The sequence below is a fragment of the Lampetra planeri genome, chromosome 8 (assembly GCF_965212315.1).
Source record: "Lampetra planeri chromosome 8, kcLamPlan1.2.h2, whole genome shotgun sequence".
Taxonomy (NCBI): Eukaryota; Metazoa; Chordata; class Hyperoartia; order Petromyzontiformes; family Petromyzontidae; genus Lampetra; species Lampetra planeri.
This window is the reverse complement of record NC_136114.1, coordinates 14,285,608-14,356,663: the sequence shown is the minus strand read 5'-3', so window position 1 is coordinate 14,356,663 and position 71,056 is coordinate 14,285,608. Positions and strand designations below refer to the sequence as shown.

The 71,056-nt window shown below is 51.0% G+C and overlaps 3 protein-coding genes across 3 annotated transcripts in view; 1 reads left to right on the top strand and 2 right to left on the bottom strand.

Annotated features, from left to right (window-relative positions):
- The window catches only part of LOC144720391 (low-density lipoprotein receptor-related protein 6-like), a 67,355-nt gene extending 29,560 nt beyond the window's left edge, over window positions 1-37,795 (bottom strand). Inside the window, exons 1-8 of the mRNA XM_078597133.1 lie at window positions 37,450-37,795; window positions 22,927-23,458; window positions 11,531-11,728; window positions 9,735-9,931; window positions 5,722-5,853; window positions 3,349-3,623; window positions 2,769-2,956; window positions 2,077-2,248 (exon numbers count right to left, since the gene is read on the bottom strand). Of these exons, the coding sequence (XP_078453259.1) occupies window positions 2,077-2,248; window positions 2,769-2,956; window positions 3,349-3,623; window positions 5,722-5,853; window positions 9,735-9,931; window positions 11,531-11,728; window positions 22,927-23,458; window positions 37,450-37,519 (1,764 nt within the window). The 5' untranslated portion in view covers window positions 37,520-37,795. The remainder of the gene's footprint in view (window positions 1-2,076; window positions 2,249-2,768; window positions 2,957-3,348; window positions 3,624-5,721; window positions 5,854-9,734; window positions 9,932-11,530; window positions 11,729-22,926; window positions 23,459-37,449) is intronic.
- Window positions 37,796-44,668: 6,873 nt separating this feature from the next.
- On the bottom strand, window positions 44,669-51,188 carry ATP5PB (ATP synthase peripheral stalk-membrane subunit b). Its single transcript, XM_078597132.1, has 7 exons — window positions 51,063-51,188; window positions 49,450-49,483; window positions 48,788-48,936; window positions 48,088-48,251; window positions 46,389-46,514; window positions 45,135-45,314; window positions 44,669-44,865 (listed from the first exon to the last, which is right to left on the bottom strand). The coding sequence occupies exons 1-7, from the start codon at window positions 51,088-51,090 to the stop codon at window positions 44,794-44,796; spliced, it is 753 nt and encodes a 250-aa protein (XP_078453258.1). The 5' UTR covers window positions 51,091-51,188; the 3' UTR covers window positions 44,669-44,793.
- Window positions 51,189-52,636: 1,448 nt separating this feature from the next.
- API5 (apoptosis inhibitor 5) lies at window positions 52,637-68,079 on the top strand. Its single transcript, XM_078597131.1, has 14 exons — window positions 52,637-52,771; window positions 54,502-54,663; window positions 55,799-55,892; window positions 57,630-57,695; window positions 58,757-58,908; window positions 59,250-59,456; window positions 60,243-60,344; window positions 61,071-61,163; window positions 61,513-61,790; window positions 62,652-62,745; window positions 63,776-63,832; window positions 63,991-64,112; window positions 64,415-64,548; window positions 65,300-68,079. The coding sequence occupies exons 1-14, from the start codon at window positions 52,652-52,654 to the stop codon at window positions 65,359-65,361; spliced, it is 1,743 nt and encodes a 580-aa protein (XP_078453257.1). The 5' UTR covers window positions 52,637-52,651; the 3' UTR covers window positions 65,362-68,079.
- The last annotated feature ends 2,977 nt before the right edge of the window (window positions 68,080-71,056 follow it).

The window sequence follows — 71,056 nt, the reverse complement described above, 5'->3', positions numbered from 1 at the left end:
GTCTGTCCTGCCACAACCGCACCGGGGTAACTGGGCCAAACAAGGCAAGGATGCCGACAGACTGTGACAATAAGGTGCATTTGCAATTCCTATGACAGGCACCCACGGTGTGGGGGTGGGTGGGGGGGTTGGTGCGTGTGGGAGATGTTAAAAAAAGAGCGGAGCAGCTTTCTACCGCGGCCTCCGCAAATCTCCGAGCCCTGCAGCCCCACGAGCTGACGCCGGAGTGGCCTGCCATCGCTTGCGTGCCATTTCCTATTTAGTTTGCCTTTTTACGAAAATGTCCACTGGCTCGCTTGTCCGCGAAAACGCTAAAGCGACGGGACGCCGACCGCGAAGCCCTTCCCCAAAGTGGCTTTGAAATTAATTAAAATAACCAGACTTTTTTTTACGGCCGGAGGCATCCACCAGAAAATGCTAAAACTGCAACATTTCCCGTGCGCGTAATTTTTTTTATCTTCGTCGCAAATCATTAGCGAGCGCTGGCCTTGATTCCACGTGTTTGCGAATGTTTATTTGCGTCGAATTCATTGGCAAAAATATGCCGACGTTTAACCCATCACCGTCGGCGTGGCAAATCGCCAAGGCGTTGGGCGAAGCACTGCGGTTGTTTTGCCAAGTTGGGAATGTGGCCCGATGTCTTTTCGTCTGTTAAATTATCTTTACAAAGTAAAAAAAAATGAAAATAAAATGCCACAGTGAAAACAACCTTCAGAGAAGGAACAAGAATAATGACAATAATCATCAGATCCTTTATTTATCCAGGGAAACCACCATTGAGTCTCAAGCCTTCTTTGTGATGTTTGGCCAATTTCATTATTAGTTAGGCTGCATGTGTGGCATGAACCACCCGGAGAAAACCCAGCACACCCATACAAGGGGGTGACACTCGGGACTGCCATCTCGAGGCCAATTCGCAGGCCGCACGTCTCCAACACCTGGCAAGTCCAGGCGGTCACCCATCGCAGTACTACCCAGGCCACGCTTCGCTTCCATGACGTGACAACATCGGGCAACGCACGTTCTATATCCGAGGACGATTTTAAAACTCGCAACCCAAAACGAGGGTGTAAACGCTCAACGCTCCTAACAGATGAACTCAAGAAACCATTGCTAAACTACACGAACCTAGCCGCCCAATCGTGAAACGCCAGGCAGCCTCCCATCCATGCATGCACCAGGCTCGACACCTGCTTAGCTTCTGAGTTCCAGCCACTGTGTGGCTACCACCCGAGCACGCACGCACGCGGCATTACGGCTCAGAGCAAGAATGCGAGCGGCTTTTGTGTAATAACAGGGACCGCGGTGGAGCAACGTTCCTCCCCCCCCCCCGCCCCGTCGTGTATGGGAGCGTGGGGGCCCCCGGTGGGCGTGACGGCCGTCGCCTCCTTCCCCTGCCGGCAGCCAGCCCGGGCGTGGCGACGGCTCGGCCGGGGCCAGCCACAGTGCAGGTGTTGCACGAGCGCCGGGGTAATTGTGGTGGCGGCGGCGGCGTCGTCGCCGCACCTCCCTCCCATGCCAATCAAAACAAGGATGTTTGCTCAACTGAGAAAGCCGAAACGGACCGCCGCTCGCTCGTCTCCCCGCGTTACAAACGACACGGTAGCCGCGCGCCGTGACGGCGTTGTTTGACGTGACTCCGCCGCTAAAAGCGTCCGGGTACAAGAACATTTTTTCTTTCTTTCTTTCTCTCCTCTCCTCTCTCTCTACACTTTTTTACTTGAAAAAAGGCAGCGGTCGAGTAGCTATCGCGAATCTGGCCACCCGAGTTCAATAACCCAACCACGACTAACGTCAGTGGCCGGGTGCTTATCGGAGCCGGTCTCCGCTCTCCTCCTACCCCCTAGCCCGCACCGACCAACCTGTTCACCAAAGCGCACGAATGCGCGTGACAAAGTACGGCAAAAGTAAAACCCCGCGATCGACATGGCGTACGGAAGCCTTTCATCCATCGGTGGCCGTGAGCGGGAATCGAACTCAGGTCGCCGGGTTCTAGCGCACCGAGTTAACCGCTGCACTACCGCTCCCCCTCCCTGCCACACTTGCGTGCACAGAGAGCGAGAAAGAGAGCCGCACCTCAATCTTGTCGGTCTTGGCATCGCCCCAGTAGATCTTGCCCTCGGAGTAGTCGAGGGCGAGGCCGTTGGGCCAGCCGAGGGAGGTGTTGACCAGCACCGATCGCTCCGTCCCATCCAGGTAAGCCCGCTCGATCTTGGGCATCTCTCCCCAGTCACTCCAGTACATGTAGCTGCACGGCGGCGCGACGGTGGACACGCGACACACGTGCAAATGAGGAGCAGAACCAAAATGCACAATTGCTCGAGTAGCAGATTCGGAGACGGTGTGGCCCTGCAATTGCTTGATTACACCAATTGCTGGCAGAAAAGGGGCTTTAAAGAGAGCCCCTTGGAGAGGGTGTTTGGCCTACTCTTTCATGCTGGCCAGACACCTTTGAAGTGGTGGGAGTTTCACATACTTAGTAATACTGACTGTGGTGAACCAATTCATACTGCTGGGTGGACAGAGGCATTGGGAAGGTTGGGGGAGGGTGGGGGGATTTAAGAAACTTGCACCGGGTGATTAGCGCGGGTTGGTTACGTACGGTGTGAAAGAAGTTCAACATAGAAAGAAGTTCAACATACATACGTCGTTGCAAGGCCGGCGGCGTCAACGACCGCCCGGCGTCAACGACCGCCTGGCTTCACCCGCACCACTCTCCTCCCGCACCACCCGCCCCCCAACCCGCGATTCGCGTGACCCTCACTCACCCAGCCATGGGGTCAAGGACGATGGCCCTGGGTTCGTCGAGCCCGTCGCTCACGAGCACGCGGCGGCTCGAGCCGTCGAGGCGCGCCACCTCGATGCGATCCGTGCCCGTGTCGGTCCAGTAGAGGTTGCGCGCCACCCAGTCCACGGCGATGCCGTCGGGGTGTTCGATCTCCAGCGAGACGAGCACCTGCGGCCCCGCAAAGAGGTGTAGGGCGCGCGTCAATCGCACCGCACGCGTACGACCAAACACGGGACGGTTCAATTCCAGTTACAGACTGGCCAAGGCTGCCAGGTAAGAGGGTGGGGGGCCGGGTGGGTAGGCGGGCGGGCGAGTGAAGCGTGCGGGCAAGAGAGCGAGCAGGTGAGGAAGTGGAAAAGGGGGCGATCAAGCTGGTGACGGGACGTGCGGGCGCGTGAGAGAACGAAAGAGCAGATGGCTGGCAAGCAGGCGAGTAAGCGAGCGGGCAAGCCAGCGAGCGAGCGAGCGAGCAGTCAAGTGAGAGAGCGGAAGTGCGGGCTGGCGGGCGAGCGAACGAGCGGGCGAGAGCCGACGGACGAGCACGGGCGCCGTCGCCGCACCTCGCTAGCGGAGCCGTCGAGCCTGGCGCGCCGAATCGTCTGGGCGTTGTCGTCCGTCCAGTACACGTGACCGCCGCCTTCGCCGTCAGGGCCGGCGCCAGCGGCGTCGTCACGCGGGTGGCGGTCGACGACGTGGTGCTCGCCCGGGTGGAAGTCGAGGGCGATGGCGTGGCGCACGCCCTCCAGCGGCAGCATCACCGCCGTGAAGTCCGGCGTGTCCAGCGAGATGGTGCGGAGGTCGGTGCGTCGCGCCAGCAGCAGCAACTCCGCGGGGCCTACGTCACGCACACAGAGACAAAGATCCCGCGGTGTAACCTTAACGGAGTGTTGGGGTAAGTGCCGTTCGCGAGCAGCACCTATGAAGGCCCACGTGGTGTTGTTTACACATCATGACAGGTATTCATTTTAGGCTGAGTCGACTTAGGGGAAGCCCAGAACCTGTTCCTACTCGTCACTGGTGTTGGCCGTCAGCAGGAATCGAACTCGGGTCGTCAGGTTTGTAGTGTGGGGGGGGGGGGGGTAGCGGGAGGTGGGGGCTCTCTTCCTTGACCGTGACCCTAACGGCAGTAGAGCACCACCACGGTTATTTAGAACATCTAAAAGAATGCGACTCTCAAGGGTGCGGAGGTGGAGATTGATATTATTTTTCTTCTTACTTCTGCTGCAAGTGTGTGTGTGTATCTGGTGGCTGGGAGAGCCCTGCCAGGACTGCAGGGTAAAGACAATGGAGTCGTTTTTTATTGCTTCCTGGAAAAAAGTGCGCAATGTGTGCTTTTATTACCGTTGTCAATATTGCAGCTATTTTTACAGTGAGTTTCACAAAGTGAAACTGAACCGTGGATATACCCACACGTTTCCGGATGGGGTCATGGTTAAACGGTGGCACCTATTTTAAGCGTCTTCCAGCAATTCTTACATCTGCAGTGGCCCCCCCCACACCCTCTGCCCGCTTGACACCTCCCTGTCAAATAATTTCTTTATTTTCATCTGAGTTACGTTACAAACACGGTCACTGCTATCACGCTTCTGCGGCCGTCTAGAACGCTCTTCCTTCCGATATGAGGAAGTCACTGGAGCTATGCACTTTTAAATAATCTAGATTACAAACTTATTTCTTTGCTATGAAAAATAGGAACAGGTTTTACCCTTTCTGGCAATAAAACAGGAGGTGTTAAGATGTTCAAACACCAAATAGATACCGTTTGCAAGGAATCAGGCCTGCATTAAGCGCACGTACTTGTGGTGAACATGTAAAAAAAAACATGCGCTGATAATAATATCTGCATTGTCTTTGAAGCCGACTGGCCAACACCAGAGACAGCCTTGTTTACGGCCGTGTCACACCAGTGTCAGACCAGAGAACAACCGCAAAAGGCAAACAGTACGAAGACAATGCACGTATCAGAGCATGTATAGCTTGGGGTGAGCAGCCATATCAGAGACCTACGGTGCGAAATAATTTCAACATACATATATATTAACATCAGGTCACACGGGACGTGGTTTCTTATAGAAAACTCTAAAAATAGTTGCATAGCATCACCCCATGTTAAAGCACAGCCTCTAATAGGGGACATCAAAATGGAACTTTTTAAAACCTTTCAATTGCCTCTTATTCAGAATAAGTGCACCGCCTCACATGCCCTACCACAAGAGGCATTTGTTATATGGCGGACAAACACTTTTTGATTTCGCTACACCCAGGAACCCCGTTGAACCACGTGCCACGGCTAAAACCCAGACTGGAACACAGGATGTTGTATGTAGGTTGAACTTCTCTTGCACCATACGTAGCCAACCGTGCTAATCGGAGGTGTGGAGCCGGCGTCACTGAGCATATCAGCGGCGCCATCGCAATACTATCCTGCAACGCCACGCGGTCCCACATAAGATTGCTACGGTGGCGAGATGTTAACTGAATTGCCTCGTATACAGGAGGTCGTGGGTTCGATCCCAACCCCGACGCCTGTTGTATATTTGGAGTTTGCGTGTCTCTCGCTCTCTCTCATCCCCGTGGTCACGTGGATTTTTCTCCGGGTCCTCCGTTGTCCCCTCCACATTTAGGAACATGCGTTTTGAAAATTTGGCTGCTATAAATTTCCACATGATCAGCCACTTCGTTGACCTATCATTTGTGGCCAGGTTACTTCTGAAAAAAAAGCTATTTGGTAAAATAAAACATTGATAAAATAGCTCATAGAATTCCTCCAATATAAATAAATATTATGATTCTGCTGTGAAATTTAAAAAGTGTCCAATTTCCCCCAAAATCGGAACACTCCCGCCCCCCTTGCCCCGGAAAGGGTAGCAAGGTCACAGGGTCGCAGGTCACAGGGTCGCAGGTCACAGGATCGCAGGTTCACGGGGTCGCACCGTTGCGGCAGGTCTTGTTGTTGTCCAGGAGCCGCACGCCGGTGGGACAGGCGCACGAGAAGAAGGGCTTGTTCGGCGACAGCAGGCAGAGGTGCGAGCAGCCTCCGTTGTCGCGATCGCAGGGGCTCGATCCTGGGGATGGAATAAACGTACGCACGCACGGACGGAGCAGGATGGAGAAACACAAAACACGCACGGTTGAGCACGCAAGCAAGGAAACACACAGGACATGGAGGAGTGGGGGAAAATAAATAATAGCCTTCGAGTTTTATATTCGCTGTATGTGTGCGCGTGTGTATGGGGATCGGCAGCGTAGCGGACAGCGCGCTGCGCTACGAACCTGGCGACACGGTTCGATTCCCGCTGACGGCCAACACCAGTGACGATTATCTGAACCGGTCCTGGGCCTACCCTAGGTAGACTCGGCCTCAAATGAGTACTTGGTGCGATGTGTAAACATCGTGACTGGGGAGACAAAGGCGGTCAGGCGTGGTGTTGGACACCCACCCCCTCGTGTACCGTTCCGGCCTTCATTAGGTGCTCGCTAACAGCACTTGCCCCTGCAGCATTTTAAGGCTATATGGGGGATCTTTGTCAGTATATATATAAAATGTTTTTTTCACCAGAGCTCGAGGCAAATGAGCAAGCAAGCGAGTCCCTTCCCCCACGGCCTAATCAGAGCTTGGCGGAGGCTCGGAGGGATGGAGGCGAGCGCGGTGGTGGAGGCGGCCGCCACGCTTTACGCTCCCGCCAAGCGAGCCGGGAGGGCCCACGGGCCGACAAACACAAGGGGGACGGGGACAGGGGGGGGGGCGGGGAAGCTGGACTCGCTCCAAGCTGCGCTACCGCCGCTGCCGAGCGCAGACGTGACACGCAACGAAACGCCAGCCTCGTGACCCTTCTCCACCCCCCCCTCCTTGCCCCCGCCGCGCCCCCCTCGAGGGGGAGGAGGAGGGGTGTAGACACAGAGAGAGAGAGCGCGCGCAGAGCGTGCGAGCGATCTTGGCCGGAAAACTAAAACGCACGCTCCGCCAGGCTGCGCACGTGCGCGAGCGGACACGCGCGCGCCGCGCCGTGCCGCTTGGCTCCGAGACGAGCGGACGAGTCTTGCCAAAGCTGCGCGTTTCCGAAGCGGCGGAATGCGAGAGACGCGCGTGGATTTTTCCGCGCGAGGGCATCCGTAGATTTTTTTTTTAAGCGCGACGCGCGCAACGGGCTTTCGAGGTCCCCCCCTTTTCGGTCGCGGCGGGTCCTCCGCAACAGGGGAGCCCGCCGTTTTCCTTCGCCGCGATTCCCACTTCGCCGGCCTAATGATGCGTGCGAGCTACGGCGGAGAGAACAGGGCGCCGGCCGGGCGTCGCGGCATGCATGCGTGTGTGCACGTTCTGGGGATAATGGTGAGAAAGCCAAGGTTCGGTGGTGCGCGACAATGCAAGCCTGGAGGAAAGTGGCAGAAAATTACATCACAACATTTACAGAGCTAATCAGATCCGCAAACAACAAAAACAAAGTTAGGATAACAATCCCACGTCAGCAACAGTCATGCTGAGGATTGTGGGTGTTTTTTTATCGCTGTGTAAAAAAAATTGAGGTGGGGACGGGTGCGGGAAAAGTGGTGAAAAAAAAAAACACAGACAAGCAAGTTAATATTTCACAATTTGCTTTCCTTGCTACGAGATAGGGATCGCCAATGGAACTGATGATGCTGACGTTAAACTTTGGGTCTGTGCGAGGGTAAAGAAAAAAACACATGGGCGGTGGAAGGTTAAAGGTCAAAGTACACCATGGTGCACCTGTGCAGTGTGCGGCTCAGGGCAAGCTCGTTACACGATGAACTCTGCAACCCCCCCAACCCATTCTCAACCCAGTGTTTGATTCCCGCCAACAGATAACATCAGTTTGCCAGAGATATGCGAACTGGTCAAGAACGCAGCTTGATGACCCCCCACTCTGGCCAGCGTGGCGGTAATGTTTGGTTAACAAAAGATAAAAAACCACCTCCAAGACTGGACAACAAGGACAGACATTCCATCCGTCAGACTGACAACGGGATCGAAAGTTATTCATTATTATGTAGACAAGATCAAGGCCAATGATAGCAACATGTCGAAAAAGAGTTTATTTTAAATCTCAATTTAGTTGTTCAGAAAAAGGTTGTTAACTTTACGACCAAGCATAGGAGAACGATCATTGTTGAGGTTATGACAAGATTAGTTTTAGGGTGGCGGTCAGGGGCACAGTGAAAATTCACTCGCGTCACTTCGTGTGTGTGCGTGCGCGCGCGTTTAATTCTATCGGCCAGCCTTGAGTGTAAGGGTTAACCAGCAAACGTTATCGCTGATGTTAGCCACGGGCAGGGAATTGAACAGATGCCAGGTTCATGGTGCAGTGCAATGCTCACCTCTATGCCAACGCTTCATCCCACAATAATAGCTCAAAAGGCTGCAGTGCAAGTTGTCTGTGGCGTAAGAGTCATTGTGAATAAAAAAAATTACGGGAGAGTAACGGGGCAACGATGACGGTATATTCCCAAAAGAAAAACGACGCTGCGAGCCAAACGAGGAAGAAAAGTCGGGCATATGCGTGGATTTCTGTACCACTTTTGAACAAGCGTTTATATTCTCGGAAGCAAATAATTAGCGGTGTGCCCGTAAGCTGCAGTGAGACAATGGGGCTCGGATAGCTGCTCTGCCAGGGAGGGCACAAGCGCGTCAACCAGCAAGGAGGGGATGGGACGTATGGAGCTTGAGCCATGGACCAGCTCCTCCCTTGGCCAGAGGAGCCAAGGACCAGCTCTTCCCACATGCCCCCCTTGCACTGCCCCCCGTTCCTGACCTCTCCCCGCCATCACTCTCCTCCCCGTCTTTTCCACCTCATTCCGTGTCCTCCTCTTTCCCGTCTTCTGGCGCTCCCTGGAGCACAGCTGGGTTTCACTGTGATCGCTCGCGAATGCGCCCGTCGCTTGAAAGTCGCGTACCCCGCACCTCCCCCCCACCGCCGCCGTTGCAGAGCACGGCACAAAGGCCCACACCGCCAAGCGACCAGCAAAACATTTCCGCATCAAGTGTCGTTACAGATAAGAGTGTTCCACATTTAATAAGTGCTTGGGATGGATAGATAAATAGAAAAAGACTACGGAGGAGAATTCCCAAGTGGAGCAGTGAGGAGGGGAGGAATCGGGAAGGCAAGAGCTGTGTCCTGCAGTGTGGTCGATGAGACAAGTAGACCGTGTCCTCAACACGCGTGGAAAAACCAACGAGTGACATTCACTCTGATCAGTCAGCATGGTGGTGGTAGTAGTAGTAGCAGCAGTGATAGTTGGGCGACAGGCAGGCGACTGACCGCCAGTGAACGAGTGACCGGAGCGATTCGGCGAGTGCCGGATGACCAAGTCGACCCGGCCGCTTTAACTGGAACTGCACCGAGCGACACGAGCGTGCCGTGTCCATCGGACAGGCCAGCGGCGCCACGGTGGCGAGATGTTGACTACCTCGCCTGGTATACAGGAGGTCATTGTTCGATCCCAACCCTGACGATGCCTGTCTATTTGGAGTTTGCATGTTCGCCCTGTGGTCGCGTGGATTTTTCTCCAGCTCCTCCGGTTTCTCTCTCTAAATTTGAGAAATATACGTTTAGAGTATTTGGCTGCTAGAAATGTCCAAACGATAAGCAGAATCGGAATATTAAGTTACACTGGAGGAATCCGATGAGCCATGAGGCTCTTTTTCACAGATGTCCAGTAGTTTCATAGATGTCAAAGCCACTTCGTTGAGCTATCATTTGTGATGGCCAGGTAACTTCAGAAAAAGCGCCATAAATATAGCTCAGTGGACCTTACTTGGAAAGATAACAAAATTAGTTTACAATCCTCTTGGTTCTTTCGGTAAAGTCACGTGACTTTACCGAAAGAACCAAGAAGATGAATCCCTGCAGTCACGAAAGCTTTCAATCGAAATTTAGTTTACAATCGTTTTTAGTAAAAAAAATAAGTATTGTTTGCAAGCACCACCGACCTGCGGGCTGGCGCTGCGCGCTGTAGATGTGAATGTCCATGGGCGAGTAGATGTTGGAGAGGATCTCCTGGCGGCGCTCGCCCGTCTCCTTGTGGCACGCCTGGATGGAGCGCGTCTGCCAGTCGGTCCAGTAGAGCGTGTCGCCAAACACCGTGAGCGCAAACGGGTGCGGTAGGTTCCCCGCGATCACGTCTTGCCTGCGCGCCGCAGACATGCCGGGCAGAGGAGAACGGGGGGTGGTGAGGCAGAGGATGAAGCCTCAAAGTGTGTCCGGCAACTTCTCACAGCTTACCCCCTCCTCCCCCACCTCCCGTCTTAGGTTATGCCAGCGGCTCTGAGAAAATGGTTTGAAATTCCACGTTAGCGGGGCAGGGGGTGGAGGGGTGCAGTCGGTCGTGTAGTGCGAGCCTCTGAATTGTTAAAAAAAGGTGGGAAGCCAAGTAGAGGGTTGTAGGATGCAAACTTAACTTAAATAATGCTCTGTATGTATATAGCATTGGTGTGTGGCCACTTGTGATGGTGGGGGGTGGGGGGGAACTGAAGGAATCCGGAGAAAACCCACCACACACACAAGAGGGGGCGAGACATTTGATTGATAATTGCTGTGCTGCCATCTCTTGCCCACATCACAGCACATTTCATCCAAGTTGACGCGAATTTCACGGTGGGTGGCCAAAGTCCAACAGAGGGCTCGCGAAACAAGCCGATTTTCTTCATCACGGCTGCCAAGCATTATTTATTTGCCTACCCCACCTCGTTTTCCAGCGGTTAATCGAACAATTCACTGTTTGGCCACATTAAGAAATTGGAACCACTCAAGCTTTGCCAGGTGCTTTCCAACGAGTGAGCGATCTTGTCCCCGGGGCTCACCGACGACACTAAAAAGATGCCGGCAACGTGAGAAACAGCAGAAAATGTCTTTATCAGGTCTCGGATTGATGTTGACCGAAAACTCAAGAAAACTGGGTGGCCTGCTGACGTGTAATGCGGCGAGCGGTTTCTGCAAGTGGTGGGACGGGGTGGTAAAATAAAATAACAAACAGAGCCTTCAGGTCCACACGAGAAAAGTGCAGCGGTCGCTTTGCACAGATCCAAACAAACACACGTAAAGGAAACCACTCGGCCAATTTCATCGGCGCGCCACTACGCACACAGTCTGACCGCTGCCGCTGCTTGGCGTCAGCGGCAGTTACAGAAAAACACGAGCGCACGCGCGAGCACGACAAGAGCAAACGGATCGGGGACCAGGCTTCACTTGTACAATTGCCCACAACATGTGGATTTGTAAAGCCTCTCACCCCGCTTGTGAAAATAATGCACACTGGAAGAAAAAAAATAAAACAAATCAATCGCGCGTTACGAGATCGTTGCCAACAGCCGAGACAGAAAGGGGTGCGGGCCGAAGAAGACCCGAGTCCTGTGAATGTGCGAATAATGACTTGCGAGTACACAGGCATGGCCAGTCACAGAGGAGAAGGGGGAAATATTTGTGGCTGCACTCGGAGACTCTCACAACTTGGCGCAAAAGTTGCGGTTTTTTTTCTTCTCAATGTGCAAGAGGGTTTTTGTTTTTCTTCTTCTATCAACCGGCCTGTAACCGTTCACCACCAACCCCTCCCCCCCCCACCCACCGAGTCATTCGGTGAATTGCCACAATTCGGGGGTCGCGATTTCGAAGCGGTTGTACGTGCTGCGGTCACGTCCGGAGATGTGAACGCGGCAGTTCTTGCAATCAGCGCGTGCGGTCGTGCGTGCGTGCGGTCAGATACCGCAGGTGGGTGCGTGGTAGCACTGACCGGAAGGAGCCGTCCAGGTTGCACCGGTGGATGTAGTTGAGCTTGGCGTCGGCCCAGTAGAGCTTGCCGCCGTCGTAGTCGAGCGTGAGGCCATTGGGCCAGTAGATGTTGTCGATGATGAGCACGGAGCGCGACGTGCCGTCCATGCCCGCCCTCTCGATCTTCGGCACCTCGCCCCAGTCCGTCCAGTACATGAATCTGCGTGGGCCACCGGCGGAGAGATACCGCCCGTTCAGATTTAACTCCGCAGGGATTGCAAGGGACGATTCCGTTTGATTCATAATTGATCCGTGCGTTAACCATCAAGCCTCATGCATGTCCACCGCACGACATGGCCAAATCAATGAAACTGTAACGCGTACAAACGTTGAACAATGCACCGATTGTTATCGCTAAAGCACACCGGTATGCGCAAGTGTGAGCCTCAGCATCTTCAAGACAGAACCCGGGACACGTCCTGCGTTCTCTCCTGAAGACGCTTGGCGCAGTTGCAAGCGAAACGTCGTGTAGCCGTGCGTGAGAATTGTGAGACACGGTGAGGCTTTGCAGGATTAGTTCTTAAAATTGTTATCATTTAAATTATCTAGATTGAAAACTCATTTATAACTGCTTTTTCCGTTTAGTTTGTTGTCCTTCCCTCGCACCTCCGATGAGCACGATTGGCTACGTACGGTGCGAAAGAAGTTCCAACATACACACATCATGCTGTTCCTTACCTAGCACTGCTCTCCGAGACAAATTACAATAGTCACGTGCTCTCTTCTTTTACTATGCAATTCATCGGAGTAACTTGATAACGGGCGTTACACACGACGGGCGATGGAAATCAGGCGAGAGTTCATAGCGCGGGTACACTAACTGCCCCCTCTACTCTCTGACACTCACGGAGTGCAAATTGTTTTTTTTAAGAAAGGGCTCCAAGGTGCGTTTGTATTTGCTAATTTCCGCTCGCACAGAGGCTCCCCAGATGCTCCACAGCTCCCGTGTTGGACATTTTTAGATTTTGAAAGCCAACCGCTAAACCCTTGAATACGGTGTTCCGTCTGTTTCCGTTGTTTGACAATACTGATAATGACACAGGGAATCTGCAGGAGGGAGACGGTTTGGAGAGGACTTCATCCAGCAGTGCTTAGATCATGGCGAAAGATAATGACAGGCTGGAAGGCTTGGTCATTTCCCTAACAGAGTGTTCTACATGTGTGACAATTATATAATCCGGTCCCTCCACAAGGTCAACTCGGCCTCAAATGACTACCTAGTGTGGAGTATAAAACAGCAGCACTGGGCGCCGGTCACCCACCCCCTCGTGTGCAATGCCGATCTTCATAGGTGCTCGCTAATGGCACTTGCTCCAAAAGTATATCAAAGCTATATGAGGGGTGTTTGTGTCTCTGGGGTGGGGGTGTAAACTGGAGTAACGGGAGAAAACCCACACACATGCTTGCGTAAGCGTGTGTGAGAGGGGTGTAAAACACGCTTGTTAAAACTCGTACAGATATTCTGGCAGCCTACTTGCTGTACCGTCTTCTTCCAGGAAGTTTTGCAAACAGGACGAAATCTGTGATCCACGCAGGCAGCTTCGAAGGCACTGGATTACAGGAGTACACCACCACACCCACACATGCCTGTGTGTGTGTGCGCGCGTCTTTGTGTGTGTGCCTCTTTGTGTGTGTGTGGGTAAACGGGAATCTTTGTCCTTTGTATGTGTGCGTGTGTACGTGGGGAGGGGGGCCGACGCACTGGTTCGCACAAATGTCTGCAATCCTCAACAACCTGCGGTCGATTCCCAGCCATGGATAACATCGGTGGCGAGTGATACCTAAACTGGGCCTGGCCCTCTCCTAGGCTCAGCCTTACAATGAGTACAGGGTACATTGCATAAACCAAATTACCCCGAGTAAAACCATGGATACAATGAAACACAGTCTAGGTCCACAACAGACCGGATCACCACGCCACTTGCTGTCCTGCCATCTCCTGGCCCACTTAACTAGAACCATGCCCGGCTGCCTTTGTCTCTCCAGTGCTGATGTTTACACAGAAGGAATGGGAGTTCTGAAAATCTGTGCGACCCACCAACTCCGGACCTACAAGGTATGGTTTTCCCAAAATAAACACACAAAGGGTCACAGCTGCCCTCCTCCGATGCACCGTGTGTTGATCGGCATGTCCGGCGTTTCGATATCACGTGCTTGGGGAGGCTTCTTCAGGAACTGAATGCACTCCATCTCATTTGTTCATCTGCATCGTGCTTCCCTCACGGAAGCGATTGAGCTCCCGAAAAAAATCTCCCAGCGGGGCGTGGGGACAAAACGTACACGCTTAATCTATTTTTTTACTATTTTTATGTGAACAGGTAAGGCCCACTGAGCTATGTAGCTCTTTTTTCAGAAGCGACCTGACCACAAATGATAGCTCAACAAAGTGGCTTATCGCGTGGAAATGTATTGTCTCCAAATACTCTTAAAAAGCGCGTCGATTCTCAAGGTGACGGGAAAAAACCGAGGACCCGGATAAAAATCCACAAGACAGGAAGAGAGACACGCAAACTCCAAATATACAGGTGTCAGGGTCGGGATCGAACCCACGACCTCGTGTATACCAGGCGAGGGATGCAACATCTCGCCACCGCGGCGCCCCGCTTCGTACCAAAAAATGTGCGGCAACAACTCCGACAAAACGCACGCATCGTCGGAGAGCCAAGCAGCACGACCCATCGTCGGTATTGTTTCCCACACGAGCGGGACGCACGCAGGGCAAACCTCGGCCCGGACGACCGTTGTCGATATTCCGTCGCGTCTCGCGTCGCGCCCAGCAGGCCACGCGAGCGCCGACAACGCATTTGATGTAGGCGTGCGCAAACCCCAAAACGCGCGCACGCGAAGTGTCATTTACAGTCGCAGAACATTTTTGAGAAAATATGCGGTCGAGCTTAATGTGGTGGAACATTTTCTGCCCTACTTTGCGAGTTAAGTCGCAAGGACTTGCCCCCCTCCCCCGAGCAGGAAAACTATATTTCATCCACCCAGGATATCTGCATTTAAACTGCAATAAATCACGGACGTGGGGTTTATTTTTAAACGGGGGTTCAGTGGAGTCAAGGGGGGCGGTGGTAAATGAAGAAAAATGTTAACCCCGACCAAAAAAAATATAAACTCAGACTTTCAAAAAACACAAGGCAACCGCCACCGCCTAATGACAAGTTAGGGCAATTATCTAATGGGGAAAGTAAGATGCAAACGTTCCATACGCTTAGGGTCACACATCACATCTGCTTTGACAGTATAATTTGTTCTGGCCAAAACCAGACCCATTTCAATTTCCACTGGCTGGAGCTGCCACCCCCCTCCGCCTTCACCCGCACTCCGGCCTCACCCCCCCCCACCCTTTACCCCTCCATACCCACGCCAGCGGCCAGCCCCGACAGTAACCCCCATCCCAACCGCATGCACCAGCGAGCACCCATTCAAACTCACTCGGGCAATACGCAAGGCTCAATAGCTAAAAGGAGGCGGTGGTGGCGGCGGCGAGGGGGGTGGGGGAGAGAGCCGAGCGAAGGAGGAGGGATAACAAAAAAAAGTTGCTTTCTTTGTGCTGCACGACTGCGGCAGCGTGGGGGTTGGGAAGGAGAGCGAGGAGGAGAGGGGAGGAGGAGAGGGGGGGAGGAGGAGAGAGCGTCACTAGACCACAGCTACAGAAGGCATACTTCACTTTCCCACTCCTCCTTCGCCTGTCCGTCATGTAAAAGCCAACGCTACCCCCCCCACCCGCAACCATCGCCACCAACACAACCACCACCACAACCATCACCACAACCACCGCCAAAGATCTCCCCTATAGCCTGCAACAGACTGTTGGGGCAAGTGCTGTTAGCAAGCACCTATGGAAGCTGACACGGCACAAGAGGGGGTGGTTGGCCAGCACCACGCCCGACCGCCTTTGTCTCCCCAGTGGCGATGTTTACACACCGCACCAAGTACTCAGTTGAGGCTGAGTCGACCTAGGGGACGCCCAAAACCGTTTAAGATAATCGTCACTGGTGTTGGCCGTGAGTGGGAATCGAACCCGGGTCGCCAGGTTCGTAGTGCAAGTGCGCTAACTGCTCCACGAGCACTACCGCAGCCACCATCTCCACTACCAGTGCAATCACAGCAACCACCACACAGCAAAACACCAACTAAGATTTATTCATTAGTGACAGTCCTGCATGCTGCCTGCACCCCCCACCACCGCCAAAGCTTTTGTTGTCACAAGGGCTTAAGTAAAAAAAACACATGGTCACACACACGCATGTGCCGCATGGAATACATGAAACTAAAAACGTGCGCTTTTATGTCGACCTTAGAGTTGCGCGCTCGTGCGTGTTTGCTGGGGCCGTTTCTGTACCCTATTGTGACGCATAGACGGCGCTTTGTCTCTCTTTCTCGGGCCAAGTCTCCGTTGCGAAAGGAGTTGGGGGGGGTGGTGGTGTAGCCAGCAACTGCGCCTTCGAGTGTTATCGCTAGAGAGTTTAAAGTTCCCACCGAGGATCGTTTAAAACTTTATCAACGTTTATCACGAGCGCGGCGCTGCGAGCGGAACGATACCACGTCGGGTAAGGTCAGGTGAGGCTCCGCTCGCACTCTCTTCACAGGCATGACAAGCTCTTTCCTCGCGAGGTCTGAGCGCAAGACTGACCGGCGACGTTTTACAAGCATGGGGAAAATGGCCAAAACGTGACGGACTTGCTTTCGAGGTGGCGGGGGGGATAGTCGTACAGCAAGTAAAGGCTGCTGATGAGACCGTCTGTAGAGTGGAGCTTCTGTAGGAGTGAGTGCTATTACCCCTCGAATGCGTTGGTGGTTTCCCTCACCCCCACGTGTAGCCAAACACTGATGAATGGAAATGACCAAAGATGCCAAAACAAGACCGTGAAAAGAGTGTGAGGCCGGGCGAGGATGTCTGCAATAAACATATGATACACCTATTATCGTTGTGTTGTGGGCCATTTATTTATTTATTGTGCACTTTCTGAATGCGGTGGCATCCTCCGACCGTCACAAAGCTTGGCGAGTGGACAGTGTTCAACAATGTGCATCATCATCGTCGCCGTCGTCACCGTTACCATCGTCACCGTCGTCACCGCCATCATCGTCGTCATCATTGCCGAAGTCGGTCTTGCACCACAGCTACAGTTCGAGCTGTCGCCCATGCCCCGCGCGTTATCAGCGTACGCCGAGAATGAAAATCATCAAAATCGTTATCTAGACCGGATTCCTGGCCAGCGTGGTGAAGTATAGTCCAATAAACCCCCATTGATCGACGAGGCGTGGGGAGGCTTTTAGTCAAGAAGCCGATGTAAACAAAAAAAAATAGTCTAACGTGTTGCGCTAGAGGCCACTACGTTCATCACTCGGCAGGAGGGGAAGCGATCTAAGGCACTATAATCGAACGACATCTTCCGGAGCCACCGCGCTCCGTGACGGATGGGGAACTGTTCCGAAACTGAAATTTCAGAGGCTACCGCCGTCTGGATTCACAGCTCCATGTCGGTACGGGGAACAGCTCCATGCCGGGTTTTCGGCCACATTCCTCGGGCATCTGCTTCTGTGCGAGCAGCAGATGCTTCTATAGGGGAGGGAAAGCGTGGCGTGGTGCAGTGACGTCAACCCCCCATTATCTCACCCACCAATCCGGGAGGGGGGGGTGTGGGAAGAAAAACCACAACAACAACCACAACCACGGGAATATGAAAGTGCACGCTGTACATTTGTGCGTCAAGTTGCCGCGCGCGCTAATTGCAAGCGAAGCCACGTGCGGCCTTTCATGCATCGTCGTCATTCATCAGCCGCGATCAATCCACCGCGCTGCCTGGGCCGTGGCGGCCATTTGACCATACTTCACCACGCTGGTCAGCGGCGGATTGACAAAAGACGCGGGGGGGAAGGGGGATGAAGAGCCACGGACGCGGCAGAATAAAAGTGGAGCACAACAAATGGAATTTTTGCAGCACAGCCCTCTGCTGCCTCTCCCAGCAGCGGCCTATCGCAACCGGTTGTGCATAGTGGTCACCCGCCCCTACAAGCGCTTTGGAGGGTCAAAACCTGCTTCGAATTTGAGACCCGAAGAGATCTGGGGGCACTGTGGGCGATTTTGGTAACACAGCCATCTAAACGTACCATAAGCAGAGGAACATTCACACTCGCACTTACAAGATTTTAAGTATTTTCTTGAGTGTAATAATGCGTTAGAATAGACTGATATTACCCACCCTTTAATAATGAAATGCCAGCCACCTGTTGGGGCGAGTTGCGAAAAAAAGTCGACTTTGTTTTGAAAATGATTCAATAAGAGGGTAAGACTACAAAGAGGTTGGGGGGGCCCTCTTTAGAAAACCGCACCGTCGTCATCTTGTCTCCCCGACTCTCGTCCCTGCAACAAAAGGCGCTCTCTTCTTAAAGCGCCACGGTGTTTTTCAAAACAGTGGCCATGTCAAAGTGAATGCAAACACAACGCCGCCTAACCCCCCCCCCACCACCACCACCCGCTCCACCTCCCCCACCCGCCCGCTCCCCCTTTCCACCCCAAATTCAGCACAAACATTATTTTTCAAACAGCCCCTTTTAGAGACAAAGAGGTGAGAAATCCTTTTGGCCCCGATGTTAATTCACGTCCACGGCGGAGGAGCGGGTCGCACCTCGCGCAGCACACACGAGAAAAACGGTTTGCGGAAGACAAACAGGGCGCAGGTGTGTGTGCGTGTGTGTGCGTGTGTGTGCGTGCGTGTGCGTGCGTGTGTGCTTTAACGCATCGCGGCTTGCCAGGAATAAGCCCAGTCGGGTTGGAGTGGAGCGGCAGGGGGGGGGGGCAAACAACAAGAGGGGGCCGAAGGAAGAGAAGTGTACGTAGCTGGCATTGGGGAGCCAGTGGAGGTATTGGTTTGGGGGGTGGGCGGGAGGGAGGACGCTGGATGGTTAATCTTTCGCCGTGTTTATCAACCCAGACAACCTACGCCACCCCCCCATCCAAAGTCGAAAAAGCCGCAAGCGAACGTCACCACCACCGGTCGGATAATAATACTTTGCGCAATAAATAAAATCGATACGATAAGCGGGGCCCATAAAATAACAACCAACTCTGTTCTAGTGACATTAACGACAATCCGTGGCAAAGGAACTGCGTGCTCAACGTGATGGCAAACAAACTAAAACCCGTAAAACAACGCCCAACCTCCATCCCCCCCTCCACCCCCCACCCTTTAGTTTCCAAACTTCATTATGGCCGCTAATGAAGCGGGGCAACGTGAGCGCAGGGCGGTGGGGGGTTCCCACACGGAGACGTCTCACCGACTCCCGGGTGTTCACACAAACGCGTCACCAGAAGTCCGCGAGTTCCCGTGAAAACTTCCCCCCCCCCGCATCTCGATCAGCCTCTCTCTCTCTCAACCGGTGGCCTCATCCCCACCAGCGTCTCAATCCCCCCTCCCACCTCCTGAGGAGGGGAGATGCACCACCTGTGCCCCCTACTGTGCCAACTTGCTGTGCTTTAGCCACCCGGCACTCCGCTCATTGTTGTGAGCGTCGCTCCTCTGCCCTCCGTTGTTGTTGGAGGGCGACCGCCTCCAAAACTGCTCAGTAGCATCCACCACGAGCCTCCTCCAACGCCGCGCGGAACGACACGCGGACGCGGTCCAGGAAGAAAAAAAACGCATCGGATACCAATGCGGCACAAGTGAGAAAACGTACACGGTTGTACTAAGTACGAGCCAGCCACGTGCGTGTGCGCACGCTTGCGATTCTCCTCTAAGAAAACTCCAGTCGTTGTGGTAAGACAGTCCCTGGGTCCGCCTTGTTGTACTCACCAATCCTTTATATTCATATGGAAATTAAGCTGCTGCACACTGCATGCACCTGATTTGGGGGTGGGGAGGGGCGGGGGCTCGCGAGGGCCGGAGTTGAGAAACAGTAGCGTGACACGAATGCTGCGCTACCGTTTTTCATCATGACAAGTCGCTCTCGTGAGAGCAGGGGCTGTTTTGGTTGACTCTTAATGTACATTGACAGCCTTTAAGTAACCACGTGATGGCCCTACAGCAATTAACTGGAGCAATAGTTAACTCTTACGAAGGAATGTCAAATGTTACCGTGAACAAAAACATGTGTATACGATTACACAGTATGTTTATGACCACGCATCTGATCGTGATCGTGTCAGACCTCATAAGGCCACCAAGTGGTCCCGGAGGTGGCAGCAGTACAGCAGTGGATATGATCCATCTGTACGGAGGTTTGAGTGTCACACCATCGCGTGCACAATGTGTTTTCTCCGGTTACCCAGGTGTCCTCCCACACAAAGCCCAACACTCACGAAATTCAATTTGCAAACTGACCAGCGTGGCGAAGTACGCTCAAATAACAACAACACGTGACGTGTGCGTGCACGAGAAAGGGGCAGCACGCGTACGTACAGCGTTCGCTATAATTATTACTATTTATAATTTAAATATTATCACCATCCGACAACGCAAGATTATTACGCCGCCGCAGGATCGTGGGTGAAAACGCCGGCCCGGATGAGGCCTTCATCCAGCAGTGGAATGACCCAGGGCTGCTGCTGCTGCTGATGCTCACGTGACCACGGTGACAGGCATCTCTCGCCTCGTCCGACTCGTGATGTAAAACAAGTTTGGTATTTTTCCCCCGTGCAATCTCTCAACGTGGCCGTTACGTTCCAGCAGAAGCGTGCACGTGGCTTCGTGCGGCAGCTATCGCGCAAAATTCGAGACGCTCAATAATTGACGCAAAACATTAGCCGATGAGGACGACGACGACGATTATTACTGCCACCGCTTCGTAACGTAACGCAACACAGGGGAAAGCGTCCATTCATTTTTAGCGATGGATGGGACTGCTGAGAGGGGGGGGGAGGCCTTCGCGTGGCTCCAATCAGCGGGATGTTGTCAAACGCTCTCGAACGCGCCGGAGGAGGAGGGGAGGCAGGGGTCGGGGGAGGGGAGTGGGGGAGAAGTCACGGCTGGATTAAGCACCTTCACACGCCGCCTCTTACATTAAAACAGCGTGAGCCTCCGCCGCGAATAGAAATGTGGAAATTGAAAAAAAACCTCCCGCACACACACTTCTTGTATCTGGTGTACTTATCTACAGTTCCCGTTTCATTGGCACCGAGCGAGCGCCACCGCCACCACCGTCACGGCGGCTTAACAGCTCCCCCCCCCCCCGCAGGCAACAACACAACGGTGCTTCAGGCCCGGGGGCACCTCGAGTCGTGAAAAACAGCGGGGAAGGGTAAAAGAGGGGAGGAGATAAGTGACTTGAACTTGCAGGAAAACACTAATCCATACAAATGAATGCCTCCTCGGCTAAGAAGTGGGGGGGTTGTGGTGGGGGAGTGTGGTGGGGGAGTATGGGGGGGAGAGGGCTTTCCTTTCCGGTGTGGGGCGGCTCAGGAATTTCACGTCTCCGCGTCTCGAAGGCGCCGCCGCTGCTGCCGCCGCCACCACCACCACTACTACCGACGGACGGACGACGCGCGCACGCAGACAGCTGGCTACGTCGCGTTTTACGACGCGCGGGCCCCCCGGGGCAGACTATAACCTTGCGATCATTGTGTCTGCAGCAGCAGGGTGGTGGGGAGAAACCCGAGCGGCAGCAACACCGGCGTATTATAGCAGGGCTGCCTCTTGCCACCCGAGTATCCAAACCGAGGGCTTGGCTCTCCAATGTCTGACGGAAGGGATCAAGCACATTCTGGCCGATTTGGTCGTGGGCACTTGCGCCAGATGAGGGGGTCGGCAGCCTGTGGCTCCGAAGCTGCGTGCGGCTCTTTAAGGAACTGCAGTGCAGCTCTTGAAATTCGAAAAAATAAATGTCTTTTCTTGGTATTTTGGTTGCAGACTCGTGACCATGGAAGTCCCAGTTTACCATGCAATTCCCAGTTTACCATGCAAGTCCCAGTTTACCATGCAAGTCCCAGTTTACCATGGGCAGAGGTCGGCAACCTACGGCTCCGGATCCGCATGCGGCTCTGTAATGACCGCTTCGTGACAGTTATTTATCAAGGACCACCACCCTCTCGAATTCACGTTGCATTCAGGCTCTTGAAATATTGAGACTTTTTTTTACCGAATTTGAACAAAAATGTTTCTTCTCGTTGTCTTTGTCACCGACCACTTGCGCTCGACGAAGTAAAAAAAAGCCACCGCCGCACGTCTCCGTGTTGAAACTGGCGTGGGGCTGCACTTGCTTTTCTGCATCGTTGGGACACGGAGCTGCGATTCGATCGGCCGTAGCTAACATCTGCCATGGTCAACCAACTGCTGGATGGAGGCATCAACAAGTCACCAACTGCGAATTAATAAGCTGCCAAGCACCTGCACACGGGCTCAATTTCGTCGGCGTGCATCCGCTCGGTAATATTCTGAAGACAATTTGAATAAAGTTAATTGCCAATCTTCTATCTACACTTCTAAGGATCGAATAAGTAATTTCTTATGCATCTTAACAAACTGTGGTACATTACCAAAGTCCACATGTGTTAAGTGTCCCATTTTCTACAATGGACATCCTGTTCCTGAGAATATCTGGTCCACATGTCCCATGTGTGTGTGGATATAGATGTGTTCTCGTACCATACAGACTCATTATACCGTAGGAGAAGGCAGTATATGCAATTTAGAAAAAAAAGTACCAAATGGAGGAAGCTTAACTGGTTCAAAGTTCACGGAAGAGAAAAACGAGAATAAATATCTGACCCCACGATGCTTCTGGGCAAGAGTGCGGCGCTAATTGACTTTATTTTTGCTGTAACTTGCTTAGCTTCCCAATGCTCAGTTTGTGTATTGTTTGTCGTTGTAACTTTCAGATTCACCGCAAATGGACATCTGTGGAAAAAGAGCTCCATAGGCTCATCGGATTCATCCAGTCTAAACAAAGATTCTGATTCTGGTGCGGGCACAACTGCGAAATCGCCCGCGTAATCATTATGTTTAAGCTGCCAAGCAATCGGGCCGTCACCCGACGTGACCGCACAATGGCCCCGACACCACCGCGGGATTCCGAGCTTGCTCTGCAAAAGTGCGGTGGGGAACCTAACCCATAGGGTTTCGCAACCAAATGTAACGATTCATAAAAAAATTGTGGGCGAGGCCACGGTAGCAAGATGTTAACTACCTCGCCTGGCATGCAGGAGGTCTTGGGTTTGATTCCAACCCTGACGCCTGCTGTATATTTGGAGTCTGCAAGTTCGCGCTCTCTCTCCCCGTGGTCGCGTGCATTTTTCTCCGGGTCCTCCGGTTTTTTCCTCCACATCTCGCCACCCATGACCCCCAGCGGTCACGTCACCACGGCGCTAGCACCAGGCCAGGCGGCGCGGACACACGGACGCTCACTCAAACTCACCCCTGTGCCGGGTGCAGCGCGATGGCGCGCGGCTGGTCCAGGTCCTGCCACACGAGCACCTTGCGGTGGGAGCCATCCAGCTCGGCCACCTCCACGCGGTTCGTCTCCGAGTCGGTCCAGTAGAGCTTGCGCCCCAGCCAGTCGCACGCCAGCCCATCCGGCGACACCAGCCCCGTCGCCACGATCGTCACTTGCGGCCACGCGCCGGCCCCCGCCGACGGCGGCGCGCCCGCCGCTCCCCCCCATGCCGTCCCGTTGACGATGGACGCTCGCTTGATGGCCTCCTCGCCCAGGTCCGTCCAGTAGACAGCGGACTCTCCAAACAGGAAGTCCACGGCGACGGCGTCTTCCAGGCCACCCACCACCACCACCGTGGAGTTGGCGACGCTGGCGCCGACACCGCCGCCGCCGGCGCCACCGCCGGCGCCAATCGCGGGGGGACCCGCAGCGCCGTCTGGGCGTGTGGTCGCCACAAGTCGAACGTCACGGCGGTTCGCGAAGAGGAGCAGCGGTGGTGGCGGTGCTGTGGAGCCTGGCGAAAGGGGGGGGGGGTGGAAAACAGAGCTGGGTTTAAAAAATGGAGTTACGGTCTCACGATGAAATGACCAACGGCCGTAGAAAGAGTGAACGTAAAGTCAGAAGTGGCGAGTTATGTACTCGCAATCACAAACTGACAAGAGTAAATGGAGCAAAGGCTGAAAATAGCGTGCACAGAAATAATGACCGCTGCAGCACTTGCGCGAGCTGCCACTTATGGGGGCAGTTTTTACAAATATATTATTTTACACAACACTTGGTGTATATTTCATTCATTCTGTTCGGCCTGATAGGGCAAGGTCCACAAATCAGCCAATCTCAGCCAAACTTCCTAAATCAACCTACTAGTACATATAGGGTGTCATTTTAAAAGCGATTATCTATAGTTTACGTGCCATGCCCAAATTAAGAAAAATATAAAGCCACTAAATCTTTCTTTTTCCTCTGCTCGCATGGCATTTGAAAGGGAATGGGACAAGTTTACGCCAACCAAAACACACAAATTATATTTTGAAAAGAGCCCGAAGTGTACATCGAAAAATCCTCCCCCGACCGGCCCAAAATCAACAGCAAGAGACTCACACGTAATCCGAACGTCGCAATCTCACCATTTCACAACTGGACAAAATGCACAACCAAAGCGAATAATACCACGCCAATAAATAGCATCGGGTAACTTGTTTGACCAGCCTGGCTCTGCTGCTGATGAGACCCAAAAGGTTGAAACTGGTCAAGAATTTACTCGCTCAAACAAGTGCCGCTGTAGAAAACATCGGTCTGTATTTATATTCTAAGACACAAAGAGGAGTTCTGCTTATATACACTTTTGAATAACCATGTGACTTAGGAACACATTTTTTTAATATATTTTTTTTCCCCTTCAATCGAGTTAATTTCGTCATGTTTTGATTTTCCAAGTATTTGTCCGTTTCTCCCCATTAGCACAATTGGCTACGTACGTTGCGAAAGAAGTTCAACATACACACAACTATTCGTATTCCTATTTAAAAACTGGTCGTTAGAAAACAAATTCTCTCATATAATTCTCATAAGGCCCCGTTGTGAATCTCCAACTCTCATTACCCGCTTATTACCACTCTCTGACCTCTCCATCCACGTGCTGTGAAGAAGGCCCACTGCCGAGCATCGTCACCGATTATCGACTTTTCCTTTGAAGGCCACACCACACAGCGTTACTGACGAACGAAAGTGTCTAGGAGTATTTTTTTTGGGACCAATTATAAAGGGTTTTTTTGGGTTAGATCGCGTAAATATAAATGTGTTGTTAAACCCGCCGCCACCACCCGACACAGCCAATTAGTAAGGTTTTTCACGTAAACAAAACGTGCCGATTCGTTACAAGATCAGCACACCTGTGCTTTGGAGAATAAACCCACAACACGCTGTTGTGGGTTCCGCTGGCGATTACAACAACAACCAGCTTCATCAGGCGATAGCCAGATTTGTGAAGTTGGCCTTCCGTTTTTGCTCAAGGTTTATTACGACGTTATTTTCATAGGAAAGATCAGTTTTGTAAGCAGCATGCAGGGGTGGGGTGTGGTATGAGGTGGGGGTAGGGTGGTGAGTTTGGAGGAGCGGGGTGGGGGGCCTGCAAATAAACGCCATTGTTTACGTTGGGGCAAGCGATGTCAATCAGCTGCTGCTTTCCGCAAGTGCCTCCTCTCTCTCTCTCTCTCCTCCGGCCACCACCGCCACCACTGCCGCCACAGCCACCACCGTGGGGCTCACAAAGCAGCACTCTGTTTGCCGGCCCCGTTTGCTTGGCGAAGTTAAGCGTGAAATTTCCTCGCCCTGCCAAACTTCCAATGCTAAAACTAAACATCTGGAGGTACAAAGGCCCGCATGAGAAGACGCCGCCGAGGAAAATAAAGTAAATATAAGACCCTTTTCTTTCTGCGGGGGATTTAGGTCCCAAGTACACGCTCGCTCAATTCCACTTTTTTTTTTACACTGCCGACTTTTCTGAAAACCTCCGCCGACGGGGATTCAAAAAGACGCGGCCTTATAAGGCAGGCCGAGAGAGCTGCTGCTAAATTACTTTGTGGCTAATTTGTTTTTACAGCCGACTAAGCATCTATAAACACCCGACGAATATATTTTTTTGTCGAAGCTGCCCGAGCCATCGCACGTCATTACTTAATAAACGCACTTCGCTTTACGCAACCCCATCTCGACGTCTGTGCTCGGCCGTGTGTGTGCGTGTGTACCAAAAACACGGCCGGACCTTTTACCCGGAAACTCCTCACGTATTTGGAAAGAAAAGTGAAGCTGAAACCCCTTGGTCATTCTGCTGCTAGTCCACGGGCCGGAGCAGCATTCGGGAAGCACGGCCGATCGCAGCGATTACTAAAACGATACCAGTTTGAGTATGTGCTCAATAAAGTAAAGTGTATTCTGCGGTAATGTACTTACTAAATAAAGTGACTGCATAATTCACCGAGTGGTAATTTGAAGTTGATGGTACAAACTCGACTGCTGCCATCTCAGGTGGAACAAACAAGTCAGAATATTTATTAAACTGGAGGCAGAATCCAATGACCCATTAAGCTCTTTTTCACAGATGTCCAGTCGGGATGGTGGGTCAGAACGTTTCAACAATCAATGGGGTGTGGTATACAAAATATAGGAAAGATAAGAACATTTAAAATGTTATCAGCTAAGGCCCACTGAGCTATATAGATTCTTTTTTAGCAGCGACCTGGCCACAAATGATAGCTCTACATAGTGGCTTATCATCTCGTGGACATTTATAGCTGCCAAATACTCTAAATGTACTGGTCCCACCGACTTATCCAGATATACGGACGAGCGCATTATTCTGCCGAGGTGTAATAAAACGGCAAGGAGCAATCAGCACGAATATACACCAGCAAACAAAGACAAAGATCCCCGTATAGCCTTACCAGATGCTGTTAGCGAGCACCTATGACAGCCGGCACAGCACACAAAGGGGTGGGTAGCCAACACCACGCCCGGCTGCCTTCGTCTCCCCAGTGACGTTGTTTACACATCACAACAGGTACTCATTTGAGGCCGAGTGGACCTAGGGGGAAGCCCAGAACCGGTTCAGATAATCGTCACTGGTCTTGACCGTGAGCGGGAATTGAACTCTGAGGGTTGCCGGGTTCATAGCGCAGCGCGCGAATAGCTATGCCACCGCTTCCCATGTACGCCAGCGCACACGCAACTACTCCGACTACTCCGCTTCACTTTCTTCCCCTTCCCTACGCGCACACAGTCTGCACATTCTCGCCTTTCCCATCAAATTCCTCCTAACAGCCGGGGAAGAGATCTCAGGATAACGGAGTCATAAATCAGGTGCTGGGGGTGCAGCCCGAGCCATCTCATCTCGCGGAGCCATCTGCCTGCCAGTCCCACGCAATTTGGCCGGCCCCCACCGGCCAGTTAGGGCACTGGTTTTACGGTGGTGGCGGAGGAGGAGGAGACACGTCTGCCTGGACATGTGTGTGCGAGCCTCTCCTTCAGCCGCCATAAAGTTTTACAGGCCTTTGAAGGGAAAGTGACAAATCATTTGTTGTGATCACCTGATGGTATCTGCATCGTCTCGAGAGAAACAAAGCGGTGTTTTTACTGGGGGGTTTTCGTTTTTTACATATACCCTTGCCGACCACATGCACTCTAAGAGAGATGTAAATATGTTTGAGATAATTTATCGTGTTCATTATCAGCTCTGATCAATCCACCGAGGGAAGGATGGCCTCCTGGAGCCATGACCATCTCTCACGGTCTGCGACGCAACGATAAGGGCTCCGCGACATCAACGAGCTCATCTCGCCGCTCCATCTCCTCCGCGGGAGACGTCCTCCCAGGAGTTTGCTCTCCCTTGGCTGCCACTTTCTCGTAAGCCTTGACCACCAGGGCCGTCATCCCTTCGAGTGACGAGTCCTATAAAGCCACTTAACAGTGATTATTCCATCTTCGGCGCGTACGATCCACGATCCTCACGTTGCCTTTTTTTCCGTCCGTCAACGTAACGACGCACGGATCAGAAACGTGCGGACAATGACGAAGAGGAGGACTGAACACAAAAGCTTAAAAGCGTGCAAAGGAGCGTGGAGAGATGCAGGCCCGGGATTACAATAGCAAGTTGGAAAAGTTACACTGTACTTTGTCTCAAGATTTGTTTAGGTGGGGCCAGCATTCGGATGTTTCGCCAACTCCTTTATTTATTTTTTTAAATACAACAGCACTCCGTACAATAAAGGCGTGAAAAGCCCGGCTGCGACAACCAACACCGACGGGGGAGTCAAATATTTTTCTTTCCAAAAGAGGAGAACACGAAATATTGGGGCGAGAATTAAGGCTCTCGCGTTACAGGCACAGCTGTGCCGAGCGTTTCACAACCCACGCCCTTGTGAGCACCCCCCCCACACACACACAGCTCGTGTGCTTAATGGGCACTTGATTTTTCCGATGCCACACCTGTGTCATCCCGCAGATAAACACTCGTCTCTCGTGTACCCTGCGTACCCCCCCCACACCCCGATTCGGCCTCGTGTTTTAACAGCAAATTCTGTTAGCGAGCGCCTCTTAAGGTTGGCATGGCACTGAAGAGGGTTATGTGGCCATCGCCACAGATGGCTCAAGGTGTCTCCCAACAGAGGATGAATAAAGCGCACCCTACCAAGTGCTCATCTAACCCTTTCCCGTGCCGATGACGTACGTGTACTTCATCAGTTTTTCTTCCGTTTCCGTTCCGATCATGTACGTTTTACGTCATCGCAACGGAATCGAAAGTAAAAGGCCGTGCGGGAGGGCGCGCGGCACGGTCTGGCGTCAGCGATCATCGAGTGCGGTCGTCTCGCTACGGTACTCTGCGGCGAGTACAGCACAATGGCTTGAAAAACAGGAACTCTACGCCTCACTAAATAAAATTAACGCTGAACCGTTTGCGCGTTCCGGGATTCAGCGGTGAACGGGAGACCCACCCTGCAAATTTGCAGACGCCTCGAAATGGTTTAAGACAGGCCCAGGATTGCCACCGATGTTAGCTGTGGCCAGGAATCGAATGCAGGTAACTGGAATCGCTTGGATCACAGAGCAATGCGCAAAAACCAGTGTAGAGACACGCATCTCAACCTAATGAGATCGTACCGTCCGGGGGTGTTGATTTTGCTGTATTGGTTCAAGGTGCGTTGACGGTGTATGGGTTAAGAGCGAGCAGGACATTGCCTGTGTGTGAAGAATGTGTTGGCGTTGTGGTACGGGCTAAGAGTGCGTTTGGTGTTGGGGTATGGGATCAGAATGTGCTGTGCTATGTTCTCAGTGTGTGTTGGCGTTGCGATATAAGCTGCGAATCGTCAAAGTTAAGACGTAGGGTTTTTCAAATGCTAGCGATGATGGCGATTCACGACCGATTTTTGTGTTCGGCCGCGTAATCTTCTGACCAAATACGCGCTGGGGGAACCCTTCACCAACGCGACAATGAAGAGCAAATTACATCGTCACGCACGCAAAGCGTTTTAACGCGCCGATTATTATCGTTTCAGCTCGCCGGCAAGTTGAAGAGAGATTCTAAACCCAAATTCTGGCAACAGATGGGACGCGTTGGGCATTTGATGCGAGCGCTTAAGTGTTGGGGGTCTAGGATCGGAGTGCGTGCGCACTTGTTGGTATGGGTGGTGAGCGATTTCTGCATACGGTATGAGTACGCTTTGATGTTGTAGTACCGGGATCAAGGTACGTGGGTTTTTTGGGTATGGGGAATCAGAGTACGTTGATGTTGGACTGCGAGTGGTGAATGTGTGTACGAGAGTCTTGGGAACGGGATGAGACACGACGTGTTGAGGTATAGGATTAGATATAGCATTACGGTGTGCAGCTGGTGGTGTGCGTCGCGAGCGTAGATTGAGTGTACATTTCGCGGTATGAGTTCGAAACCAGTTTAAATAAGCAATACTACAATCACATTGCGACCATTAAAAACTGAAGGCTCAAACACCACTATGTTGATGCAGCAATGTTTTTTTTAGCACCCCCAACCCCCCCACCAACACCGAGAGAGGGCTTCAAAGTGCAGGTAGTGTGCTGCGGTGAGTGTGGCAGACAAAAGGCCAACGTGTGCGTACGTGTGTGTGTGCGCGCGCGTGCGTGGCGCGGACCACATGGTGAGAGAGAAAGCAGCTGTGGTTGGTCGGCACCTTACAAAACCACCGCCGCCACCACCCACCGTTCACGGCACCACGCACAAAGACAAAGGTCCCCCGTATAGTCTTAACAGTGCTGTTGGCGAGCAACTATGAAGGTCAGCACGGCGCACGAGGGGACGGGTGGCCAGCATCATGCCTGGCCACCTTTGTCTCCCTTGTGGCGATGTTTACACACCACACCAGGTACTGATTTTAGGGCGAATTAACCTAGGGGAGGCCCAGAACCAGTCTAGATATAATCGTCGCTGGTGTTGGCCACAAGCGGGAATCGAACTCTGGTCGGTGGGTTCGTAACGCAGCACGCTAACCATTGCGCGACCGGTCACCGCACACAAACAAGACAAAGATCCCCCGCATAGCCTTAATAGACTGTGGGGGCAAGTGCTGTTAGCGAGCACCTATGAAGGCCGGCACGGCACACGAGGGGGTGAGTGGCCAACACCACCCGGGTCGCCAGGTTAATAGCGCAGCGCGCTAACCGCTACACTACGACTCACCGCACACACACACACGCTCACCACCACCACCGCCGCGTTACGTAAGCCGGCGAACGGGGCCCGAGATAACCGGGGGAGCGAGAGACAAGGGCGTCCAGAAAAGATCGCCGATTGCTCCCGCGCGCGAGCGAGCGAGCGTGGAACAGCCACAACAAACGGGCGCAGCTCTCCGATGCGTTTTCGGGTTGTGCAACGCATGTTGTTCGGTACCATGTCCGACGTTTTGCACCGCGTGCTGGCAGCTTCTTCGGAGACGAATGTGGATGGCCATATGATGACGTGCGAGATGGTGAGAGGGTTTGTTTGGCCGCCTCGCATTTGCCGACGGATAGCGGTCTGTCAATTTAATAGTGCCTGCTGTGTCCGCTCTGTTTAGATTCACAGTGTTTTCAATGCGATGAGCTGCAGATTGTGGTTTACAAGTATAATTGAGTTAATCTTTCTGCCCTCTGCACTATCAATCACCATCAGAAAACCAACATCGCCACCACAATCGCCACCATCAGGACCATAATCACCATCATTACCATCGCCATAAACCACCAACACAACCATCACCAAGACCCGTATCAACACCACTAGAATCACCACTACTGTTTAAGGCACTGCATTGTAAAGACGGGGGGGGGGGGGGCAGACAGGGGTGTTGCAGTGGGTAGCACATTGCACTATGAAACCGGTGGGCTGAGTTTGATTCCCAGTCAGGGCTAACGTTTGTGACCAGTGATCCGAACCGGTCCTACCCCCCCCCAACACCTCCCACTACCTTCACCAACCCGCATTGATTGACACGCGTGGTGAAGTATCGTCAAACACGGCCGACGTGGCATGGGTGGGCGCCATAGTGGCAAGATGTTAACTACCTTGCCTAGCATACAGGAGGTTGTGGGTTCAATCCCGAGCCTGACACCTGCTGTATATTTTGACGTTGCATGTCTCTCTCTCTCCCCAGTTCTTCCCTCCACATTTTGGATCAACGTGCGTTTAGAGTATTTGGCTGCTATACATTTCCACGTGATGATAAGCCACTTCGTTGAGCTATCATTTGTTGGCCAGGTCGCTTCTAAAAAAGAGCTATAGCTCAGTGGGCCTTACCTGGTAAAATATAAAATAGTTCAGTTTAAACAGATGTTTACAAAGCAATAGGTTGATAACCGGCTGTAAATCATGTAAAATTATTATCATTCTTGGGTCTTTCGGTAAAGTCACGTAGATAGGTTCTCCTGAAGATGACCGCTTGTGTTGCGATCGAAACATCGTAGTTTTTTGTAATTTTCTTCGAACCCATCTACGTGACTTTACCAAAAGACCCAAGAATATGAATTCCTGCAGTCACGAAAGCTTCAAGTCAACATATTAAATTATTATTTCAAAGGAGAGATCTGCAACCATAAGTTAGCGGACATCTCACAAGCACCACCGCTGGCTAACAGCTCGAATTTATTTTTTGGGGTTATTTATAGAGCATTGTTAATGAGGAAGGTGGCAAGCTTTTATTGGTTTGGCTCCAGGCTTAGGTGTAATGGCCACGGGAGTTAAGTTGTTTCGGCGGTTCATTGTGACGTGGGCGTCGAGGATTGCCTCTAAATACCGCGATAAAACGAAGGTGGGTGGGGGGGGGTTAACAACCATGAGAAACGCCAGGCGGCAATTTTTTTTAAAGGAACATTTTGAATGATGGTGGTGAAAATGCCAAGAAGAACGATTCAATGTTAAAGAGACACCGAGAAGCACCGATCCATTCAGCTGCTTACACATTTTTTTAAATGTTTTTTTGGTCTTTCTTTTGTACGCCCGATGTAGATGCAGAGCTACAACTGACAATTTCACAATTTGGGTGGTCAAGCTCAGATAACCGCGTCAGGAGCAGCGGGGTAGTGTATCGTCGCCGTGATGTCTCCTTCGTATTCGTGGATCGAGGCATTGCGTCGTTATATGTTGCACGGTCTGAAAGCTATATGACGATGAGGAATTCTTAATGGTAAGACTCGCCATGTATGCGACTATTGGGAATGGAGTGAATTTTAAGGCTAGACATTTTCGGTTCATGCAAACCGATCTGATGTATGTTAAACTTCTTTCAGGGGGTGGGGAAGGACAATAGGGTAAGAATGAATTTGCATTTATCCCAATTTCTCAGAAACTTACACCAACCACGCTGCTCCGACTGGATTGCAACTTTGTTCGGGACGTTACATGACGCCCGACCCTAACCTTTGACTATGTCCCCCACTCTAAACTCATTCCTACGCGAGTAAACATGCTGGCGAGTATACAAGACTCCACTTGCAGCGTGGCATAAGCGTACCACGCTGGTCCAATTCAAGTTGAAGAGGATGGCCAAGGACCAGTTTAGATGACGCTCCCCCGCCCTCCAGTGATGGACACTGCCATAATCGGGAAGTGTTAACCGTATAATAATCTCAAAAACATGAGCCATGCGAACAGCACAAGTTTCACAAGCAACTTCTGGAGCGATGATGTTGGTTAGTTTACAATTCACGAGAGGCGCCACAGTGGCGAGATGTTATGGAGGTCATGGTTTCGATCCTGACTGACACCTGCTGTATATTTGGAGTTTGCATGTCTCTCTCCCAGTGGTCGCGTGGATTTTTCTCCGGGTCCTCCGCTTTTTTCCCTCCACATTTATAATCATGCGTTTAAGAGTATTTGGCTGCTATACATTTAAACGTGATAAGCCACTTCATGAAGCCATCATTTCAGGCCAGGTCACTTCTGAAAAAAATAACTAGATAACTTAGTGGGCCTTACCGAGTGAAAAAACAACAGCTCATAGTTTAGTTTGCTAGTAACTCGCACGAATCCCGACCAATCCTCACCAACAACACGCGTGAGCGTACAACTCGATTCCGGTGAGTGAATCGCCACAGTGGTTGAGCGTGGGCCTCTGCTGCACGCTGGCACTGATGAGAGCGCGTCGGGACTCCCCACCACGGCTCCACTCGACAAGGGCCCACGCAGCAAGAATGATCGCTATTCACAGCGCCGTGACGTCGGGGGGGGAAAGGCGAACATCTGCTGCGGCTGACCGCCACTCGCCCAGATAAGGCTACTGCGGCGAAGATGGAAGGAAGCGGTGGGCCGATTTCTCTCCAACTCCTTCCCTTCCAGCCCGCCCGCCTACCCTCCCTCCCCCTCTCGCTATGTGCGTCTCATTTATTATATTCTCTATGAATATAAACACAGCGCAAGTGGGGCTGAAATTACGGAAACAATCAGGGGTCCTGCGGTGTGGGGGGTCTTAGGCAGGGATTACCAGGGAGGGAGGGACGGGGTGGTTGGTGGTGGCGGCGTTATGAGGCCAGTCAGCAATGGTTTCTCAAAACAATCACAAAGCGCACATTCACCCGCGTGCGCGCGCGCTCACGCACGCACGCACGCACGCGGGCGCAAGTACATGCGTGAGCTGACGGACCGACGATACAACGGCGATTTACGTGGTGCCCGAACACAATACGCAAAGCCATGGCAGCCCAGGTCGGCCGTCCCAACCCAAGTCAGCATGGCCAAAGGAGGGGACCCCGAGCCAGGCCCGAGCAGCCCCTGGGTGGGTGCTGCTGCTGCTGCTGTTGTTTTTGGGTGGCCGAGGGGGTAATGAGAGAGGGTACAGATGGGAGGGTAAGGGGCCCTTAAGCTGCTACAACAACACGGCCGCGATGGCGACCCCGACGCTGACGCCTGTATATCTGGAGTGTGTATATCTCTCTCTCCCCGTGGATTTTTCTCCGGGTCCTCCGCTTTTTCCCTCCACATTCAGAAACATGCGTTCAGAGTATTTGGCTGCTAGAAATTTCCACGCGATAAGCCACTTCGTTGAGCTGTCATTTGTGGCCAGGTCGCTTCTGAAAAAGAAGTTAATAGCTCAGTGGGCTTTACTTGGTATAACAAAGAATCGTCTCGTTTACGTTCTAATTACCGACAGCCCAGACGCTCTCTTGCGTTTTACCACAGCTCCTCGTTGGTACAAGACGCCAAGGCTGGCCACTGTCTTCGGTTATTCGCACACAGGGCAGACGAGGCAGACGAAAGCGACTGGGTGCGGGGGGAGGAGGAGAGGCCAGGGGTTAGGGGTTCAGCTGGGTCTCTTAATTATTCACTGGGCAGATGGACGAATGGGGGTGGGGTGGTGGAGGGGGGTGGAATTGGCTTCCCGAGACACAAATGGAAACTTTTAGTCCGGGGAATGCCCATCACACACACGGCAGACAAAAATAGTATTTCTTCAGAAATTAATTGACGAAGGGGCTGTTAAAACTACGCAATCATATTGCCAACATTAGATGATATACTCGAGCAACAACAATAACGTACACATGACAAGAGAAGCGGCAAGATGGAGTGTAAAAAACACAACATAAAATGCCATCACAGTAATGACAACAAACCACAAAACAATATCTAATCACCACACTGCTGCTAGGTATTGCAGTGCAATCGTTAACAATAAACAACGCAGATGAGACACAAACAACAAGAAAAGTAAGCGGACAAATATCACACCGACTGCACACCTCTGAACAACAGAAACTGCTCACAATGCGGTGGCACTTAGACGCTATATATATACCCACATTGTAAATTGTTGCACACCGATACAATTCTGCAACAACAATAGTGATACTATAAAGGTGTGGCTTGAGACAACACCCACCCACGAATCATCGGACACGTTCTCCATGGCATGCGATATATCAGGGGTTCGTTGACCATACTTCACCACGCCGATAAATGCGTGTTGGTGACGATGGGAAGCACATATGTGGCAGCATTGATAATTATCAGAGAATAATAGAGCATAGAAGTAGAGTACAACAAAAAAAATGTTGGCACCACTCTAAAACGTTAGTATGTATGTTGAACTTCTTTCGCGACATACGTTGCAAACCGTAAGACAATATAAACAATCATTAAGTCACAAATATTACAGATACCAGCAACACGAAATAAACAGATTAAGAGATGAACAAATTCCACAACCAATATCAAACACGCAAATAGGGCACTTGCTACACACGACCCATACACAGACACACAAACACACAATAGACACAGACTATACACAGATAGACACCCACACATACAAACACGCAACAGGTACACACACACAAATAGGGCACTTGTACCACACAACCCACTCACACAGACACACACACACAAACACACAATAGACACACGGCCACACGGATACAGACAATACACAGATAGACACTCACACACGCAGACACGCAATAGGTACACACACTCACAAATAGGGCACTTGCAACACACAACCCATACTTCACAGACACACATACACAATAAACACACAGGCACGGACACACGCACACAGACAATACACAGATAGACAACACTCACACACACATACACAGACACACAAATAGGGCACTTGCAACACACAACCCATAACTAAACCAAACGGCAAATGTCAAACGTGCATTCTTCAAATTACAAGACACTGCCAGACAGAAGGAGAAACACGTGGACTGGGGAACATGGGCAGCAGGTTAATGACATCACGTTCAGTGGGCTGGAGGCAGGACACGTCGCTTGAAGTTGATGGTGGTGACCGATGTCCGAGTTGAATAGAGAGAGAGCGATTACAGTCGGCTCGTGTGGCTGGTAGCTACATCAACTATCAAACGAAATATTCACCAGGTTTAAGGCCCACAAATCTATGCAGCTCTTATTCAGAAGCGACCTGATAGCTCTATTTAGTGGTTCATCGCGTGGAAAAGTCGAGCGGCCGAATACTCTGAACGCGTGTTGTTGATTATAAATGTGGAGGGGAAAACCGTGAGGACTAAAATCTACACGACCACGGGGAGAGAGACACGCAAACTCCGAACATACAGCAGGCATCGTCAGGGTCGGGGATCGAATCCACGACCTCCTGTGTACCAGGCGAGGTAGTTAACATCTCGCCACGGTGGCGCCCTGATGGATTGTTTTGCAACGTGAGAGATGGCTACAACTTCAGGAGGGAGGCCTTATGAGGCCACTTGGAGCACGTTTAAATCTATATTGCAAACTCATTTCTTCACAACTGCTTGGTTGTGTTGGTTCGTCGTCTTTTACCCGCACCTCTCATTAGCACGGTTATCAACGTATGGCACGAAAGAAATTCAACAAGCATACATCCAGCAGTGGACAGGTCATAACTTATGATGATGAAGTAACTAACATCCACTAGCAAATATCAAACAGTCACAAACGACCAAAACAAATCTAAGACCTCAACACAAAAAAAGACTTAACGGTAACACTAAGACAACAAAAACACTCAAGAGTTATCACCAAAACAAAATTAACCAGTTATAATAGAGGGCCATACACCGTGGGTGCTGTGTGTACAAGCTAGAAGATACCCACCACGTTGTTGTAGGGATTACGAACCTTGTTCACCCGGGTTCGACTCCGGGCCACGGCTAACAGCAAGTGACCATCTGAAGTGGTCCTGAAACTCTCCTCGTCCCCTTCACCAACAACTTGCCAGCCAGCGTGTTGAAGTTACTACGACTTATGCACTCCGTGTGGGGCATCTGACAAAGGGTTGTCTCTCTCTCACTGTGTGTGTGTACATTACGCTGGGATGGATCGTTTATGAACGCGTAAAAATGATCATTAACGCGAGAAACAAAACCACTTTTGGATACTGTCGGAGAAAAGTCGAAGACTAAAAGGACTGCCTACGATCTCACTAAGAGGACATCAATCACGGTAAATAAGATTACTAATTCACACACGAACAAATACGAACACTTTTAAAAGATAAACATTTACGGTCGAGTATTCGCCACAAGAAACAGAAGAGACGTCACCTCCACACAACCAGCACACAACCATTGGCACAACAATAGACACACACGGGATATCTACACACACTACCAACACTCCCACAACAATGTCAAACACGACACGTCGAGATAACATCAGACGGTGAAAATAACAACACTAAAACAACGATAATTGAACGAGAAACGGCGAAGAGAGACTTAATTAAAGACATTACCAACACTACGTCCAGAGCCAACACCGACATCCAATGCCAATCGATAACACTACCAAAACCCACACAACTAAAACCAACCACTCACCACCACAACAACAACAATATAAGAAGATAATCCCAAACAATCCACGGCTGAAACACAATTTCAGAAGCGCGCGCGGCGACCTCGCAGGGCCTACGATCCGAAGCCTCGGTCTTGCCTGGTAGCCCTGCCGCCTGGTGCGGCCCTAAGGTGGGGTGGGGTGATGGGTGGTGGGGGGGGCCGTACCTCCCGCCAGCTCGGCGAACGGAGTCGCCGCCACCAGCAGCAGCAGCAGGAGTCGCAGAAGCGGCCACATCGTGGGCTCCGATCAGCACGCAGCCCGCGCCGCCGCGATCAGCATTCCCCTTTGGATCGAGGAAAGGAAAATTTGGTAGCGACACAAAAAAAAGCCACTAATTTCTTCTTATACGTCGTCGTCGAAAGAGGAGGAGGTGGGTGGGGATACAAAAAATGTATCGGACGCGGAGCGAAGTTGAACCCAGCGCGACCCGCGCTACTTTCACACCCCCCGCGGTACTTCTTTTGCCGTTGCCGTATGAGCCGCGGCACAGCCCTTCCTCGGCCGCGTTACTTTAGAGGTGGAGGGATTCGCGTGGAGATGAGTGAGGGGAGGGGGGCGCGGCGGGGCGGGGCGGAGCGCGGGGGGTGGTGGGGGGGGTGAAGGTAGTTCCGGCTCTGGGGGTTTGGGGGCGGGACCCCAGGTGGGGAAGGGGGGGAGGGGCATCATTTGAGGTGGCCACGCGCCCGGTCACGTGGGTGCCGTTTTTATTTAAATATATAAACACCGGTTGGGTTGCAGGCACGTCAACGTCAGACGGGCAGCAACAAACGGCACCATCGTTTCTTGCGTTGAGCTATGGGGGGTAAAGAGACGACGTCGTTTCCATGGTGGAGCAGTGCGAGCGAAGGAAGAAGCAGAGAGAGAGAAGCGTTGCTGCCTTTGGGGCCGTCCATAAATGACGTCACGCGGTTTTGGACGATTTTTGACCCCCACCCTCGTCACACGGGGTCACAAAAAGTCAGACCCCCCCCTTCAAATATGACGTCACAAATCTCTGCCCCCCCCCCAACAAAAAAACATGCTTCAAATGGCTTTAAACTGTTGTCGTTGTAGTGCGTATTTAATGTGGCGCTGCACCCTGATGTTGTAGGATAAATATTTATTAAAAAGTCAATTTAATTAAGTAGAACGTGTTGTCTATATTTATTTAAAGTTGCGCATTTTGATGTGACGTCGCATTTCTCAAACCCCCTCTCCTCGTCACACATCGTCACAAATGTCTGACCCCCCCCCCCCCCCCCCAGGTGCGTGGCGTCATTTATGGACGGCCCCTTTGCTGTGTGGCGGCTGAGTGGGGTGGATGGGTGTCACCTGGGGAGCGGTGGCGCAGCGGTTAGCGCGCTGCGCTACGAACCCGGCCCCCCGAGTTCAAATCCCGCCCACGGCCAACATCGGCGACGATTATCTGAACCGGTCCCGGGCCTCCCCGAGGTCGACTCGAGTACCTAGTGCGGTGTGTAAACATCGCCACCAGGGGGAGACAAAGGCGGCCGGGTGTGGTGCTGGCCACTCACCCCCTCGTGTGCCGTGCCGGCCTTCGTAGGTGCTGCTCCCTAACAGCACTTGCCCCAACAGTATATCAAGGCTATACGGGAGAGCTTTGTCTTTGGAGTGAATCAGTGATCATTTGTTATTCTTACTGCAGATGTATGCTTATTAATCATCGTCAAACCACGATCTATCAATTGGGTCAACATCTGTCACACTCCCGGCGATGTTAACAATCCACTTAGCTCCAACAATTATTGTCTTGTCAAATCAGACGCTTTTGGTCTTTTCTCGCCTGTAGTTGTAGGGGGTGTGGATGTGTTCAGAACACTATACAAAATATTAACTTTTATTTTTTTATTTTACCAGGTAAGGCCCACTGAGCTGTGTAACTCCTTTTCCGAAGCGACTTGGCCGCAACTGATAGCTCAATGTGGTTGTCTTATCATCATGTGGAATGTATAGCAGCCAAATATTCTAAACGCGCGTTTCTAAATGTGGAGGGAAAAATTTGAGGACCCAGAGGAAAAATCCACGCGACCACGGGGAGAGAGAAACACGCAAACTTCAAATATACAGCAGGCGTAAGAGTCGGGATCGAACCCACGACCTGTACACATCCTGTCACCGTGGCGCACTCAACCCTTGTAGGTTTAGAGCTTTGCGAATTTAAGAGATGGGAGAGAAAGACATTTTTTTCTCAAAGGGGTTTATCATCTTCCCCTGGTTGGGTCACGTCGCGCGGTCGTGCGCTTCGCTAAACGCCACGTGGCCCTTGAGATGAGAACCGGACCCAACGCGCATCATCGCGATCAGCGAGCCCTGTCACAGACACCCACTGCGTGTGTCTACACAGCACGCTGTGAAGGACGCTGCTGCTACTGGGCAGTCGGAGGCAGTCGCCCTCCAGCAACGACGACGGAACGGAGCGACGCTCACAACAACGAGCGGAGCACCGGACGGATAAAACGCAGCGAGTTGGTATAATAGGGGTGCATCGGCCAGTCATTTCAGTCAGTCAACCCATGGCACCTGGGTCTGTCCTGTGACTTGCTGCCAGCGGGCGTTCGACACTTCACGTAGCCTTAAAGTGCACAGAGCCTGGCACAAACGCGGTGGTGACATCACCGCCACTTGGCGAACAACACCAGTGACGATAATCTGAATGGGTCCTGGGCCTCCCGTAGGTCGCCCCAGCCTCAAATAAGTAGCTGTTGCGGTGTATAAGCGTCACCACTAGGGAGCCAAAGGCGCCTGCACATGGTGCTGGCCAATCAGCTCTCGTGTGCCGTGGTAGCATTCATAGGTGCTCGCTAACAGGGCTTGCCTCAATAGTCTCTTCAGGCTATACAGGGGATCTTTGTCTTTGTGATAATGCACGCAGCAGTTGGCCGTGTGAAAGGAAGTCGTGGGCAGTGTGAAATGAAGTAGTGGGCAGTGTGAAATGAAGTAGTGGGCAGTGTGAAATGAAGTCGTGGGCAGTGTGAAATGAAGTAGTGGGCAGTGTGAAATGAAGTAGTGGGCAGTGTGAAATGAAGTCGTGGGCAGTGTGAAATGATGTCGTGGGCCGCATCATACCCATGGATGCGTCCGCTCAGCACGTTTGCAGTACGGACCTGGGAGAATTTCGCTGCGTTATTGCATTTTTTTTTTCATTTTTAGAGGAGGAAATAAAGTGCAGTTGTGAGTCGGGCATCGGCATTTTCTCATTCATCTTGGCTACCGGACCCACGCGAACACAAAATAACCCCACACACCCCTTTGAGGTTTTGATGTGTGATGACACTTTGAATGTGCAGGCCGGGTGAGGATTTTATTCTCTTGTTCCAAACTCAAACAGCAACACCGCCCAAAGGACGGGTGAAAAATAAATGTGGTACAGGTTAAGGTTTTCTTGGGTCTTATTGTATGGCTCACCTCGAGCTATGGATTGGAATTTCTCGAAGGCGAAATCTCTACCTGCGTTTATTGAAAATAAATCGCCCGATAAGATGCCCTCATTCTTTGACGCATGAATCACGCACGCACACGCACCAGACGGCAACAACGAGTTACCCACAACCTCGATCGTCCTGGATGCGCCAGATCAAACCTAGCAAGCTAAGCAGGCTTTAAACCTGGTATTGTTTTTTTGGCTCGGCGATTGTTTGCGATGGCTGCTGGTGCTGTCGGCTTAGGCTGAGAGGTGGCCCCATAGCAACAGTAAGTTCAGCGAGGATTCTTGAATGTTATCTGTGTGGAGCCCTTTAGCGTTATCATCTCGTACGCGTGTAGGGTTTCCTCCGGGTTCTCATGTTCCTCCCCTACCCTCCCCCACGTGAAGCCCCCCCCCTCCCCAACACTCACGAATGGAATTGGACAAACATGCAAAATACAGGACCCTCCTGAAAATGTCTTGAGACTCTTCTGGGTAAAGGGTGTTTATCCCTCGAATCTTGAGATGTGTTGATGCTTTGCAGGGATCATCATCATCGTCATGTCCTGCCCAAGTCCACTTTTTTTTATATCAGCCATGGTTAATCTACTGCTGGATGAAGGCTTCTCAAAGCCATTGCCATCTAGCAGGTCTGCGATGCAACCTTCCATGTAGCACTTGCACACGAGCTGAATTGATCGCTCCATCTGCCCCGGTTGACGTCGTACACTTGAATGTGGTCCGTGCTCTGGTTGCTGCTCCGTCACCACCATTCTTCATCATTGGCCACCATCCCTTCATGACACGTGTCCTGTACAAGCCCACTTAGTTTCCTTCACAGTCAATATGATGTTCATCAAGGTGTGCACGCTCTCTAATATGTGCTCTTCTCCCTGTGTTTAAGTGGAGGAATTGTGCCGTAAGAATGCGTTTTTTTCTCCCATTACCGATTAAAATGTGCACATGCTCACGTGATAAAATGCGCACGATGCCCGATCCACAAATACGAAGGAGAAATCGCAGCAATACACGACTCCACTGTCCCTGGCGCGGCGATCTGGCTTGACCACCTGAATGTGAAATTGTAGTTGTTGCTCTACGTCTACATCAGCAGCCGTACCAAAGTCTAAGAAGTTCGTAACGAATTGGCATGTTCTGTTTACGTGACAAGCCTTGCTAATTGGTTGGTGGTGGCGGGTTTAACGACACATTGAAACGTATGCGATCTAACCCAAACAACCTCTTTTATGGATGATATTGGTCGCCTGCTACGTGTTAAAGTGACTTTAACGATTGCTTGAGATCACCGTGCGTTCACTAGTCACGGGGGCGAGCTATCAGGAGCAGATTCAAAACTCTGCCGTCCCATCTGGTCGTAATTATCATTAGGCAGGCAGATATTTAATGTCTACAGCTAATTAGGAAGGAGACATTGCTTCCAAAACAATGCACCACTTCTTTCCCGAGCCCACACACACTCGTGGGTGGCATTTTTTTTTTTGGGGGGGGGGCAAAGGTTTCCTAGTGCAGCGTGAACAAGAGGAACAGCCGCACGCGGATGGGTTCAGAGGTCAGCGCGAACGTTTGGGACACCGCAAGGAACTCTCGGACCGAGTTGCAGTGGCTCATTATGGTGAAGCGCGCGGTCGACCCGAGCGAAACATTTAACCGAATTTAGAAATTCGCGTTACGGGAGGGGGGCGCGTGGCTCTGGGATGAGAGCGCTAAGTCGGCAAGCGTTGAGAGCCTGGGTTTGAATTCACGTTTCCATAAAACTAAATTCTATTTGACCAGGTGAGGCCCACTGAGCGACGTTGCTCATTTTCAGAAGCGAGCAGGCTATCACAAATTACAGCTCAACGAAGTGGCTTATCATCGTCACGTGAAAATGTATAGCGGTCAACTACTCTAAACGCAGGTTTTTTATTTTATGAAGGGAAAGACCGGAGGACCCAGAGCTATTATGGGCTACATAGCTCAGTGGGCCTTACCTGATAAAATAAAAGATAAGTGTAAAGTTTAATAGTTTATGACCACAAAAAACACGAGATGCACGGGGAAGCTGAATGGTTGTGCTCATGCCGCCCTCTGGCGATCACAGCGCGCTACTGCAGCCACACCTCCACTCACCGCTGACTTCGAAGGGACCGCCTACTTTGTATGACCCGCCCACTTGCTCGTTAGGCCCCGCCTCTTTAATTTTAGCCCCGCCCCTTCTGGTTTATGCCCCACCCCCTCCCCTCCCCCGCCCGCGTGGTTGGGCAAGTTTGGGGAATTGGTGGTTGTCGTTGAATGAATCAGAATCTTTCGACTGGAGGAATCCGATGAGCTATGAAGCTCTTTTTCACAGACTTGCGATAGTTTTCACAGATGTCCAGACGGAATGTGGCGGGGAGCGGGGGGGAGTGTGTTTATTGTTGTTGCGTTGCCTGGCTGGATGGCCCATTGCCGGCAGAAGCACCGTCCACCAGAGGGAGCTCCGTCGAGACCTGGGGCCCTCTTCTCTATTGCAAGGCCAGCGGGGCCACTGGCGGTCCCTCCCTGGTGGCCTTGAGTACGGCCGCCGACAATACACAACACGTGACAACACCCCCCCCCTCCCCCCCATATCATCGTGCTGCTGTCAAACCCAATGGTTTCCAATGTGTGGCGGCCGTCACTCTGTCGTGTCGCCTAAAGTGCCCCCCGCCGCCCCCCCGCTTTCTGAAAATGAGTGAAGATCACTGGGCTAGAGGGTGCATGGAGAGCCCCCAGGGGCCCTGCCAAGCACAAGGAAACGCGCCCATCGATTGCAGATAAACTCCCTGCAGTTCGTTCTCCACCATTCGAGTCGCGACCACCAATCCACACCTCCGATTAGCGCTGTTCCTCACTTCCGACGAGCGCGATTGGCTACGTACGGTGAGAAAGAAATTCAACATACATTTGAACGCGCGATACTTTTGACGTTAATCACGTGACCCGCTAACAGACCGCTCGTGGAGCCTGCTGGGAAACCTGTTGAACTCTTTGATTAATAATTATCCGTAGGCAGATTATCCAGATTGCGAACTAAAAATGTTCGCTAAAACAAAATATCCTTATTCTCGCACTGGTTTATTTGCTGCTCATTTATCAAAAGGCATCGACTCATTGTGCCGCAAAAAACGACGGCAAAGCGATCAGCAATAAAAAAATATCGATGGAACATTTTACGTATTTTTTCCGACTTCTCACTCCTTAATCTCCCACCTTTTCTCTATTGCCCATTCTCTTTCCCTCCAGTCGCCCCTCCAGTCCTTCCTGTCCATACTCTTTTGTGATTCCCCATCACCCTCTTATCGCCGTCGCTCATTCCCCAATCTGTGTAGCACACCCCTACCATCTAAATCATTCTTTCACCGTTTACTAATCTTTGGGTGAAAGCGCTCTATAAATTAGATTGTCGCCTACCATATATACGTTTTCATTAGTCGTGCTTTTGATTTTATTTAGGTCACCCCTGCCGCCAACTATCGTTACCCCAGATAACGTTGACTTGACTACGGTAATTGAAGAGCCCTGCCGTAGTAGTTCACCAGATCTTCGACAATGTCTTTGGGTTCGACATCAGCATCCCAATACTCGCTGCAAAGTGACGGTGACGTCAGCCAGGATTCAGTGCCAGGCCAGGTGCACTTTAAGGTCACGTGAAGTGTTAAAGGTTCACCGACAGGTTACGGGACAGATCCAGGTGCCATGTGTTGACCGACTGAGATGACTGGCAGATGCACCACCTGTGCCCCCGACTGCACCAACTTGCTACCTTTTAGCCGACCCGCACTGCTCTTATTGTTGTGAGCGTCGCTCCTCTGCACTCCTTTGTTGTTGGAGGGCGATTGCCTCCAACTGCCGAGTAGCGTCCTCTATGAGCCTCCTCCATAGAGGCCGATTTTTACACTTCTGGTACCAGTCAGGGTACAAACGCACACACTCCAGCAAAAGACCATCTCACAGGGATGGAGGAGTTTAATAGCTTTTATTGAGCAGACACTGCTGAGAAATACAATTTTTTTTTCTATTGGGGACTCCAGAAACCGCGTTGAGAATTGGGAGGTTTGGCACCACTAGGGTAGCGCCGTGTGGCTCAAGCTCGCGCCTGTGCGGTCTTGGACAGAACCTTGAGGTCAGAGATGCACTTAGCAATGGTCTCCTTATCCTGTGCACAAAAAGAAAAATATCACTTGTATATGATGATCATCATCACGATCCATGGCCAGATAGCCCGTTGGTGTCCACTGCACATTTCGTCACTTGTTTCCACTTTGGTGCCAGAAAGATGTGCCAACATGCTCAAGTAGTGCCACATCTTTCCGGCACCATTATTATTACGATCGCGCAAATTGCAAAGAAAGACTTCCGGCGTCGCGACGCAGTAAATGCCCGGCAGCGGCTCGGGTGATAGTCGGGGCGCTCTCTGGCTGGCACCTGCTGGGGCGTGATGCTGCCCATGACGCCGCGCTCCACCCAGGTGATCATGTGTTCTTGCTCGGTGCGTCGCTGCATGTGCTGCAACGCCAGCTGGTAGTCCAGGCGTCTCTTCACCTCCCTCACCACGTGGTGCAGGCGCTCGCGCATGTTCGTCTCCAGCAGCAGGGCCACGTTGTTCTGTTCCGAGCCAGCGGGCAAACAGACGACACCGGTGTAAAGTCACGGTACTCGAATTTTAAATGTTGTGGGTTTACTCTGCAACACACCCATGTGCTGATCTAGTAACTAATTGGAACGTTTTGTTTAAGTGACAAACCTTACTAATTGGCTGTGTCGGGTGGTGGCCGGTTTAACGACACATTTATAGAAACATGATATAACCAAAAAACCTTTATTACGGAAAATATTGGTCACGAAAGCCTAAACAGACGACACCCCTGTAGCGTGACCCTAGTGGAACGGCGTGTCCTGGAAATAACGGGGTTCATTCAAGGGCTGGGGTGCTGTGGTAAAGCTGTTTTCTTAACAAACACCACTTTACTTTCAAGAAGACCAAATTGAGCCCATTTAGAGATTGTAATGTAGAGAGGTAAAACAAACCATGGCTGAAACCACCAAAAAATTAGAAGCCTATACTGGAAAATAATATCCAATGCGTGCAGTACTGTACAGTACTAAACTCGGACTGCAAGGCACGTGGCACTTTGGTGCAGAGGCAGCTAACAACACAACAGCATTGTATTTCACGCTGATTGAACTTATATCCAACTTTTAATGTTATTATGTTTTAGCGCTCCGTTGCAGATGAGTGGCAAGCGACGTCAAGCGAGTGGACAAATTACAACGGTCAAGTGACCGTCGCATTACTCCATCCATAGGCCAGGCTGCCAACCTGTTGAACATTGAGGGAAACACAGAAATAAAACCCTGATGATGTGGAACGATCTCGCATCTGGCAAACTAAAATGTAACAATTTTGTTTATTTCACCAGGTAAGGCCCACTGAGCTATATAGCTCTCTTTCAGAAGCAACCCGGCCACAAATAATAGCTCAACGAAGTGACTTATCACGTGAAAATTTTTCGGCACTCTAAATGAACGTTTCTAAATCCATGCAAACTCCATACATACAGGCTTTGTTAGGGTCGAGATCGAAACCACGACCGCCTGTATACCAGGTGATACAAGTAACATCTTGCAGCTCCCCTTGATGGCGCATCACGCGCGACAGAAGGCAACGGGGCCACCCACCTTCTTGGCGTCGAAGAGCATGTTCCTACCCTCCACGCACCACTGCTCTTTCTTCTCGCTCTCGATGGCCTTCGTCAGGTTGTTGATGGTTACATCCCTCACCGAGTTCACGCTCTCGATCAATTCCTGCCGGGGGGGAGGATATAAAAATGACATCCGTCCACACTCGCTGGTAAGGTAAAGATAAAAGTAACGATGGCGAGGTTACATTTTGATGCGTCTAAAGTGTCCCCGCATTGGTGTGCCGTTTTCAGATTATTTCCGAGAATAGCGTTGTCAAACGTGTGGAGAGGGGTGGCACAGCTGTGATCACACTACACAATGAATCCAGCTCGATGCTCGTGCATCTCACGAGCCACTGGGTCACCTCACAGATGGATAAAAGTAACGACTGGAATACGATCTGCGTTGGATTCCCGGTCACAGTCGCAACATCAGTGGCAACAGATAGCTGAATGGACCATGGCTTCGGGCTGTGAATTGTTGACAGTATTTGTTATTGCTTATCAAATTAAATTTTGGTTTTGCATCGCTGTTGGAAAACAAAGCCAACTCGAAATTTTCGCGTGAGGAAAAAAATTTAAACATGAATTTGATTTCAGCAAAATCAATCGCGTTAAAATTAATCATGACGATGAGACCCTTATCAAAGTAAAACACTGGTGTTAAGTAAAACCTAAATATTAATTCAACACGTGATTGGTGCCATATTTGTATCCATCGCTCTTCAAAACCTTCAGATTCAAACATTCATGTCTAGGTTCAACAAATTAAAAAGTATTGCCCGTCAATTGTAGACCCTAATAGATTTTAAAAGTTATATGCAGAAACCACAATATTTGTGGTCAAGTTCAACTTCCTAGATCTCTTAATCATTTACATCAGCCACTCATGTGTATTGGATGTATGTAGCGCTTCGGGAATATTATTTGAATTTACACCAAACACAATTGTTATTGCAACAATCCCTCATTCATGGTGGTCTATACGTGGGGAGTGATGGCGCAGCGGTTAGCGCACTGCGGACCCGGCGATCCAAGTTCGATTCCCACTCACGGCCAACACCAGTGATGATGATCTGAACTGGTCCTGGACCTCTCCTAGCACAACTAAATCTCAAATGAGCACCTGGTGCGATGTGTAAGCATCATTACTGGGGAAACAAAGACGGTCAGGCATGGCACTGGCCACCCACCCCCTCGGGTACTGCTCTGGCCTTCGTAGGTGCTCGCTAACAGCACTTGCCCCACAAGTCTGTTAAAGGCTACACGGGGGGTCTTTGTCTGTTTTTAGACATATATTAAATAATTCTAGATTTGAAGCTTTCGTGACTGCAAGGATTCATACTCTTAGGTTTTTTCGGTAAAGTCACGTAGGTAAAAAAATAATAGCTTCGAGTGAGGGAAAAAAATGTAAACATAAATTTTATTTCAGCAAAATCAATCACGTTGATACAACAATTGTGCTGTGACGGTTTCACCTGAAGACGGAAGCTTGTGTTGCCTCCGAAACGTCGTGATTTTTTATTTTATTTCTATAAATGTTTCTATCATTATTTATTATTTTATTTATATTATTTGTTCTATTATTATTTATTATTTATTTTTCTTATTAATTTTTTACCTACATGACTTTACCGAAAAAACCTAAGAGTATATATTAAATAAATAAATGCTTGCTCAAGCATTCTAGAACATACGTCATTCAGTTTGTCTGCGTAGGCGGCAACGTCTTTCCCATATTTCTTGACGATGTAGACGAGGATTGCCGCCATGCTGAGGCCGGCAAAGGTCTCGTGGTTGATGATGTACAGCTCCTTGGAGAGCAGGTAGGTCAGCAGCCCGAGACCCAAGGTGTACGGACCTGGCAGTCCAAGGATCAAGGAGGTCACAGGTTAAAGGGAAAAGGACAACGCTTTTCAGCAAAGGCTGAATTAATATAGCACACAACTGTAATAATTATCTTCATTATCATCAGGCAGGATCAGTCTGGATGAAGACCTCTACAAACTGTTGTCATCTGTCAATCTTATGAGTCGTCAATTCAATCGAGCTACTGCACATAAGGGTAGCAAATTCAGTGATTCATCAACTACAATGCATTGTTATGCTTACAATAGGGGTATGGTACAAAGGATGGAGGTGCATGCCCTGAGTTACACCGAGAGATGGGAAGAGGAACAGGTGGATCAAACGCAAACCAGAGACATCATCTTGATTGTTAAGGAAAGTAAGTAGTGGCTGCCATAGTTTCCAGCATTATTAATTCAGAAAGATCATGGTTTATGAGAACATGTATAAAAAGCAATTGATTCTCACACGCACGATTATTTTCTCCAAAAGCATCCAAACGTACTTTAGTTCGTTACTGAAGATCAGTGTTCTCATTCACTCGCGCACCTGTGACGCCGATCTTGGGGTAGAGGAACTGGAATAACTCCTCTGGGACGAAGCCATGGCGGACCTTCCCGCCAGTTTCAGGCAGCCGGGGCACAGGAGCATGGCTCTGGCTGCTCGTGTGCAGCAGATTACGGGGCACAGCGACCACACTGCAGGGGCAGGACGAACAGTTCGCCAGCGAGTCGGTCAAACAGGCAGGCAGTCAAGACAGTGAGACCGCTAGTGACTCGGTCACGCAGCTATTAAAGTAGTCGGGCAGCCAGTAGGTTAGTCAGCGAGTCAGGGTATGAGTCGGTGGGTCATGCAATCTGTAAGGCACGTATTGAGGTTGCAAGTCAGTGAGGCAGTTAAGCAGTCATTCAAGCAGCAGATAATATGTTAAACAGAAGATGAGCACTGTCAAGTTTGAGTAGCTAACCACTGGTTGTAAAAAAAATATTTGCACGTGCCAAAGAGCCTCAGACTCAAAACAGAATGTCAATAGGACAGAGGGTTAGCCAATACAAATCGATTAATAGATTGATATTAATTCTTTGAGCACCTTAAAATGCATTCGATTTTTGGGAAGGATATTCCATTTATGTAACAAACCCTTCGTCATTATTATTTTGACAACTCTATGTTTGTTTCATATAGGTCAACAAATTTTGCTCTTAACTTACCAGACCCTGGCAGCTGCAGCAGGCTTTACAGCCGCTGTCAATGAGAAAGGAAAAAAACAGGTCAATCACACTGTCTACTAAATGGTTTACTCAGCAGGAGAAAGGAGACGACCAGATCTGAGTTGGAGGGGACATCCCCCCAGCCCCAAGTCACCAGGTGTCTCCGAAGCGTTCAGAAGCTATGCACATTTTATTCAAATTCAAGAGGTCAATGTCATGAGTGACAGCCAATGTCAGTGATGCCATCAACCCTCACTCTTGCATTCTTTCAGATCCCACGGCAACGGCCAAGTCATAACACGATTTGCAAGGTCAAGTACAAATCTAGTCCCATTATATATACAAGAAAAAACGTATATTAATCTCGGTCTTCCCCTTGTTTAATAAACACGTCCTTCAAGTATCTGCTCATCACCACAACCAGACTTTAGCGTCTCACTCATCCTTTAGTCACAGACTTCTGGGTGCCACTCTCTTGCCCGACTGTAATCTGCCCATGTTCACCCTGCATATTTCGCATACTCATCACAACCTCGTATTCTTCCATTTCACGTACAACCTTTTCTACAAATATTTTATTCCGAACCTCCAAGTTACTTATGATTATATTTAATTGATTTAATACCTTCCACTCACACACTCTTTCCAAGTTACCAGTCATTTACCCTTCTATCCTTCATACACCTTCTTCAATGGCACGTTCCATTTAGAATTTCCAAATTGCTCACCCAGCCCTTCCATGATATTACTAGCATCCTTCGGATACACCTTTGAGTACAATTCCGAGTACAGAACTTTAGCATATAGTTTCTTTGTTAATGCTCGTCTCTCTTAACAGTCTAGCCCGATAATACTATAGTATTTAGACGCTGACAAATTTCGAATTGTTGTGCTATTGCTGTCCTTGCGTCAAACGCCCATCTCCTAACACCGAAGATGACCTCCACACTCTTCCAATGACTTATGAAGACCACCAATTGGCAGCACACACGAACTACATACAACACGAACTACATACAACATGTACACATGCACAGACGTGTGGACGCGTTGCCCCAATACAATCAGCAAGCACATACATGCAGTGACGTCAATCGTGCCATAGCTTTAAAGCATTTATTTTCCTCACTACATTAACACAGATTGTAACTTGCGTCGGGCAGCTTAGACAAAGCACGGTGTAATTACAAATAATTATAGTAATCGGCAGCGGTCATGGTCAATCAACTGCTGGATGAAATCCTCCCCAATCCACCAACCTCCCACGACCCTGCACTGCAGCTAAACCCGGCAGGCACAAACCACACACGAACACATTTAACTATAACGTGCATCCACAACCACGACGAGTCGCCGTCGATCATCTCTCGACAAGTACTCTTCTACGCAGATAAACATTGACGCCGTTCCGCGCAACGCCGCAACACCCTAGGCCTGAGGCCTACACCGACGGGCCAGGCCTGTCAAGGGCACCGCGGTGTCAGTTCAAGGGGGAAGAAACCATCGCCCCGACCCGCGGCAGAGCGCGGGAGGAGCTCCCTACGACTGGCCGAGCGGCCGGGAGGGAAACCAGGGGAAGGGGAGAAGCAGTGAGGCGATCGAAAAGCGGCAACCTGAGAGGAGAGAGAGGCGAGAGAGCATCGCGAGGAGGTTGACTGCTCCTCCGTTTGCCCGGCGACTGAAGACTGCGAGTCGAGCTTGGAGGGAGTGACCTGGGGAGAGGGGGGGCACGCGATTGGTCGGGAGGGGCGTCACGTGGTGCGCAAAGCTGAGAGCTTTGTGATTGGGTGAAAGGCGCAAGGTAGAATCCGATGAGCTGTAAAGCGCTTTTAGTTATTTTTTAAACCGCGAAGGCAATCGCTAGCGATATTATCCGTGATTTGAGGTTTTTGGGTTAGATCGTGTCAATATAAATGCGTGATAACCCCTTGCGAATTGGTTGGTGGCAGGTTTAACGAGACATTTGCGAGATCTAACCCAAAAAAAGTATAGTGTGGATATAAAGCTCTTCACAGAACGTTACAACAATACGAATACGAAACACGATACGAGTGCAAAATATACGATAGGTAAACAAAGGACTGAAAAAAGTAGACATATTAAAGATTTGTTTTGTCTTACCAGGTAAAACCTGGCCACAAATGATTGCTCAAAATAAGCGAAATGGAGGGTAAGGCCGGAAGACCCGGATACGTTTTTTTTAAAGGTATATAGCTCAGCGGGCCTTACCTGGTAAAAAAAAATAAAGTTAATGCTGTAGTTAAATATTAGTATGAGTGACCACGTTGCGTAAGCGTCCGAGTTTCCTTCTCCCCGAGTAAGATGGCCGCCCGAGAGTTCCTCTCCCCATTCAAGATGGACGCCTTGGAAATGACGTCACGACGCGAGTCCACGTTTCCTATTTCCCACGACGAATTAAATGTATTTGGCGATGCTGCTGCCTCGGCAGTGGTGCAAAAGGACGAATTTAAAATATATATACATGTGTACAAATATATATTAACCAACGTTTCGGGCGATAGCCCTTCACAGCACATAACACACCACATGCACCTCTGTGGCCTATTTGCACGGAACATCGCCTATTATATATTTGCCTTTGAATGCCACCGAACGGTAGTTATTGACGAACGTATTTGGGTGATTGTGTTTGTTTCCTCACGTAAGATGGATAACCCCGCCGGTGGTGGGTTTCTTCTTCCCTACCCAACATGGCCGCCTTCTCTCCCAACGTCACTGCACCGCCCACGTGTCCAGCTCTCCACCCCCACCTAAGATGGCCGCACGTGCATTACAATGGGCCAAGGATGGCGGGGGCCAAGGGTGGGGGCGGCGGGGGAGGGGGCTCTGGAGCAGCAAGGCGGCTCCTTTTACAGACTTCTTCCGTGACGTAACGTACCAACGTATTAAAAATGCATTTACAATGTTGTGGATTTTTTTAAATCTCCAACACACCGGTGTTGCTGTACTCGTAACGAATTTGCGGGTTTAACGACCAAAACAAAACATATTATGGGTGATATTGGTCGCGAAAGCCGACGATGTGCTAAATGTTGAGTTGTGTTCCGAATTCGCAGGGAATAAAAAAAAGAGCGACTTTTATAGAAAAAATAGCCTCTTGTTAATGCAATCGGACCGCGGTGCATCGTGGGAACGGGATACTCCGCCCCGCCCCCCTCCTTCGCCCCTCCCCCCCACGCGCATGCGCAGTTCGCATAACGGCGTGCGAGCACTTGAGGAGGAGGAGGCGACCATGGCGAGCATAGAGGACATGTACAAGAACTACGGCATCTTGGCCGACGCGAAGGACAAGGTGGTCGAGGTGAGCCGAGCACGCGCTGCCGCGTGGCCGAACGAAGGCGGTGGAGGCGGCGAGGCGCCTCGCGGTACCTCCCGGCGGTGGCTGCGCGGGGTGCCGTGGTGGTGGTTGGCAGTGAGAGGGGGGGGAGGTTATGTAGGCCTCGGTGGCCATGTTTGTGTGGCCGATTGCACGGCGGGAGGGTTAGTCCCGAATTTTAATCTCTCGCTCGTACATCTCTCAGTTAACCCTCTCTTTCACCGTCCCATGTATCTCGCCTTTTCTCTCTCTTCCCCCCCCCCCTCGCCTCCTCAGTTTCCACCGTCTCTGTTTTTCGTGTCGCCGCTTCGAGGTCTCCTCGCAACAATAAACTCGACTCGTGTGTCCGTGGCGCAGCAGTAGCGTGGTGGTGTTGGCGTGGGGTCGTGGTTCGGTGGCTCTGCATGCAATGGGACCCCCCCCCCTTCCCGCGTTGTAAACTCGCAGGTCCCCTGACACTCACTATACAGGCGGTGGAGTTGTAGTTGTTGCTACGCATCTAAATCCGCCATGCGAAGGGAGAGGCCTGCAACTTGGACCGCCTTGCCACGCCACTGGCTCGAGTCTTCGTCAGCTCTGTGTTCGTTTAATGGATTTGCTATGTAAAGTCTGGGTTTCGTTTTTTTGTTGTTGTTTAACTACGTAAGGTGGTACATGCTTTGTGGAGACTTCATCTTTCGTACGGCTGATTTCACATTCAGGTGGTCAAACCCAGAGGAGTGGTGTGATGTCTCATTCGCGTTTGTGTATCGGGGGCATTGCGTCGTGAAACGTTTTAATACGGTCTGTTCTGCATGACCGCATTTGCACCACTACTTCTCGAGAGTTGTGGAGACTAAGGCAGTGAGTGTTACAGACGAATTTTGTGGTTTTATCATTTGTGCTCGTGCACCACTGCCAACGCAGAAGCAGCATCAGATACTGGGTAGGTATATGTGTAAAACAAGCATGTATGGGTCAACTATGTAAGTCCAGTGGTTGGCGGGGGCCACAACTGGTGTACGAATGAATTGGGGGATCTCTATCCCCCCCCCCGCCATCATCTTCGCTGATGGTCCTTAGCCCCTCTGACTCCAGTGCAGTTGCATCGCCTGCATACTCGATGTATATATACCGTCCCTCTGGATTAACTCTGTCCGTTCACCCCGCGTTGTCTCCTTTCTGATCAGTTTAACACGTAGGCTTTCGCAACCAATATAATCCATAATACAGGTTGTTTTGGGTTAGATCGCGTAAATATAAATGTCATTAAACCCGACACAGCCAATTCGATTTTATCACGTAAACAGAACGTGCCAATTCGTCACTAGTACAGCACACCGGTGTGTTGGAGAGCCAAGCCACGAACGTTTACAATCTTGAGTACGACGTTTCGCCAGTAATTACAACTAGCTTCATCAGGTGATCGCCAGATGTGTGTTTCCACATGCGCACCCCTCTGTATACGCTGATTCTAGCTTCTCCATCTCTCTCCTTAGTTGTCTTTCCTCTGTTCCCTCTTGTCGCTGCTCTATCCTGGCTCCCTCTTTTTTCCCACTCTGGCTGCCTCACTCTCCAACATTCCTCTCTCAGTCTGCTTTGTGCTCGCCTCGCTCTCTCGCTCGCTTCTCTCACCAATCTCTTTCCCCGTTTACTCCCATCATCGTTCTGCTCAGCCGGATGTTGAGAATCGTGGCCTCGGCATGATGTTAACGCCGCCACGTGTTCCCCCACAGCACAAGGATGCTTACCAGGCTATCCTGGATGGCGTCAAGGGTGGCCCCAAGGAGAAGCGGCTGGCGGCGCAGTTCATTCCCAAGTTCTTCAAGCACTTCGCGGACCTGGCCGAGAATGCCATCAACGCACAACTCGACCTGTGCGAGGACGAGGACGTCTCGGTGAGGCTGTGTGGTGGCGAGATGTTAACTACCTCTCCTGGTATGCAGGAGGTCTCGTGGGTTCGATCCTGACCCTTGACGCACGTTCTCCCAGTGGTCGCGTGGATTTTTCTCCGGGTCCTCCGGTTTTTTCCCCTCCACGATTAAATAAATGCGTTTAAAGTATTTGGTTGCTTTAAATGTGCACGTGATAAGCCACTTCGTTGAGCTATTATTTGTGACCGGGTTGCTTCTGAAAGTGAGCTATATAGCTCAATGGGCCTTACCGGGTGAAATAAAAAGTTTATTATAGTGTGGACCTTCCTTTTCCCCCATGAAATATGCGAGTAAGGGGGTCCCAGCTCCTGGATGGCCTTTTACATATTAACATAGTTGAGTACAAACCCAAAGGCCCCATAACGTCGTGTGGCCAACAACGAAAAGCGAAATCAAAGTTGTAATAGATATGAGTTAACACATTTCTGGAATTCATCAAGATAAAAAGAGTTTTGAAAAATAGATGATGGGAGGGAATTACAAAGTGGAGCAGTGCGTAGGAAGATGCATGTTTAGTCCTGCAGTATGTAAGTTCAACTTGTGTTACCCGTAGTAACCAATTATGCTAATCAGAGGTGCGGGGCAAGGACGACAAACTAAACACAAAAAGGCAGTTTTAAATGAATTAGTTTTCAATTATAGTCTTCAACGTGGGTGAAGGGTATCAATGAATCAAGTTTCTAGGAACTAAGGTCGTAGCAATAGAAGAGTAATCAGGCGACTTGTCACTGGTAAGTGTTGGATCATCAGTCAATCGTAAACTTGGAATAGGTTGCGTTCTGGTAATGAGATTCAGTCGTCGAAACCAGCCCAAAGATTGTTGCTTAAACATGCTGTTGGAAATGATTTGTTCACAAGGTCCATATGCGCAATGACAGTTGATAGGTTTATATGTAGCAGGTCAACCACTTGTCTGTTTAATTATAATTATGTTACTCGTTGAAATCTTCCACCATGCAATGCACTTATATTTTGCCATAGTTCAGTATAGCATATTCACAATATGTATCCTGGAGGAATCTAATGAGTTATGAAGCTCTTTTCCACAGATGTCCAGTAGTTCACACCTAACGGTTTCAGTTCTCCTCTGTGCGTTCAGATTCGCCGCCAGGCCATCAAGGAGCTGCCGCAGTTTGCGACGGGAGAGAACCTGCCGAGGATAGCAGATGTACTCACGCAGCTGCTGCAGTCCGGTGAGAAACGCTGAATGATTACAATTCATCACATCAATATTTATGTCTTCCCACATACACGGGTTGCAGATATACCAAGTCTTGCATATAACAATGTTTAAAAAAATAATTAGGTAAATAAAAAAAAAGTTTGGCACTGTTGAAGCTCAAAATCAAACATCGTGCAAAGTAATACCGACTTAATCTTCTTGGTTCTTTCGGTAAAGTCACGTAGAAGGGAAATAATAAAATAATAAAGATGAAACATAATAAAATACAATTGTCACGACGTTTCGGCCACAACCCAAGCAGCCGTCCTTGGGTGAAGAACAGGGCTGTTGGAAAGACGCTGTTCTTCACCTGAGGACGGCTGCTTGCGTTGTGGCCGAAACGTCGTGAGAATTGTATTTTATAATGTTTAATTTTTATTATTTCCCTTCTACGTGACTTCACCAAAAGAATCAAGAAGATGAATCCCTGCAGTCATGAAAGCTTTAAATCGAAATTTAATACCGACTTGTTGGCTGTCCATGGCACGTGCCATGCAGTCCCAGTCTTGTACTGTTCCGTGCAGTAAACACCGAAGCATTGAGTCTCATATTCCAAAATTAACTTGTGATTTAGTGGGATGCAGCTGTGGGTTCTTATTCTTTTATACACTTTTTTAACCTTTGTACATTACAAGTGGTAAATGGGCGAGAGGGTGTTGGTAAGAATGTTGATATACCTGAACCATTCAGGTATTTTGAGGATACTACACTGGACACCTATTGATGACTCATGTAACGATGTAATGATCCGATCACCACCATCTGATGGATTCTTGTGATTTGATATAAGAATATTTTCTATCGTCTGCCTTGTACAATCTGTTTTGTGCAGTTACGTTTGTCCCATTTGCCGAAAAGGAACATTAATTATCGTAGTCACTGGATACCAAACAAAGTCCCTGGGATTTGACGCTCTTAAGTGTGACTATAAGAATGGATTTTAATTGACAAATCTATGAGTTGAATCGCTACATGGATAGTATTTACACCTTTACCTCGTTATTCCATGAGCCATTCTTTTAATGCTACCCCATTAATAACACATTCATAGAAACATACTATCTCGTATTGATGTCTACCTTCATACAGCGATTGCATTCATAAATCCTGCATACAACGATCGTGCATGATGCCAAATATATCCAATCATCGCTGAAACTATACAGTACCCCATACTGTACCGTATAGCCTATACGGTGCACATGTACCTGCGTGTAACGTATTTCATTTTGCATTTGACTTGGAGACCTGCCCATTACACACTTGCACGTGCATGGCAATGGCGCGTTTACATTGTCACGTCGTTTTCAAAGGCCGGGTTTGAAGTGTCATTTAACCTGTTCGAGTGAACCCCCTGATAGAATTGTGAGATTTGTTGCGGGTCCACAACGCGTACTTCGTTACGAACGAGGCAACAACTATACGTGTTTAATGAATGCACCCGTAATCGTCGTTAGATGACGTTGTGTGCATGCAAGTGTGCGGGCACGTAAAACAATTTTTTATTTGACCAGGTAAGGCCCACTGAGCAATATAGCTCTTCCAGGAGTGACCTCGCCACCAATGATAGCTCAACGAAGTGGCTTATTGTCGTGTGGAATTTTATAGCAGGAGCTAAATACTTTAAACGCACTACGATTCTAAATGAGCGGAAAAACCGGAGAAAAATCCATGCATACTGAAGTTGTCCCCGTCTCTTCCCTTGTAGACGACCAGACCGAATTCACGCTGGTGAACAATGCTCTGCTGAGCATATTCAAGGTTGACGCCAAAGGTACGTATCGCGCGCTCTCTCGTAATTTAACTAAACTGCGATGCGTTGGGATGGTAAGTGCGAAGTGCGATTTAAAAAAAAATACATTAAAGTTTCTTGTGTTGGTTGTTAGCGCACAGGACAGTGTGCGCTCAAACTATGTTGGCGGATTTTACATATTCTGAATATAATGGGCTTTTTTAGGGTGGGGGGAAGCTGAAACTAAACTCTCCAAATCGCAGACAGCACGCTAGCGCTTGCTGCCTACCAGCGCGGCGCAATAATGTCACGCACCAGATGGTCACAGTTTCTTACTGTACTTTACATTGACTACTGTGGCACTGGATTGTGCGGTTCACAATCGGCTCGTTGTTTCAATCGTGCTTTTTTACCTCTTCATATTGATTTATATATTTGTTGTAACTTTAAACAAGCTATAGAAATAGCAGTACAAGCTGCAATGGTTAAACGTGGTCTTTTCGGTGCACCGAGTTAACATCACGGGACAACCCACCCATGCTTGACTCTTTAACTCCGAACTCCAACTCCTCTCAGATGTTAGGAGGTGGGGTGGTGAAGGAGAGCTTTTGGGTCTGGGGCCACCAAAACAAAAACTCATTTATCACTAAGGAGTGAACTTGGGTGGGCGAAAGAGTTATTATGTTTCTTTTCGCACGGAAGCCTCACGGACTCATAACTCTTTCAGGTGGGTCCTTAAAAGTGTTTTCAGTCGGGGCGTGGCGATTGCTGTGTATATTCCAAATGGGTAATTCGCGGAGTAGGCCCCACCCCATCATCACCTCCCGCCCACGGCCACTCGTGCTGGCCATCACCCCGCCCATGATTTAAGTGTCGTTAGTTTCAAGTCTGAACATCTTTCACCGTGGTAAGCTCTTGGGAATAATAATGTTTTTTTTAAGTCTTGCGACATTGGCTCGGACTCTGATGGATCCAGAACATCTGTCTAACGGCTTCCATCTTGCCGGTAATTGGTATTTTTGAGGTCACCCTGTGCTTGGAGATACGGCGATCGCCGGATAAACTCACAGCTCTGCTACACGTGCTACCGCTGCTACGCACAGGGACGCTGGGAGGGCTCTTCACACAGATTCTGCAGGGAGAGGACGTGGTGCGGGAGAGGGCTATCAAGTTCCTCTCGACGCGCCTCAAGACCCAGCCCGAGGAGGTGCTCACCAAGGAGGTGGAGGAGTACATCATGGTGGAGTGCAAGAAGGTCAGCTCTTTCATTTCGGTCGTAAGCCCGGCGAACGAAGTCGCCCAGAATTCACCTGATCTTGGCACATCTCGGAAGCCTAGCAGAGGACCGAGCTTGAATAATTGCTTGGACGGGTAATCGCCATGCATAACAGGGTGTTAAAGGACACTCAGCTATGTATATATGTTCAACCTCTTTCGCACTGTATGTAGCCAACCGTGCTAATCGTGCAGCAAATTCCGTTGGTGTACTGCACCTGTATGTATGGTCAAGTAACCCCCCCAGCGTGCAGCAGCAAAACTAGTAGCAGAACCGGCAGCAGCAGCAGCAGGTGACCCCCTGTGTGAACGTGCGTGCAGGTGCTTGAAGATGTCACGGGCGAGGAGTTCATGTCCTTCATGCGTCTCCTCTCCGGCCTCAAGTCGCTGCAGTCCGTGAGCGGGCGGCAGCAGCTGGTGGCTCTGGTGGTTGACCAGGCCGACCTGGAGCAGGAGTTCAACCCGGCGGATCCGGACGCCGTAGATCGGCTTCTGCAGTGCACCAGACAGGCGCTGCCGCTGTTTTCCGTGAGTCCGCGATGCCTCCTCAGCCGCTTCCCTCGCGACCAAATAAAAATGGATTTCATCGTCCGTTCCTCGAGTCGTTAAATAAACTTCAGGGGTACAGCAAGGGGTGGTGAAACGACGGCCTGCGTGGCGGTCACGTTGCCTTGGGGTCGCGAGCTTTAACCGCTTGCTGCAGAGGTTGCCCCGTTCATGCCCGTCGGTTGCCCTGGTTAACCCTTTCCCATTCCGAGACGTCAGCAAGTTGCAGGGTGGGTCCCGTTCACCGCTGAATATTTTTATCTAGCCATAGCGCCGCTGTTTTTAAAGACATTCTTCTTGCCGCAGAGAAGCTTAGCGACACGGCCGCACTCTGTGATAGCTGGCGCCAAACTGTGCCACACGCGCTCCTCCTGCATGGTGTTGTGGGAGCCTCGGTACGTCTTCCAACCTGAAGACGCGCCGATTAAAGTTATCGTAGTTTTTGTTCAGATTCCGTTTTAATGCGGTGCACGTATATCGTCGGAATGGGAAAGGGTTAATACTGCGGATGTGTAAACCACAAATATGCGGCGACTGCTTCGCAGTGGACGGTGGACGTTCTATAAATATTCCATGGCATCGGTATAATAAGCGGAGATTGTGCGTGGTCCATCCCGGCGTCACGGTCCAAATTTAGCAAATTTGAAAATGTAACTCGAGTTACTTGGTGGGTAAATCAAATGCGGAGCATCGCCCCCCCCCCCCCCATCTATCGGCAGACCCTACGCGCCTGTCAAACACCGCTGCCTCCGCTTCTGTTTTCACCAGAAAAACGTGCACTCCACACCGTTCGTCACGTACTTCTGCCAGCGCGTCCTCCCAAACTTGAGCCTCCTGCCAGGAGAGGAAAGTGGCAACACGCAACTCGAGGTGAGTCCAGCAACAAAGATTGACAAAGGAGAAGATCCTACCCCGTGTAGCCTTCAAACAGACTGTTTGGGGGTGCAAGTGCTCGAAGTGACGAGCGCCTGTTAATGCCGCCATGGCACACGAAGGGGTGGGTGGCCAATTCCATGCCTGGCCACCTTTGTCTCACCAGGTTCATAGCACAGTGTGGTAACCACTACACTACCCCCCCCCCCCCCCAGCGAAATAGAGGGGGGTAAGAAGTGTTAGTGAGCACCAATGAAGGCTGGGACAGTGCACGAGATGGTAGTGTTGCCAGCACCACGAAGACACAAAGTTCCTCCGCTATAGCCTTAACAGACTGTAGGAGCAAGTGCTGTTAGCGAGCACCTATGAAGGCCGGAACGGCACACGAGGGGGTTGGATTGCCAGCACCGTGCCCGGCCTCCTTTGTCTCCATATTGGTGACGTTTACACACCGCACCAGGTACTCATTTGAGACTGAGTCGAACTAGGGGAGGCCCTGGACCTTCTCAGAATAATCATCACTGGCATTGACCTTAAGAGTAAATTGAACCCGGGTGGCCAGCACCACACGCGCACAAACCTTCAAGCTCAAGGGGAGTCCATCAGAAAAACCGAGCCCCCTCCACACACACACACACACGTGGGTGTACGCTGGATGTATTTCATTATCGAGCGAGTGGAAGTTGAACTGTTGAACGCTGCCGCGTGTCTCCCGCCGCGCAGGTTTTGAAACTGCTGGCTGAGATGTCTCTCTTCTATGGCGTCGACAACGATAAGCTGGAGAGCAACGTGAAGGAGATATTCAACAAGCTCCTCGTAAGATCCCTCGCCCGCCTCGCACTGACGACTCCTCGCAGTACCCCCCTTGGCACCGCTGCCCAATCCACCCTCGCTCAGTGGGAGGGGATGCTCATTCTCCTCTGCTGGCAACATTTTTTTTCCTTTATTCTGTTGTCCTTCACCCCGCACTTCCGATTAGCACGGTTGCCTACGTACGGTGCGAAAGAGGTTCAGCACACATACATACATACTGGCAAGACGAACGCAAACCGCGTGCGCCACGCCAGCCTTCAGTCGCTCGGTGACGCCACTTGCCCAGAAATTCTGGTATAGCTACAACCTCCAAACGTTGGCTGGGTGGGTATCTCTTGTTCGTTGCCGACAGGAGTACATGCCGCCGCCGCCGGAGGAGACGGAGAACGGCGACGGCCCGGCGGCGACTGCAGCGCCAGCGGCTGCGGCGGAGGCTGCAGCGCCGGCGCCCGCGGCGGGCGCAGCGGTGGCAGCCGTGGCAGTGGCGGCAGCCGGGGCCTCTGAGGAGCCGAAGCTGCAATTCAGCATGGTGGAGTGCCTGATGCACACGTTCCACCAGCTGGCGCGCCGCACGCCGGCGTTCCTCACCGACGCCGGCAGCGCCGAGCGGCTCAAGGACTTCAAGCTGCGGTATGTATGGTGGGGGGAAGGGTCGGAGGGGGAGCGCCACGGCGGCTACTGTGGAGCGAGCCGTGTCGTGCGTACGCGTGTTCCCGTTACCACCCGCTCGATTGCCAGCCCGCAGCGTGCCGCCGCTGCTGTTGTGTGGCTTGGTTATGGGTTAAGGGGAGTGATGTAGTCCGATTCCAGAATCGTTAATTATAAACTGTCCATTGTGCAACTGGTCATCCAGAACAGGACCATACAACATTTAAAAATGCAATGCCCAATCCATAATGAGGGACTCCACTGCTCTTTATGCGCTTGACCGGCTTGACCACTTGAATGTGAAATAGTTGTTGTTGCTCTGCATCTACATCAGCCACGCGAGAGAAGTGCGTTGGTAGAGTTTCCTTCATGCTATGAGGCCTCATAGTAATGTTAGCAAATAATTTGCGTGCCGTTTGCGTAAATTCTAAATAATTGACTCTTCGGTGTTTGCCTTGTTGCCTTTAAGAATGTACAGTATGTAGAAGCGGTAGTGTCCAGTGTATATGTGCAGTATATTGTGGGGAGTGGGAGTGCAGCGGTGAGCACGCTGCGCTATGAACCCAGCGACCAGAGTTCTATTCCCGCTCATGGCCAACACCAGTGACGATTATCTGAACTGGTCCCGGGCTGCCTCGAGGTAAACTTGGCCTCAAATGAGTACCTGGTGCGGTGTGTAAACATGGCCACTCGGGAGACAAAGGCGGCCGGGCGTTGTGCTAGCCACCCACCTCCTCGTTAGCTGTTCCGGCATTCATAGGTGCTACTCGCTAACGGCACATGTCCCAAGCAGTCTTTTAAGGCTATACGGGGGGGGGGATCTTTGTCTTTGTGTGTCTGCAGGTTGCAGTACTTTGCCCGAGGCTCCCAGGTCTACATTAAGCAGCTGAGGTCTGCGCTGCAGGGCAAGACGGGCGATACTCTCAAGACACAGGAGGTATGTCCCTTCAGCTCTGAGCTCACAGGGCGACGTCATGACTGGGCTATCCAATTGCTCGAATGACCTATTACTCTTCAGGATTATCACTTGGTAATTTTGACTTTTGGGGATGGGGTAACGTTATGTTCTGGCCAAATTTCTTTCGTAAAAAACCCTCTACCACATCAATACACAGCCTTGACCGTGTCCACAGTTTTTGTATTATTTTGTTTGTGGTGTTATTTGTTGCTGTAGTAGTAACCAGATTTCCATTGTGTAACCGGGTCCTCATCGAAAATTAGCATTTATTGTCCAAGGGGGTTTTTATCTGGGCCCTAATGAAACATAAATAAACCACGAACCCGACACAGCTGAGTGCATTTAATTGTCACGCGTTACGAGCGTTTAAAGTGTCGGTTGTTACCTGGTCCAGTGTGCAAACATCAGTACTGGGGAGGCAGGCGACCGGGAGTGTTGTTCGTCACCCACCCTATCGATCGCTACTTCCACGGACCAACCAAGCCGGTCGTCTTTGTGTTCACCTGTCGACATGCTACTGGACATCCTGTGAAAAAAAAGAGCTTTATAGCTTCTCGGATTCCTGCAGTGCAAATACATATTTTGATTCTGACATTCAACTGTAACACTCACCTGCACATATTCATATGTTCGGCTTGCCCCGTTATTTGAAAAATTCTCGCTTGATTGTTGAGCCAAACCTATAATAGTTGGCATGTTACACGCTTGCACACGAGAACGTTTAAAGTGATCGACTCTGTCGGTTGGCGGGGTTAGGGTCTTGCGACGGAAATGTGGCCACACTGTGCCATAACCCAAAAATCCATTACGGATTGCAATGAAAATTGCTCATGATAATTGACGTTGCTCTGAAATATTCAGAGAGAAACAATACCTTATTCAATCAAAACTTGTTTTTATTCACGATGGGGTGGTATATTTGGCTGTATTGTGAGGAGAGAGCTGGTGGTGCATTGGGGTAGAAAGCACGAATCGACTCTAAAACGTGACGTTGAATTTTTTTCCGCAGAACAAAATTAAGGTGGTGGCGCTAAAGATAACGAACAACATCAACATCCTCATCAAGGTCAGCCACCGAGCCGTCGGGCTACCACCTCGTCCCCCCCCCACCACCCCCTCCTGCCGTGCCACGTTTGGTTTGTGTGCCGGTCCTCCGTTGAAATTGCCGCTCGCCTCCTCGTACGTCCCTCACCCCCTCCGTGCCCGTGCGTTCCATGTCTGCAGGACCTCTTCCACAACCCCCCGTCCTACAAGAGCGCCATCACGCTGTCGTGGAAGCCGATGCAGAAGGCCGTTGCCCCCGCCGCCGCCACCGCTGCCTCCGTGGCGCCGGCGGCAGAAGTTGGGTGAGTGGCGGTGGGGAGCCCCCCTCCCGTGACCTCGCGTTGACGCCACAACGATTTCCTGCCGACGTCGTGCATATGACGTTATCTCGCGCAGCTCCGAAAGTGTCGTTATTTCCGCTAGTTAAACACTGCAGCGGACACGCGTGCTCGCAATTTGTGCTTTTTTTTTCTCTCTTGTAACGTTTTCGGGATCGCTTTTTGCCGTCGATTTAGACGTTCGTTCGTAATTCCCACGCGCGCCTCTCTTGACCTTGCGCTCTCCTCTCTCGCCCCCGCGCGCGTGCGTGGCGTTGTTCGTTCAGGCAAAAGCGCCGGTCTCTGGGCGAAGAGGACACCGCGGCCAAGAGACTGGTGGGCCCCAGGAGGGACGAGCGGCAAACGTACCGCCCTCCCAGCGGCAAGTACAGCGGAAACATGACGAGCTACAGCTCCTACGGTGAGTAGTCCCGCCCACCGCTCGTTGCTGGCCGCCTCTACGGCGTGACATTGTGCGTCTTTCAGAGTGTCCGCGGTGTTGTAGTGCTCGTCCACCGCTTACAACAACAAGAGTCATGATGATGTTATCGCAGCCATTGATACGATAGTGGGCGAAGGTGCCCCTCCTCTTCCACATCGTGTCGGTCGTGGGGGTTGTGTTTGACCACGCTTCACCACGCTGGTCCGTCGTTGGTGCGGGTTGGTTCGGGATGCCAGAATGTAGAAGAACGGTGCCAACGAAGGGTTTTGCCGAACAGCCTTCGGCCACCCACAACGCAGCCCCTCCACAGCATATATGTATGTAGAACTTCTTTCTCAGCATATGTAGCCAACTGAGCTAATCGCAGGTGCGGGGGAAGGACAACAAACTAATCACAAAAAGCAGTTATAAAGAAATGAGTTTTCAATCTAGATTAAAAAGTGCGTTGCTCCAGTGGCTTCTTAATATCGGAAAGAAGAAAGTTCCAGACGGCCTCGAAAGCGCGTGATGCGGTGACCGCCTTTGTTCGATGACCAGCCAAAAGCCGCTGCTGCGATTGTGACCGGAGTTTGCATAATCGTTTATGCTTTTTGACACGATCCGCGAGGTATTGAGGTTCATTTGTGGCGAGAACTTTGTGTGAGTGCGACCTTACAATGCACCTTGGTCTCACCCTGGGATTGTGTGGCGTGAGTTTGACGTGTTTTTGTTTTGTCGTTTCACATTTCAGCAGACCGTGGTCGAGGAGGGTTCCGGGGAAGGGGCAGAGGTCGAGGTCGTGTGACCTATTGACCTCTTGACCCCCCCACCACCACCCAGTCAAGGCGAGCACGGGCAGCCTGCAACGACCCCGCGATGACCCACCCGCGTTTTTATACGCCGACGGACGAAGGACGGTCCCGTTCCTCGCCCCCCTCCACCGATCGCCCATCATCACGACCGCCAACTGCAGCGCTGTCCTGCACGGCGCGTGATCCCACACCCGACCTCTTCACTCTCAACCTTCCAACCAGACCCTGGGGAAATTGTAATTAGATCTACAGCATTGTCGTAAGCTGAAATCACAGTTACACCGATTGGAGTTCATTATAAATGACCCAAGGTCTTGCTCCTAACCCCGAAACCACCAACCTTAACCCAAACCCCGACCTGAACCTGAACCCACGACCCTATCTACAACTCTAACCTTAGTGCCCCCAAAACCCTCAACCTCTGGATCACACAGTCGCTCGTAATTTCATTGTTTTATACGTGAGTGTGTTCAACTGCAGAATGGCCTTTTCCACGCTCCTGAGTAGGTGTTTTACATTAACGACACGGAGGCTCTCACTCCGCTTGGCATCGCCATCGCCCCATCACCATCGCCCCATCACCGTGAGCCCCATCACCTTGGGCACCATTACGGGTAAATGGCCCATCAATCGGTAGCACAGCCCCCGCCCACCCGCCCGCCTGCCCGCCCCCTCGTAGTGACTATTATTATTTCTGCTTGTACGTTTGACGAGCGTAACTAAATTGCGCGTCTGACGGTCAAGTGTGTGTGTGTCCACCCCGATGGCGACGCAAGTCCCCCCGTCTTTGGCCCGGATGGTCGTTCTCACCCACGCCAGAGTTTCGTTTCGGGGGGTGGGATGTGGGGGGTACGCCGCTGCCACCGCCCCGCCGCGTTTGCTCCCCTACGGAGCAGCAGACGAAGCGGCGGTGACGGTGGATTTGGTAGGGACTGTTTCTCGTCGAGGTACGGTGCGAGAAAGAAGCGTTGGTTACGATTTGCTGATTTGTTGCGGGGCGGGGTGGGTGGGAAAGGGAGAATGTGGCGGGTTGGCGCATTGCGTTGGGAACCCAGCGAGCTGACAAGTGTTGGACGTTCACGACTCACATCGGTGGCGATTGATATCTGAACCGATCACGGCTCGCCGATTTGGTCAACTGCGCCGCAGCACATTTATCCAACGTACGGTTGAATAGCTCCGTGACGATAATCGACCCGGATGAAATGGAACATCTGAGATGGCCAGGAGAAACTGGACGGTACAAATGAGTATTTTTAAAGAGATCGATCGATTCTGGAATTAAAGCGCGGTCCCCGCACCGTGACAATTCTCATCGAATCGCCGGCGAGGCGAATCGTTGGCCACGTCTTGTGCACAACAACACCTTGTCGAGGCGAGGCTGGCGTGGTCGTGCCACTCCGTTAACTTATAGAAATCATCGAGAGGCTGTTGATAGGCAACCACTGCAGAGTTACAACCGCATCGCGTACGACGACCAGGAGGAGAGGGGGTGGGGGGGATACGTAGAGATGCGTGCACCACCACAATCGGGCGCGTTGCATTCTGTTTGGTTGGAGCTACAGAGGGGCGCGATCGCTCTTCACAAGCCCCCTTTAATGCGGCGGTCGCCGCCATCGCCAATGTCGGTAATCCTCCATTTGCCGCTCGTAACACTGCTTCATGAATCGTGCTGTGAACGCCATTCCCTCGGCGAGTTTATTCGGTACAGGAGGAAATGAAATCGGGAGGATATGCGATCGAAAGACGCAACGCCGTTGTAAGATGAGCTACAGTTGGCGATTTTATGAGTAGAGATCAACCTCAATGGCGTGGTGTGCATGGTCCCGAGCGCAAGGAAATGCGTAGCGTCCCCTGGCCCTGTCGCTCATCCCTTGATTCGGCCTGGGATCTGTGGGCCCTGTTGCAGTCGCACCGCCCACCTGTACTCGATGGCTGAGCTACGGAAGTAGCCTCAAGGAAAACATCTCGCTAGGAAAAGTGTACACGCGTGGAGGAGGTGTACTCGTCGGCAGCGGGGAGAAGGGTTTCTGCCGTTCAATCTCGGCAAAAGCACACGCCCGGTTTTATTTTTGTTCGCGACCGATTTTGTTTTTGCTTGTTCTCGGAGGCTGTGCGCGCGGTTACTCGGCAGTGGTGCAGCAGTTGGAAGTGGTGATTCCACTCTTCAGAGTGGTGGAGGGAGGGAGGCACCTTCGAGTGTGGATTTTACTTGCAATGTCGTGTGTAGTTTGTTCATTGAAGCTACAAAAATCCCATGGTTTGGCCCGGGACGCTGCGGGGTGAAATTTGTTTCCAACCTCCGGAAAGTCAAGTCTCCCAGATTTTATCCCTTTTGATTTTACGTTTCTGGCTGGTCTCACCTGTGGGCAAAGAGGGCGGCGCTTACCTGAGGAGTTGGAGTGGCTACCCGAGTAGGTGGGCGGGGCCACGGAGGTGCCAGCAGTAGAATGGGCGTGGCTATAAAAAGTGGGAGTGACTAGGGGAGCATGCCAGCCTTGCTCGCAACGTCCCGGGGCTGAGCCTCTTGAGAAATGTGGTAGCTGTTAAAACAAAAAGTTTTGAGCCCAGGCGTATTATATGACCTTATGTGTTTGCATGATCGTTTTATAGAAGAGTTTTCATTATGGTGACTGCATTCCAGATTTTTTTTTCCTTCCCGCAGTTTAAGCAGGTGTAACATTTTGACAAATAAACAGTTTCCTCGGAACGTTGTCGACCTCTGTGGCACTGGAGCGCAACTTCTTGCACGGCGCGTGACGTGACCAAAGCCATTGGTTTGAAGCTTTCGTGACTGAAAGAACCAAAGGGTATCTTCTTGGTTCTTTTGGTAAAGTCACGTAGAAGGGAAGTAATAAAATAATAAGAATAAAACAATAAAATAATTCTCACGACGTTTCGGCCACAATGCAAGCAGCCGTCCTCAGGTGAAGACCAGGTCTGCTTGCGTTGTGGCCGAAACGTGAGAATTATTTTATTGTTTTATTTTTATTATTTTATTACTTCCCTTCTACGTGACTTTACCGAAAGAACCAAGAAGATGAATCCCTGCTGTCACGAAAGCTTTAAATCGAAATTTAACCAAAGGGGGTAGTGACTGTTCGTGCCGCAAGGCCCTGCGTGGCTTTAACGAGTTCGGATGCGCAGGGCGGTGGTTCTCCAAGTCGTGCTTGGCCCTTTGGACCGCCCAGCAACTCCCACCCGCTGGTGAGAACTCATTCACGTCTCTCCAAATACAGCCCGGGAAAAAAAAAAATCTTGTTACCGGAATATAAAAAAAAATTACGCAGCTAAGGGTATGTTTTTTTATGAGGATGGTGGCATTTAGATCTTATTAGTTATTGGAAGTTCACCTAGCTTCAATTTTTGATTTCAGCATTGTAAGTAAAATATTCATTAAATATGAATTGTCGTTTCCGGATTAACCTCCATTTGCATCGTATCCACCTGGACCACGTGGAGGACCGTCACAGGTGGGGCCGGGGATGACTTTACTCTGAGGACCACCGTGATAAAAGGGTGACTCCACTCTTGATGTCCACCAGGGTAGAGGGGGTGACGTCACTCTTGATGTCCACCAGGGTAGAGGGGGGTGACGTCACTCTTGATGTCCACCAGGGCAGAGGGGGGTGACGTCACTCGATGTCCACCAGGGTAGAGGGGGTGACGTCACTCTTGATGTCCACCAGGGTCGAGGGGGTGACGTCACTTGATGTCCACCAGGGGTAGAGGGGGTGACGCCGCTCTTGGGTGTCCACCAGGGTAGAGGGGGTGACGTCACTTTTGATGTCCACCAGGGGTAGAGGGGGTGACGTCACTCTTGATGTCCACCAGGGTAGAGGGAGTGATGTCACTCTTGATGTCCACCAGGGGTAGAGGGGGTGACGTCACTCTTGATGTCCACCAGGGTAGAGGGGGTGACGTCACTCTTGATGTCCACCAGGGGTAGAGGGGGTGACGTCACTTGATGTCCACCAGGGTAGAGGGGGTGACGTCACTCTTGATGTCCACCAGGGTAGAGGGGGTGACGTCACTCTTGATGTCCACCAGGGTAGAGGGAGTGACGTCACTCTTGATGTCCACCAGGGGTAGAGGGGGGGTGACGTCACTCTTGATGTCCACCAGGGTAGAGGGGGTGACGTCACTCTTGATGTCCACCAGGGGGTAGAGCGGGTGACTTCACTGTTGATGTCCACCAGGGTAGAGGAGGTGACGTCACTCTTGATGTCCACCAGGGGTAGAGGGGGGGGATGGCGTCACTCTTGATGTCCACCAGGGTAGAGGGGGTGACGTCACTCTTGATGTCCACCAGGGGTAGAGGGGGTGACGTCACTTGATGTCCACCAGGGTAGAGGGGGTGACGTCACTCTCGATGTCCACCAGGGGTAGAGGGGGTGACGCCACTCTTGATGTCCACCAGGGTAGAGGGGGGTGACGTCACTCTTGATGTCCACCAGGGGGTAGAGCGGGTGACTTCACTGTTGATGTCCACCAGGGTAGAGGAGGTGACGTCACTCTTGATGTCCACCAGGGGTAGAGGGGGGTGACGTCACTGTTGTGCCCACGTGCTAGTCGGCACGATGATCCCGACGTCTTTGGTCTTGTACGAGCTGGGGAGCTTCTCACGTTTCTCTGCGGCCCTACGGTGATTCGTCTCGTGTATTGCCACCTTGGAAGGTTCATCCGGCACTGGGGGGGTGAGGGGCATGAGGCCGGCGCGATGGCAAACCCGGAATGGGGAACTTCTGTCTGCCTCTCGTTCATCCTTGGAGCGTCAAGTTCCCATTGAAGCCCAACGCCAGGTGGCGCTGTCGCCAACAGAACGTGACGAGCAAGTGAAACGACCACGGTGATGATCAATCGCTCGGCCTCTTGTGTGTGGTATGACAAAGGGCCATTGCCCGAAACGTCGCCTATTATAAACTCGTCTTTTCTTTTTAAGGCCGCTGTGTTATTAACGAACGGTGTTAAGTTTATTTTTTTTGTCTCCGTGCACCACTGCAGCAGCAGTACGGGTGCCACGGCTGCGATGTTAACTACCTCGCCTGGTGTGCAGGAGGTCGTTGGTTCCACCCTGACCCTGACGCCTGCTGCTGTAGATTTTGAGTTTGCGTGTCTCTCTGTCATCCTCATCATCACGGTGGCTAGAAGATGTTAACTACCTCGCCTGGTGTGCAGGAGGTCGTGGGTTCCACCCCGACCCTGACGCCTGCTGCTGTAGATTTGGAGTTTGCGTGTCTGTCTCTCTCATCATCATCACGGTGGCTAGGAGATGTTAACTACCTCGCCTGGTGTGCAGGAGGTCGTGGGTTCCACCTCGACCCTGACGCCTGCTGTGTATTTGGAGTTTGCGGTGTTTCTCTCCCCGTGGTCGCGTGGATTTTCTCCGGGGCCTCCGGTTTCCCCCTCCACTGTTAGAATCGACATCACGTGTTCAGAGTATGTTTTGGCTGCTATAAATGTCCACTGTCATTTGCGATAACCAGGTCGATTCTGAAAAAGAGCCAAACAGCTCAGTGGTCCTCTTACCTGGTGAAATAAAACTAACAGCGTAGTATCGCCAATCAAACAACGGGGTGAATAACTCACAAGACACGACATACGACTCGCCCGACCCACGAGGCGACACAAGTTCGCCAGGCAGACGCGAGCACTCGCCCGAACCACACTCGGCAAACCCAGAGCCGAGCAGTGAC

What these genes read in the sequence shown, in the direction of transcription:
- ATP5PB (XM_078597132.1), bottom strand. Translation starts at nt 51,090, where the DNA reads ATGCTCTCTCGCCTCTCTCTCCTCTCAG. An exon ending in TCGCCTCTCTCTCCTCTCAG is followed by an intron (nt 49,484 to 51,062) that starts GTTGCCGCTTTT and finishes TCTCATTGACAG; the next exon opens with CGGCTGTAAAGCCTGCTGCA. An exon ending in CCCCAAGATCGGCGTCACAG is followed by an intron (nt 48,252 to 48,787) that starts GTGCGCGAGTGA and finishes TTGGACTGCCAG; the next exon opens with GTCCGTACACCTTGGGTCTC.
- API5 (XM_078597131.1), top strand. Translation starts at nt 52,652, where the DNA reads ATGCGCAGTTCGCATAACGGCGTGCGAGCACTTGAGGAGGAGGAGGCG. An exon ending in GCGAGGACGAGGACGTCTCG is followed by an intron (nt 54,664 to 55,798) that starts GTGAGGCTGTGT and finishes CTGTGCGTTCAG; the next exon opens with ATTCGCCGCCAGGCCATCAA. An exon ending in CTCAAGGACTTCAAGCTGCG is followed by an intron (nt 61,791 to 62,651) that starts GTATGTATGGTG and finishes GTGTGTCTGCAG; the next exon opens with GTTGCAGTACTTTGCCCGAG.